This window comes from Arvicanthis niloticus, chromosome 16 (assembly GCF_011762505.2).
Source record: "Arvicanthis niloticus isolate mArvNil1 chromosome 16, mArvNil1.pat.X, whole genome shotgun sequence".
Taxonomy (NCBI): Eukaryota; Metazoa; Chordata; class Mammalia; order Rodentia; family Muridae; genus Arvicanthis; species Arvicanthis niloticus.
This window is the reverse complement of record NC_047673.1, coordinates 8121867-8192979: the sequence shown is the minus strand read 5'-3', so window position 1 is coordinate 8192979 and position 71113 is coordinate 8121867. Positions and strand designations below refer to the sequence as shown.

General features: G+C 48.8%; 3 protein-coding genes across 10 annotated transcripts in view; 1 reads left to right on the top strand and 2 right to left on the bottom strand.

Moving 5' to 3' along the window:
* The window catches only part of Grk1 (G protein-coupled receptor kinase 1), a 17490-nt gene extending 12867 nt beyond the window's left edge, over positions 1–4623 (bottom strand). The window contains exons 1-3 of the mRNA XM_034520173.2: positions 3705–4623; positions 1671–1798; positions 192–349 (exon numbers count right to left, since the gene is read on the bottom strand). Coding sequence (XP_034376064.1) covers positions 192–349; positions 1671–1798; positions 3705–4403 — 985 coding nt within the window. The 5' untranslated portion in view covers positions 4404–4623. The remainder of the gene's footprint in view (positions 1–191; positions 350–1670; positions 1799–3704) is intronic.
* Positions 4624–14099: 9476 nt separating this feature from the next.
* Atp4b (ATPase H+/K+ transporting subunit beta) lies at positions 14100–23071 on the top strand. Its single transcript, XM_034520703.2, has 7 exons — positions 14100–14241; positions 17375–17503; positions 19335–19448; positions 19563–19762; positions 20551–20607; positions 21686–21796; positions 22650–23071. The coding sequence occupies exons 1-7, from the start codon at positions 14130–14132 to the stop codon at positions 22809–22811; spliced, it is 885 nt and encodes a 294-aa protein (XP_034376594.1). The 5' UTR covers positions 14100–14129; the 3' UTR covers positions 22812–23071.
* Positions 23072–30998: 7927 nt separating this feature from the next.
* Tfdp1 (transcription factor Dp-1) lies at positions 30999–70748 on the bottom strand. 8 transcript variants are annotated; one of them, XM_034520327.2, is made up of 12 exons: positions 70678–70748; positions 69778–69852; positions 52297–52363; positions 44923–45029; positions 39741–39862; positions 38666–38831; positions 38305–38448; positions 37985–38053; positions 36739–36890; positions 36115–36281; positions 35230–35308; positions 30999–32238 (listed from the first exon to the last, which is right to left on the bottom strand). In XM_034520327.2, exons 2-12 carry the CDS (start codon positions 69787–69789, stop codon positions 32091–32093), a joined length of 1233 nt encoding a protein of 410 aa, XP_034376218.1. In that variant the 5' UTR covers positions 69790–69852; positions 70678–70748; the 3' UTR covers positions 30999–32090. The 8 variants fall into 8 exon arrangements, with proteins under 8 accessions (XP_034376218.1, XP_034376217.1, XP_076769959.1 ...); XM_034520326.2 differs by having other exon boundaries at positions 70564–70693; XM_076913844.1 differs by lacking the exon at positions 70678–70748 and adding an exon at positions 70036–70282.
* Between the last annotated feature and the right edge of the window lie 365 nt (positions 70749–71113).

Here is a 71113-nt window from a genome sequence, read left to right as displayed (position 1 = left end):
GTGTAACCCCTGTCACATGCATACACACCTATATGCATATACACATACATACACACACTCCAGAGCTTACACCACTGTCCTTTATGCCCTAACACTACTAGGCCCTCCTTCAGTGACTTTCAAAGAGGCTGAAGAAACCATGCTTTAGGCCCCCAAAGCTGCCGTGGCCTGCATCCTCTCCAGGGGCTCACCGTCATTGTCCAGGAGCACATTCTCTGGCTTGAGGTCACGGTAGACAATGCGTCTCTGATGCAGGTGCTCCAGGCCACTGATGATCTGTGCTGTGTAGAAGATCGCTCGTGGTTCTGGGAAGCCGGGGTTCTCCTCATCCACATTGTAGATGTGGTACCTGGGGGCACACACATGAGCTTAAGGGCAGTACAATGCGGAAACAGAGAGCCTGGATCTTAGAGCACACACGTATCAGCATAGCATGGTCACCTTGGGACCAGGCATCAATGTGCCCCTGGAGAAACCCTAGGGCCTTGGATGCCATTCCCCATAACTGTTAGAGACAATGGTTAGAAAAGCACACAAGCTTGTTACCTGACAACTTCCCTCCAACTCCAGAGCAGTGCCAAGACAGGGCCAAGGGAGGTGAGCTCATCCCCAGTTTCTTAAGGCACAAGCAGCCCCCGGATCTCTAAGTACACCTGTGGTCTGCTCCTCCAGACCCTGAACCCCTGGGTGGATCTGACAGCAGCATTTCCCTCCTGGCCCCTTTCTGTAGGACCCTGAAGTGTGTCCATGTTTGTATTTTTCTATATGCTTGCCACCTCAACCCTTTACAGGGAGACAAAGCCCATAGCTAGAAGCTGTGAATGGCCTAAGTTGGGGGTGGGGGGAAGGGGTGCTGCAGACCAGGGGTTTAGAAGATAATGAAGATAATCAGAAGGTCCTGGGGATGGGGTGGGTAGAACATGCAATACTAACAGGAATCCCCCCCCCCACATTCCTTATAGCCCTCGTCCCCCCTCGAAGACAGATTGTCTAGACCTCATGTTACCCATCTGAGGAAAAGGCTTTGCTGGGGTGGCGATGTAAGTAAAAGCAGATGAACCGAGAGACACCGGTGACTAAATGGGGATACAGCCCCATTTAGTGGCACCCCACATTCCCAAGGCATCCCAGGGTCTCACTGTGTTAGCCTTGTACACTAGGTACCCAGGGATCTCATCATGCTAACCGTGTGTACCAGCTACCCCAGGGGCTCACCACCTCATCCTCCTGATGCTGACTTGGCCACTATTGTTTGTCTCTTTTTGACAGAACAGGAAACCGAAGAGTGGTGAAGTCACCCAGCCGATGAAAGCCGTTAACCCAACATCCCCGAGGATGCAGTGACAACCTCAGGGCACCCTGAGGCTTGGCTAGCCCAGGCACTGTCAGAGTGGGCACCCTCCTACTGTAGGCAAACTGGCCCCTAGCCGGTCATCCAGCTCTCTACCCTAGAGGACTGGGCACTGATGAAATCGTTAATTTTAATTTCTTAGCCCTCTCAACCCACAGTAGCCCACCACAGCTATTCATGACACCACATGCCCTCTGTCGCCTGTCTCCAGCAATCATGGAGGTGCGTGAGCGTGTGCAATGACAGGCAGACCCTAAGTCCTAGGTCCCACCAGACATGAACCCTAGTTGAAAGAAGTCCTAGGTCCAGACACCCTTACCTTACATCACCTCCATTCATGATGGTCATCACCAGACAGAGGTCTGTCTTGGTCTCGAATGCATAGGCCAGAGACACAATGAACCTGCTGTGTATTTTGGTCAGAATCCTCTTCTCAACGATGGCACCCTGGAAGCAGAGCTGTGATCTTCAGTCCTCGGGAATACACTGTGGAGGGCAGCCTGGATGCTGGGCCCAGGGCAGGACAGGCTTGCAATCTGTCTGAAATCTGCCAGGCATTCACTCAGGGACATAGCCTTGGCATTGACTGGGACATCTCTGTCCACCCTCCCCTCCCTCACACCACCATAACCCCTCCATCCAGTCCTGGTTTGTGTCCAGCCAGCTCCCAACACAGCCCTCTCTTCCAGTAGAGCCTGCCTTACGTGAGAACCACATGCAGGTCGTGTCCCCCAGGATACTGAAGTCTCAAAAGTATTGTATTGGGTTGCAGGTCCATATGGGTGGCCCAGAACTCGAATTACAGTTCCAGAAAGCTGCAGTTGTTTGTGTTTGTCATTTTGAGACATGGACTATGTAGTCCTGGCTCTGCTAGAACTCTCCATGCCTCTGATCGCACACAAGCCCAGCCACCGCCTCTGCCTCATGAGTCCCGGGGCTAAAGGTGTATGCCACCATACAGGGGCTTAAAGGTACTGGTTTTTTAAAGTAAGCAGCTTTGTTCATTTTAATTGAGATACTTTATTTTTAATTATTTATTTTATGTATATGAGTACACTGTAGTTGTCTTCAGACACACCAGAAGAAGGTATTGGATCCTATTACAGATGGTTGCGAGCCACCATGTAGTTGCTGGGAATTGAACTCAGAACCTCTGGAAAAGCCATCTCTCTAACCCCTAATTGAGATACTTTAAACAAAAGTGGAAAAGTTAAAGAATTTTCCAATTTTATGAATAGTTCCAAATTCAAAACAAAATCAATCACCAAGGCCCTTTAGAAAATACACCTTCAGCAGGGCAGTGGTGGTGCACACCTTTAATCCCAGCACTTGGGAGGCAGAGGCAGGTGGATCTCTATGAGTTTGAGACCATCCTGGTCTACAGAGTGAGTTACAGGACAACTAGGGCTACCCAGAGAAATTCTGTCTTGAAAAACCAAGAGAAGAAAGAAGGAAGGAAAGAAAGAAAGAAAGAAAGAAAGAAAGAAAGAAAGAAAGAAAGAAAAGAGGGGGAAGGAGGGAGGGAAGGAGGGAGGGAGGAAGAGAGATGGGAAGGGATGGGAGGGGAAGGGAAGGGAAGGGAAGAGAAGAGAAGAGAAGAGAAGAGAAGAGAAGAGAAGAGAAGAGAAGAGAGGAAGAGAAACGAAACTACGTCTGCTTTATGCGAGAACCACACGCAGGTCATGTCCCCCAGGATACTGTAGTGTGAAAAGTATTGTATTGGATTTGCCTGACGCCTCCATTTTGAACCCATTTGTTTGAACCCTTCACTAAAGGCTCGGGGACCTGCTGGGGGCTGGTGTCCATCCCTGAGTTTCGCAGCATTATCTGTAGTGTACAGCAGGGCTGCGGAGGGCTCTGCCCCTGAGCAATAAGCTGCTTTCGCTGATCCTGCCTTAACCAGACACTGACGCCAACAAAGGAGGAGATGAAATCCTGGCAGCCTGCCTACGTCCTCCACTCATTCTTGTCCCCTGGAAACCTGTGTTTGGGAAAAGTGGTCCTGCACTGCAGCATCACAGATGGGTTCTGCCTCTTGTGAACAGTACCTGCTGACAGAGGTCTGCTTCACTCTCTCCTGAGTGTAATCACAACAGGAGCTACACCTTACGGAAAGGTTTCTAGGTAATAAGATGCGTGTTCCCTTGCAGCTGTCCCTCTGAACTGCTCCTGAGCATGGTACACAGATGGATTACAGCCCTGCCAGTGGCTGCCTGAGCCAGGGGAGTCCAAAAGGCAGCATACACACACAGCAGCTAAGGCCCGTGTGAGCTCCACAGGAGTCTTGGTGGGTGGTCTACATTCTCCCATCCCTCTAGTCTAAAGGCGTCCTACTGCTTGCTGGACTCCTTACCTGGTACCCCTTCCTCTTCTTCAGCCGTTTCTTGTTGAGCTTCTTACAGGCATACATCTTGCCAGTTGCCTTCATCTGGCAGGCAGACACTTCCCCGAAGCCCCCTTTCCCCAGGACCCTGAAGTCCAAGAACCAGTCTTCACCTATAGGCTGGGCTTCCAACCACTTCCACTGAAGAAACCGAAGGAAATACAAGCTTTCCAGGTACTCCTGGAAGGGCGCCTGGCTCAGGTGCTCCAATGTAGCCTGGAGCAAAGGCTGGAATAGGCCATCCTGGCTCCCGGTTGGCCCTTCCTTCACCCTCGCCACCATGCCCTGGTCCAGAAAGTTGCAGAAGAGTGTGCCCTGTGGGTCTAGGTACTCGGCCAGGATTGCCTGTGCCTTCTGTGGCCGCAGGTCACCATCGGCAGTGTCATAGTCTTCAATGTCCTTCCAGAGCTCCAGAGCTGGCACATGCCTCTGGTCTGTCTTCAAGAACTGTTGGAAGAGCCTCTTGCCAATGGGTTGCTCTAAGCACAGGTTCTCAAACTCTAGGTTGAGGTTGTCACGGAGACCCTCACACTTGGACAGTGGAGGCAACCGGAGCTTCGCCAGATACTTCTTGTCCCTGGAAGAAGGTGTGCTGCTTCCGTCAAAGCTCCCTCGGGCAGCAATGAAGGCAGAGTTGGCCACCACAGTCTCCAAGGAACCGAAATCCATCCTGCTGATGCCCTGTGTCCACTTCAAGTGTTAAGACCCATAAGCTGAAGGCAAGTTTGAGACACCAGCAGCCAAAGCAGGCTTGACCCTGTGCCCTTGGCCTATGGCCTGTCCCTGCCCTTGTGGGACAAGGGAGGCACACAGTCGTGGCCAGGGCGCTTGGGAAGACCAGTGAGAGGCCAGGGAGACCAGGGCTGACAAGTATCTAGCTAAATCCCAGCTCTGGAGTCACTGAGGACAACTTAGGGGTGACCAGTAGGTGCCAGAAAAAGACAATCCCCTAAGCTGCTCCAAATCGGATTACAGTTCAGCTCAGTTGTCTCCCCCTTGTGCTGCCTTCGTGTTCCCAAGGGAAGGAAGGGCAGGCCAAAGGCTCCTGGAAGGCTGTAGGGAACAGTTCTATCCTTCCTGGACCTTGGCAGGTGGACAGGACTTGTCTGTGTCCTGCTGAGATGTGAGTCTGGGGTAGAAGGTAGCCAGTCAGTCTTAGGAGAAACTTCCATTTGTCTGTGGCTTCCAGGTTGTTTTATATATTATATATATTTTTAAAAGATTTATTTTTATGTATGTGAGTACACTGTCAGTCTCTTCAGACACACCAGATGAGGGCATCATATCCCATTACAGATGGTTGTGAGCCACCATGTGGTTGCTGAGATTTGAACTCAGGACCCTGGAAGAGCAGTAAGTGCTTTTAACTGCTGAGCCTTCTCTATATTCCCTCCCAAACTATTTCATTTTTATCCTTAAGAAAGTAGCATGCCAGAAGCTTCCTGATAACAGGAATCTAGAGGGAAAGCCCACAGCAGCCAGTTTCCCTGTCTGTAGGTGAGACCATAGTCACTTGTTGGGGAAACAAATCTTCTCCTTGCAGAATTGCCAAAGACAAAGTTGAAGGACAAGGACAGGTTGCAGGAGACCCACAGACCATCACGTTGAATCCCCTGTCAAGCCAGAAGATGCATGAGACATGAGCCCAGGATGCATCTAGGACTCAGGGGTGGGGTGGGGGCACACCGAAGACAGACTTGAAACAGCAGGGACTCAACTGGGCATACTCAGGACCCAGCTCAGACACTGGTCACATCCAGGACACACCCAGGAATGGCAAAATCTATGGGCATGTCACCATCTCCTGGGGACCACGTCTGTCATGTGTGTGGGTACTGCTGACAATCTGAGGAGAAGCCACAGAAGTGAGCACTTACAGGGAGGAGAAAGGGTTGTGTTGACTATAAAGGAAAACCTGGACAACCTGAATCAGGAGGCTAAAGGGGTGTGCAGCCCACCCTCCTTCTCTGAAGGACTGGGGGTGTTTCAGGTGGGGACAGGGTCTTCTGTTGTGACTGAGGGAGTGAAAGGAGAAACTTCTAGTGACTGACAACCCCCACCCCTACCACACCCCCACCTCCTAACAAGGGCTTGTGACAGGATGATTGGCAAGTAAATATTTGAGGTAAACACCATATCATTCTCCTCAGGTAACCTGTGCTACCTTGGACAGACTGTAGCTGACTCTGGCACCAATCAGAACCAAAGGGCACATGGTTCTTTACCATGAGGTACCTTGCCAGGAGAGCCACCCAGAGCACTGAAATCCATAGTCCACCTGCCTCAGAGGACCTGGCTAAACCCAGGCCTCCATCTCTGACAGGTTCCCAGGTGACTTCATAGAAGCTGTAGATCAGGACCATGACAGGGTTAGGGCTGAAGAATTCCAGGCTGCTTTCATACCAGGAAGGTACCTTGTAGAAGGGGCTGAGGAGAATTTGCCACCAAAGTAGAATAGTTCGGTTCCCGGGACAGACTATTCAGATGGGGGAGGGTATACTCTCCGAGTATCCTTATTCAGTTAAACTCTTGAGATGATGGCAGAGCACATACAGGTGTGGGGGTGAGGGAGGAGAGAGGAAGGGGAAAAGTAGGGAGAGGAATCCCTCCACAGTGATAGGTCCCCAGATTTCACCACAGCATCCTAGCAGTGGACTTGCGGTACCCATGGCACCCTAACTCTTGAGCTGCCCTTTGTAGACAAAGCCTTTCCCACCCCTTCAGCCCCCAGGAACCCACAGACCTTTGCTCTGTGGTCAAACTGTTCCACTGAAAGGGTGCTGTGTGAGCGTAGGACCTTCCAGGGACTAGCTTTTCCCTCTCGGAGAATTCTCTAGAAATGGAAGGCAGGTGCTCACAGCTCTTTCCCTCTTGCAACTGAAAGTTGTTCCATGTTTTGTGTAGATGTTCCGTGTTCTAATCAATTACCCAGGTTTAAATTGTTATACACAAAGTTTGTGTGTGTGTGTGTGTGTGTGTGTGTGTGTGTGTGTGTGTGTGTGAATTTCTACTTCCCCGGGATAAAATGTCTGAGAGTGTAATCTGGGTACCTCTGCGTTCGCTCTAGGAAACTGACAAACTGATTTCCAGCTTGTCAATCTTCCATTCTCACCCGCAGCCCTTGGAGTCAGACACCCACATCCTGGCCAGCACTGGAGCCTGTTTGGCCGTCCTACTCTGGTGACGTTTTCATTAACACACATTAATTGTACATGATGAACTTCACTGTGACATTTTCATACATGTGTAATGTTCTCTGAACACATCCCCTCCCTCCGGCCTCCCCTCCTCTTCCTACGGACTTCCCTCCCAGAGTTCCCTCCTCTACTTCCCGTCCTGGGACCACTGTTCCCACTTTATCTGGCTTCCTTATTCCGATTCTGCCTTATTTCATTTAATATGACAGTCTCCAGCTCCACCAGTTTTCCTGAACATGAAATTATGTCTTTGTCCTTTATGGTTTTAATTTGCCTTTCCCCAAGAGTGAACCACACAGAGGGCTTCCCTATCGGCCGGTGTGCCAGCCCCACCTCCACCTCAGGGTATCTGGTATCTTTCTACCATATTGTAACTGGGAGACTGCTTGGTTTTTACCATTGAATCTGAAGAACCCTTCACGTGTTGGTCATGTGTGGCCCTTTGTCGATGGTGCTTTTCAGATGTCTTCTCCACGTAACAGCATGTCTTTCTATTTTGACCTACATCCCTGGATGAAGTTTTTATTGTTGTTGGTGGTGGTGTTGGTAGGTTGTTTTGTTTTGTGTTTTCTTTTGTTGTATTGTGGGTCACTTTCTTGGCGTTAAGTCTAAGGGCTCCTCCCACGTCTTTCCCTAAGAACTGTACTTCCACTTTTGCATTTGAGCTCATGATCCACCTTGGTCATTTTTGGAAGAGGTATGAGACTTAGCTGAGGCATTTCAAATGGAAGTCCAACTGCTTCAGCACCAGTTGTTGAAATGTAAAGGTGGAAGAAGGGAACCAACTCCACAAACTTGTACACACACACACACACACACACACACTCACACACACACACCATAAACATACATTCATACACTCACACTAATAAGAATTAAAGTTTTAATTTTTTTAAATTAAAAAGAAAGCAGAGTTTACAGTAATTTGGGCTGGTGAGAGGGCTCCGTAAGTAGGGTGCTTGCTGCCAAGCCTGACAGCCTGAGCCTGATCCCTGGGACCCACATGGTGGAAGGAGAAAGCCCAGTCCCTCAAGGTGCCCTCTGACTGCCACACACATGCCCCTTCCCCAATAAATAAATAAATATAAATATAAATTTAAAAATATTAGGGAGGGGGTGGGGGCAGGGGAACCTCTAGAAAGTCCCAGAGACCTGGGATATGAGAGGCTTCCAGGACTCAATGGGGATGACCTTAGTTGAAATGCCCAACAGTGGGGAGAGGGAACCTGAAGAGACCACCTCCAGTAGATAGACAGGTCCCCCAGTGGAGGGGTGGGGTGACCCACCTACCTTCAAATCTTTGATCCAGAATTGTTTCTGTGTAAAAGAAATACTGGGACAAAAAAGGAACAGAGACTGAAGGAAAGGGCATCCAGTGACAGGCACAACTTCAGATCCATGCTATGGGCAGGCTCCAAACCCTGACACTATTACTGATGCCATGTTGTGCTTGCAGACAGGAGCCTGGCATGGCTGTCCTCCGAGAAGCTCTATCAACAGCTGACTGAGACAGATGTGGATACTTACAGTCAACCATCGGACTGAGGTCAGGGACCTATGGGGACTCCTATGGAAGAGTTATGGAAGGGTCAAGGGTGTGAAGGGGATGGCAACCCCACAGAAGACCAACAGTGTCAACTAACCAGGACCCCTCAGTGCTCCCAGAGGCTAAGCCACCAACCAAAGAGCATACATGGGCTGGTCCGAGGCCCCAGCACATATGTAGCAGAAGACTGCCTTGTCTGGGCTCAGTGGGAGAGGATGCGCCTAATCCTGTAGAGACTTGATTCCCCAGAGAAGGGGGTGGGGGGGGGTGAGTGGATGAGGGGATTAAGGGGGAGCACCTTCTCAGAGGCAAAGGGGATGGGGGACCAGAAAGGGGGACAACATTTGGAATGTAAATAAATAAAACAATTAAAAAAACAATGCACCTTTTAAAAGAATATATTGGGGGGGGCTGATTTCCAAGGACACAGTGCCTCTTTCTCCAACAATACTATAACACACTATTTCTCTTGGGGTTCTGGAATTTGCTAGCAGAGGACTGACTGGTTGTGTCTAAATTTACAAGTATAATAGACTCATACAGGAGAGCACAGAGCAGGGCAGTGTTTACCCACAAGCAGACGGTTACTTCTGGCGAGGGTGTGATACAGCATAAGGGAACCTGTAATAAAACAGTTCTTACAAACCATGGAACTAAGCCGGGCATGGTGATGCACACCTTTGATCCCCGGACACAGGAGGCAGAGGCAGGCAGATCTCTGTGAGTTCAAGGCCAGCCTGGTCTACAGAAGGAGTTCTAGGATAGCCAGGCTACAGAGAAACCCTGTCTCGAACAAACAGAACAAAACAAAACAAAATAATCATGGAAACACTGTAAACAAATGATCTGCAGGTTTACTGTAGAAGTGGAAAATATCGTCAACATAGCACCAATAAAGACTAATGTGCCCGTGTTTTGTTTTACATGTGATCTCCAGGTGGAAAAGCCTTTAGCACACCTTGTTCCAAATCCCACCAGGGCTGGACCCAGGGCCATACCACAGGTTCTCTCTTTGGCTGGAACTGGAGTACTGTCTGGGATTGTGTGTGTGTGTGTGTGTGTGTGTGTGTGCTAGAGACTGTATTAATTCATTTGTCTCAGTCAGGGTTTCTATTCCTGTACAAACACCATGACCAAGAAGCAAGTTGGGGAGGAAAGGGTTTATTCAGCTTACACTTCCACATTGCTGTTCGTTAGGAAGTCAGGACTGGAACTCAAGACAGGTCAGGAAGCAGGAGCTGATGCAGAGGCCATGAAGGAATGTTATTTATTGGATTGCTTCCTCTGGCTTGCTCAGCTTGCTTTCTTATAGAACCCAGGACTACCAGCCCAGGGATGGCACCACCCACAATGGGCCCTCCCACCCTTGATCACTAATTGAGAAAATGCCTTACAGCTGGATCTCATGAAGGCATTTCCTCAAGGGAGGCTTCTTTCTCTGTGATAACTCCAGCTTGTGTCAAGTCGACACACAAAGCCAGCCAGCACATTTGGTTATGTCCACTTACATCTCTTCCTACAAATGACGTAATTTGCAGCTGACAGAAATCCATTGTGTATATCCGTTAACCATTCCTCTGCTGGTGTACACTTAGGTTGCGCCTGTAACTCATTGTGAGTTACAGCTACAATAAACACTGATGTGCAGGTATCTCTGGGATGTGCTGAGTCCTCTGGGTGCAGAAGCAGGAGTGGTATAACAGGGTCATGTGGGAGATGTGCTTTAAGATATCTTTTTAATTTCCTGTCCTTTCTCTGTGGATCCTGCTCCTGTTTAATGCACAGCGTCGGTGGCAGCAGGTGGTTTCTTGGGTCTTTCCCCTCCTGGTCAAAGTCCAGCTGAAATAACGCTGTGGGGTTGTTAGAGGTCACTTCTCATATGACCTTTCCTTCCCAGCATCCTGCATGGCTGACTGCTCGGGTGACATTCGGTGTATTTCTCAGACTGTCTATTCTGTGCCTCGCATGGAGACAGGGCTTTGCAGTCAGTCATGGATTCCGCTCTCCATTTCTGTTTCCCGTGGGTCTGAGGCCGACATAGGAAGCTGACTTCAAGGAAGTTCTTCCTCTCTTCAGTTTGATAAGGTCCTGACCTGCCCTAAAATCTTCCTACTTCTCTCAAACAGCTCAAGGCAAGGAGCCTGAGAGTCTAGCCTCATACAAAAGGAGCCTGAGAGTCTAGCCTCATACAAAAGGAGCCTGAGAGTCTAGCCTCATACAAAACCATATTTGGGGCTAAATGAGGAATAAGGAGACCAAAGATTCGGTTTGCTTACGGCTCAGGGCAAAGTACAGCTTGAGTGGCTTCTCAGGAAGCCGTCCCCCTCACCTTTATTATCAGAACCCATCTAGATTGCCTCCCAGACACAATGGCATGACCACTGAGCCCCTGGTCACCCTCTGAGGACAGATCTGCTGGCGGCACATTCTCTAACCTTTTCCTTCATTTGCCAATATCTAGATTTTCCCTTTACCCCTAAAGGTTTTTTCTAGATGTGGGATTCTGGCTTGATCACTTTCCTTTCAGCACTTTAAAAAAAAGATTTAATTTTCTCTTATGCCTATGAGTGTTTTGCCCACATGTATATAAGTGCACTAGTTAATTCATGTATATAAGTGCATGCATGTATATAAGTGCACACTACATGCATCCATGCAGGTCAGACGAGAGAATTGGAACCCCAGGCACTGAAGTTACAGAAGGCTGTAAGCTGCCATGTGGATGCCAGGGACCGAACCCAGGTCCTTTGTAAGAGCAGCAAGCGCTCTTAACCGCTGAGCCATGTCTTCATTCAAAATCATTGTGAATTTTATTCAGGCCCCAAACACCATGTGTAGAGGAGAGAGGAATTTTACAACTTCCAGATGGGGTAAAAGTCTAGGGCTCTTTTCTCTGGGGCTGTTTTGGTAGGGCACACAGTTCTGTGTTCTCAGAGCACACTGAAGGGAAACTGCCCTTTACCAAGGCCTCAGCCCCTCCCCCACAGACACATGGTCAGGTCACGTTGACAATCCATGTGTGGTACTCATGCTTCCAGAAACTCAGAGGTGGAGTTAGGAAGATGGAGCATTAGAACGTTCAATAATAACTCAGCACTTTGTTCACATGTAGATACCTCCATGCTCACTAACAGACAACGGCTATACCTTCATGTCCCCAGGCTTGGGTATTACACATGCCAGCTCTAGCCACCCAGGTAATTTAGGTGTCCATACATCTGACTTCAGGCCTACACACAATTTCCAGGCCCTGAATATCTGGATCCAGGTTCATATAAAATGCTCTCTCTCTCTCTCTCTCTCTCTCTCTCTCTCTCTCTCTCTCTGTCATGTGTGTATACATACATATATATGTATACATATGTGGATATATGGGCTTCAGGTTGACAGGTACCATTGGGTCCCTACATATAGGTTCCAAACCTGCTGGCTGAGAATAGATCTCAGCCACTGTCATTCACTTGCTTTTAAAATCCTGACATCCTTAAAATTAATGAATTCGAGAAATTCTTAGGAAAATGGATGGAACTAAAAAATATCATCCTGAGTGAGGTAACCCAATCACAAAAGAACACACATGGCATTCACTCACTGATAATTGGATATTAGCCCAAAAGCTTGAAATAGCCAAGATTCAACTAACAGACCACATGAAGCTCATGAAGAAGGAAGACCAAGTGTGGATGCCTCTGTCCTACTTAGAAAGAGTAACAAAATACTCAAGGGAGCAAATATGGAGACAAAATGTGGAACAAAAACTGAAGGAGGGGCTGTCTGGAGACCATTCCACCTGGGTATCCATCCCATGTACAGTCACCTAAGGTAGACACTGATGTGGATGGCTGGAAGTGCATGCTGACAGGAACCTGATGTAGCTGTCTCCTTAGAGTTCTGCCAGAGTCTGACATACCCAGAGGCAGATGCTCACAGCTAACCATTGAACTGATCAAGGGGTTCCCAATGGAGGAGTTAGAGAGAAGACTGAAGGAGCTGAAAGGGTTTGTGGCTCCATGAGGAGAGCAACAATACCAGCCAACCAGAGCTCCCAGGGTCTAAACCACCAGCCTGGGAGCACATAGGGAGGGACCCATGACTTCATCTGTCTATGTAGGGGAGGATGGCCTTGTCGGGCATAGGTGGGAGAGGAGGTCCTTGGTCCAGTGAAGGCTGGACACCGAGGTGGGGAGGTGGGAGTCGGGGAGTAGGTGGGGGCACATCCTCATAGAAGCAGGAGGAGGGGGGATGGAATAGGGGGTTCCTGGGTGGTGTGGGGAATGGGGTAAGGGGATAAAATCTGAAATGTAAATATAATATCCAATAAAAAAAAGCAACAAAGACATGAAGAAAAAAATCCTAACATCCTAAGTGGGTCTGTGCCAAAGAGGATGTGCAGAACTGGTTCACTGAGAAGTTATAAGCATCCAGGCTTAAATAACGTAAGTCCATTTGAATTTTAGAGTACCAGTTTGGGGACAATTAAGTCCTATTGGGTGGGGCAGAATAAAGGTGACATGGTTATTCTGGGTTGTTCTTCTTCCCAAAGAAGCCAGGTTGGTCCCATGGGTCACCAGGAGGGAAAGCCTATGTAGAAGTGACAATAAATGAGTTCCTGGTGGTGACCGTTCACACAGGCTTAGTCTTAGGAACATTTGAAAAGGCGCAGAGCACATGCCACCTCCATGGCGTCTCCTCCCCTCCCAGAAGTAGACACCTAGCCAATAGATGCCACTCTCAACTCGAGTCGCTTGCACATTCAGAGAATTTATTGAGCTCTTCCCGTCTGGAACACAGGGCAGTGGCAGAGGGACACATATAGAGGGGCAGGTGGGGCCAGGCTTCTGGCATTTGTAGCCCTGTGTTATGCAGTTATACCCTGAGGTAGATTGTCAGCACAGCCCGCCAGGATATGAGAAATGCAGAGCCTCCTCTCTGTAGCTCCAACATCAGAACCTCATCAGCGAGAAGCTGAGACAGAACATGTGAGTGGGAGCTCCTCTGCAGACATAAGGAATCTTAAAGGCGCTCCAGTCCCATGACCAGCAAAGAGCAGGAAAGCATTATCCTGATGGCAGAGGCTTGAAGACACACTCCATCCCCGACAGCACCTCTGCCTGTGTTCACCGCTGTCCTTCGCTGCTGTTCTAGCCAGTCCCTCTGTGACTCTGTCCCCACCACCATCCACAGGAGAGAATATTGAGGACAGGACTACAGGACCACTCCAGGTAGTTGTGGGCACACTTCAAGCACCTTCTCCACCATCTTGAGGAGGAGGGGAGTCTAGAGGAAGCAGTTCAAAGTCCCAAGGTGAGGCAGCAGGTCTCAGGCCTGGGGCATTTGACCTAGAACCTGCACACCTGTGTTTTCCCTCCAAAAGGGGATGTGAGGCACAACCCAGAGGCTGTTCATATCAGAAAGGCTTCCCCTCAGCTGCCATTGGGGTAGATTAAGTTGTCAGGCAAGGGTAGCCCAAGGACCCACTGACTTCGGGGACAACAGAGGGCAGATAGCAAGCAAGCCCTGACCCTCCCTTATGTTTGTAGAGGCGATAGTGGGGAATTGATAGCAGGCTCTGATGCCTTTGACCTCATACAGAGGAGACTATAAACCCTAGAGGATGCTTCCTGGGCCCAGTCCAGGCAAGCAGGCGAGGACATGGCAGCCCTGCAGGAGAAGAAGTCATGCAGCCAACGCATGGCCGAATTTCGGCACTACTGTTGGAACCCGGATACTGGGCAGATGCTGGGCCGCACCCCAGCCCGGTGGGGTAGGTGTGGGCCATGTGAAGGGGGCATGGAGTGAGGCAGAGGGCTACCATCCAGCAGGACCCAGGCCCTGCTGGGACACCTGGAAATACACTACAGGCCATGTCTCACCTCTCATCAGGAAGCCAGGGTCCCCACATGGCCCTGCAGCTCAGATTCCAGAATGACTGCCATGCAGGCTGGAGACTGGCCCTAACTTCATCCATAATTTAGAAACAGCATTTCAAAACTATTTCTGGCCGGGCAGTGGTGGCGCACGCCTTTAATCCCAGCACTTGGGAGGCAGAGGCAGGCGGATTTCTGAGTTCGAGGCCAGCCTGCTCTACAGAGTGAGTTCCAGGACAGCCAGGGCTACACAGAGAAACCCTGTCTGGAAAAACCAATTTCTGAAAGTAATTATTTTTTAAGTTATAGGAAGTGGTGGTAGTTTCTTGTTCAGGTCATTTGAGAGGTAGGGATTTATTCAGTGATCTTAGTCTGCCGTGACAGTTGCCGTGACAGACTCTAACACGCCAGGCGTACTTGGAGATGTCCCTGATTTCCAGGCTGTATCTGAAAATGGCCCTCTGTAGCTATCATTCTGAAGTATGGACTCGATAGGCTAGGCAGGTACATCCACAGAGCTCCTTTCATATGGCTGCCCTGTGGTGACCTGGGAGGTGGGGGACTTCCTTCTGGGGCCACTGTAGGAGAAGAAAAGTCCTCACTGACAGGAGGCCATGCACCTGCTCAAGATATCCCCTCACAGAGTAACTCCTCTACAAACATGAAGTATTCCTGAGACCCCGAAGAGTAAGTATCTTTCAAGTTTGCCAGGACCCCTGGCGTGGGAGTCACAGACAGTGTGGAGGAGCTCACTGAGGATTTTGCAGGGCCATACCTCTGAAGAATTCAAACACAGGATATGTGCCACCTTACTCCTTAGAAGGCAGGTCCCAGGGCCTGTCCTTCTGTGCTCTCATAGCAGCCATACGGGGCTATAGTCCAAGGTCCTAGAGGTCTGCACACAAATTAAAGGCTATTTTGGCTGATCCTCGAAGACCCATCTCAGGGGGCTTGGGGGGCTTGGAAACTGAGATGAGAGACTCATAGAGGGTGAGATCTGATGATTCATCTCTGGAATGATTTAACTAGCCTCAGCTCAGCTTGGACATACTGCTACATGAAAAACATACACTGGCCATGCAGAAGGAGATATGGCACATTCTTCTCAAGCCTCTGAGACCTCCTAGGGCAGAAAGCATCCCTGAGTCCCTTAGGAAAATACAGTCAGTTCCAAGCTGGAGAAAAAAGGGAAAACACAGTACACCAGTGGGAAACACAGAAGCAGAGCTGGTACTGGGATCATCCCAGGAAGTGGGTCACCTGAAGAAGGACGGCAGATGACAGAGGGAGTGAGGGTTGCCAGCTATACCCTCCTTGATGACTGTAACACCACTCAGAACTTTCTGGAATGGTTTCACAGCCTGATTAGAAGACATGAACTCCGTGTCTGGTGATGACCGCCTCAGGAAGAAAGCATAATTCCAGTGAAATGACAGAAGCCAAGTCACTCTTAGGGGAGGAGGCACGCACAGAGGAAATGGGGGCAGAGACCATAGACTGAGAACAGCATCATAAGTCTCAGTGACTTGGGGCACACCCTGCCACCTGGGCCACACTCTTTCTCTGTGTGACATGGAACTCTTACCCACAGTGGCTCTCGGGCTGTGAGGTTCCATGGCATTGCTCACATGAGGAATCGGTGTTGATGGTGGCACGGTTGGGGGGATCCTTCGTCTGGAGATGTTGAGCTCTGGCTCAAGCTGATAAGTCAGTACGTGGGCCTGTGAGGGAGGATGAACAGGCAGCAAAGCTGAGGGTCCTCCCTGTAGGAGCTCAGGTCCCAGGAAGGAAGATGAGTTGGCCAGAGACCACAGGTGGGAACTGTAGTGAGCATGTCAGTCCTCCAATGGGAACTGTCCCTCTGTTGGCCCTTTCTGAATATGCTGTGCATTCACCCCTGTAGACCATGCAGCTAAGTGGGTGTACAACCCTGTCAATCCTATAAGCACAGGGCCAGGCGATGGGATGCTACCACAGCCAAACCCAAGAAGAGTCCAGGGTCTCCGTGGAACCAGAGTTCTGAGACAAGCCACTGCTGCTCTGGCCCTCCAGGGAGGCCTTGTCAGTCCCACAGCTGGCCCCTAGTCTGTGACCTCCCCACTGTCTCTCATCCCCACTGACTCAGGCCTGCTCTTCAGTCATTTGGGGGGGGGGTCCTTGGAGAATGACTTGCAGAGAGAAAGCCACACCCATGTCATGCATTCAGAAGGAGCACCCATGTTCTTAGAGATCTTCCCAGGAAGCCAAAGTCAAAGGCAACACAAAAGACTTCTTTTCTGCCAGCACATTTCTTAGCATGCTTCTTAGCTAGAAATTGGGCACTTCACAGTCTCCCAAGTCCAAGGCTGTGCCCCAGAGGAGCGCGGATCAGACTTGAAAGGAATAGCACCCAGGAAGTTGTCAGGAGCCACAGAGCCTGGGTCACGTCCTGTTGGAACCAGCCGGGTTGGAATACTCCCTGCTAATCATGGCTCCTCTGCACCTAATGTTTGAAGCAACAGTGTCGGGGACTGCAAGAGCTATGGCCACGCAGCATGCCCAAACTCCTGCCAGGTCCTCGGTACAAACAGATACATACTCAGCCACAGCCCTACCCAACTGGGTCATGCACTGGGGATCTCCTTAGCCAGCAGCTGCCTGTGTCTTCCTGTAATGTAAGGAACAGTAGGAACTCCAGGGTATGGAAGGACAGGCTCTGGGATCCAGCCTTGCTGGCAGTGGCTATGGTGGTCAGTACACCAAGCACACAGAGTTGTCACTAATGTGCAAGGGCAGTGACAGGAACCACGCAAGGCCACGCACGTGCCCTGAGTTCCCACTGAGTTCCGGGGCTAGGGAGTGCAGGTAAGGAGGTACAAGAGAGCTCAGGGATTCCGCTTGGATGAGAAAGTTCTGGAACTAGGTAGAGGTGCTGATGGGACAGCATCATGAGAGCACTGCCCGGCACCACCTGTGCTGGGGGCTGCAGATGGAGAAAGCGGTGGCTCTGTACCATGACTCAGGTGGCTCCCCTCACCTCTCTCCTCACAGTGTGGATCAGCCTGTACTACGCAGCTTTCTATGTGGTCATGACTGGCCTCTTCGCCTTGTGCATCTATGTGCTGATGCAAACCATTGACCCCTACACCCCAGACTACCAGGACCAGTTAAAGTCACCAGGTAAGCACCAGGAGGGCTTCAGCAACGCTCGTGGGGCAACAAAACAGCAGAGTACCTTTCTCCCTACACCCAGGACAGGGGGCCCCACAGATTCCTGAGAGGAATGATGACCCCAAATTGCAAAGTCTAGTTTTATGTAATAGGAGGGGCTTCAGCGGGAGGGTCACAGAGACAAGAATCTTTGCATTCATGTTACATGCTTATGCACACAGAGGCGAGTACCTGGGAGGGTACACAACAGGCTGCTGGCAAGGAGTAGGCCTGGTGATCCCAGCAGAAGGATCTAGGGTGGAAACACCCCCTGGCTCATTAGTTCCTGGGATGGAAGAGAAAAGAGAGGAAGCCCAGCCATCTGAGGCTGAGAAACATGAAAAACAAGTCCTTTCCCCTTTAAGGCCCATACAGCTGCTTTTTACATAACACCCATAAAAACAACAAAGTCCTGGCTCCCAGAAACAGAAAGCCAGCAACATGGAAGGGCTGAGCACGTGACAGCTTACTCGGAGCCAAAGGCCACGTGGTGTTTGTGGAAAGAACGCATGACTTGATGTGAACTCAGGAAAGTGTGCACCAGCACCAGAGAAAGCCCGAGGGCCAGGGTGTATGAGACTCCTGCCACTTGTGTATGAGATTGTACCATAGGCTCACATGCCTTACTTCCTGTCTGTCGGTTAGTAGAACCAAGATGGCCCCCAGCGGATGGACAGCAGACTGCAGTGACTCGCTGATATCTCCCTCTCTCTTTAAAACATAACTCTTTATACAACAAAATGCTTTTGCATGTAAACAATCAGTGAAGTGTTTTTAAAGTTTTTTTTTTTTTACAGTATTTGTTTGTGTGTGCGAGTGTACGGCCGTAGGTGATCATCGGGGGTTGGTTCTGTCTTCCCACTGTGTGGTTCCAGGCACCGCACTCAAACCGTCAGGGTTGGTGGCAAGTTCCCTTTTACCTGCTAAGCCTCCTCACCGCATAAGTGAAAAAAATATTTTTACATTTTTGGTTTTTTTGTTTTGTGTGCATGGGTGTTTTGCCTGCATGTCTGTCTGTGCACCATATGTGTGCCTAGTCCCCGCAGAGACCAGAAAAGGGTGTCAGATGCCCTGGAACCTGAGTTACGGATGGTTGTAAGCTACCATGTGGGTGCTGGGAATCTAACCAGGGTCCTCTGGAAGAGCAGCCAGTGCTCTTAAACATTAAGCTATTTCCCCAGCCCCCAAATGAAAAACCTTTTATTCTTTTCCTTTGAGACAGAATCTATGTAGCCCTGGGTATCCCGAAACTCTATGTAGATCAGGCTGGCCTCTGACTCCCAAGCGCTGGGACTAACGGTGTGAGCCACAGCCTGAGTTTCCCAAGTGAAAAATATGATGTGTGTTCAGATAGCTTTCCCTTGGGGACCCACCTGCAGGCTAGGAGACCCTCCCCAGAGGTTAGCATCCACTGCACCAATCCTGCTCATGACCCACCCACCCCTATCCCCACTGCCCCAGGCTCAGAGTCTCCTATGGAGCAAATGTCACTATTGCTGGGTCTGGACATCCAGAGTCTCAGGCACAGGACAGGCCTTCGTGACCACTGTGCTATACTCTGCAGAGGTCTTGGGCCCCAGGCCTGGTGTCCTCAGAGGCCTTGGGCCCTTCTTTAGGGTGCTCTTGCCAAGCTTCTTCAGCTCGGGCAGCAACAACAGGGAGTCTGTTCTACAGCTCCCACCAAGGAGGGTGAGGACCTGACTCTAACCGAGGTGCTTGTGTGAGTCTAAACAACCTCCAAGCCAAGGGCTCAGTGTGAGTACTTGGAGAAACCCATCCAGGAGGTGCTCTTTCCTGGCAGGGGTGACCTTGAGACCTGACACATACGGGGACAGAGGGCTGCAGATTTCCTACAACGTCTCTGAAAACAGCTCCTGGGCCGGCCTCACCCACACCCTCCACAGCTTCTTAGCAGGTGAGTGACCACAAACATAGCAGCGTGTCTGCCTCCTAAGAGAGTCTCTGGGGACACGTGACCCCCTTCACAGACAGTGGGGGGCTGGCTGTTGAGAGGGTGTGTGTTCTACAGGCTACACCCCAGCATCCCAGCAGGACAGCATCAACTGCACATCTGAAAAGTACTTCTTCCAGGAGAGCTTTGCGGCTCCAAACCATACCAAGTTCTCCTGCAAGTTCACTGCAGACATGCTACAAAATTGCTCAGGCCTGGTGGACCCCAGCTTCGGCTTCGAGGAGGGGAAGCCCTGCTTCATTATTAAAATGAACAGGGTGAGTTACAAGGGCCCTGCTTTGGAGATGGCCCCTCCTCACACTCAACCATGGAGGCTGGGCCCTTCACCTACCCACCCTGACCACACATTTTTTATCATGTTAAATACAAATTTATTTTGCTCCTTCTGTGTCAGAAACAGGAGTCTTTCGGGGTCTTTCCGGGTCAGTCCTATAGGAATCACTGAGGTTCTGGTGGTATCAGAAGCCAAGGGACAGCAAGTCCCGTCAATGCCCTAAGAACACAGACACAGTAAGCAAGAGGCAGAAACATGGTCGAGCCGAGTGGCACTCAGATGATAGGGACTCAGGTCACCATTGAAGAGACCAAGTGGTGGATAACAGCCCAACTGGCCTCACTGCCTACTTCACTTTACAGAACCTTAGAAAACCCCCCACACATGCAATGAACCAACCATGAAGCCCCATGGCTGGGAGCTCTCCCCAGAGCTGCCTGGCAAGTGGGCTGGGATCAGGACTCCGCAGGCCCATGTCCCAGTTGACACTCCTGCCAGAGCTCAGAAGGCACCACTGAGGGTCAAGCAGTCTAGGAAAGGATGTGAGAATGTGGAGGCCCCACTGAGAGCAGAAGGTAGATCTGGTCTGCAGCCAGGAAGGCTGCTAATCACCACAGCAGGCATGCGCATGGTGCCAGTGACTAGGGCCCTCTACCTCAGCTCTACCACTGCCAGCTGCCCTCCTCCACTGTGGTACCATGGGGTAATGGCTCAGAAGCATGTGCAAGTGTCCACCCGCACATCAGGGGCACGTGGCACCCTTTCTTCTAGATTGTCAAGTTCCTCCCCAGCAACAACACAGCTCCCCGAGTGGACTGCACCTTCCAGGTGAGCACAGAGGTGGGGCCGGGTGGGGCTGGCAGGGGTGGGGCAGGGGATGGGACCCAAGTTAACCCTGGAAACATGCCAACTGTCACCTCATTAACTGTTGCCAGGAGTGACGACACAGAGGGACAATGCTAGAGCCATGGCTTCAGAAAGCCCGGCATTGATGTGGTGACCCACCTTCTACACTGTTTACGAAAACATTCCAGATCACCAACAGCATAGTTGTTTAACAGGGTTTGTCATGTCTACTTAGGTGGCATGGATCTCAGAGAAACCTCTTAGAAAAGGGCTAAGTAATATCAAATACTAGACCTAGCCTTCACTAAATGTTTCCTAGCCTTCACTAAATGTTTCCAAGGCCTAGCCTTCACTAAATGTTTCCTAGCCTTCACTAAATGTTTCCAAGGCTTGTTTTCAGTTCTGAGCTCCTGCTGATACATCAAAAGGGCATGTCCATGAGTGATCCGGGAACATCTGTCCCCCAGAGCTCTGTCCCAAGGGCTTCAGGCATGGTCTTCACATTATTATTATTATTATTATTATTATTATTATTATTATTATTATTATTTTATTACTATTACTATTTTGCCACACACAAGCTAACCTGAGTTCCTTATTGAGTGTAAGCTACTCATTGGGCAGATCTGAAAGAAAACAGATCCTAGGAACATGTATTTATACTCATTCTAGAGACCTGCCGAGTATCTGAACCTGCCTCAGGCAGACAAGGTCTTGGACTTGTCGGAGCGTCCCTCTCGGATGCTAACAAGCACACACCGGCTTCCCCAGCTCCATCGCTCAGCCAGGACTCTAAGATGAGACAAGTGGGATGAGGAGAACCTGAGGCTCAGCGTTCTGAGGAATTATGTTCTTGCTAGGCTCTCAGCCCTAACTACGAAAGCTGACTAGATGCCAAGGCTAACCCTATTGCACTAACATGTAAATACATGTTGTGTGATCACTGGCATTGGTACCAGTGTGTGACACACAGTACACACACAACTCACATGTGAACTTGTATACAACTGAACATGTGCCCCAGCACCTATCAGACTCAGCTCTGGCCTCTTCTCCCCAGGATGATCCCCAAAAGCCCCGGAAGGACACTGAACCCCTGCAGGTCGAGTACTACCCCCCCAATGGCACCTTCAGTCTCCACTACTTCCCCTACTACGGCAAGAAAGCACAGGTAGGTCTGCTTCACTCTGCCCCAGGGCAGTTGCTGAATTACCTCAGACTTAGCAACAGGGAAGCCATTTTCTATTTTTTGTTTAAGAGGGGGGAGCAGAGCAAAGTGGTGTACAGACCTGTGATCTCACCAGCAGTTGGGAGGTGGAGGCAGGAGGATCGTGAACCCAAGGTCATTTTGGCTACATAGCAAGTTCAAGGCCAATCTGGGCTGCATGAGATTTTTTTTTTTTTTTTTTTTTGGTTTTTTTTTTTTTTTTTTTTTTTTGAGACAGGGTTTCTCTGTATAGCCTTGGCTGTCCTGGAACTCACTCTGTAGACTGGGCTGGCCTCGAACTCAGAAATCCGCCTGCCTCTGCCTCCCAAGTGCTGGGATTAAAGGCGTGCGCCACCACTGCCAGGCGAGATTCTATTTTGGAAAAAGAAAATCAAACAAGAAACAAAGAAAGAAAATGAACAAAAGAAAGGCATGACTTAGCCAATCCTAAACACTTCTTGTATCCACCTAAAAATGCACCCCCCTAAAAGCCATGGATATGGGCCTGATTCCCTTAGGGTGCAGGGTCTCCCACATCCTCTAGCGTCTGAGAATCCCTCCAAAGTGATTCTTCTCTCCATGCTGCTTCCACGGGCTGTTTGCCATCTGGAGTCCTGAGAGTCAGTGCTCCTAACTGCTCTGTGGGCAGAAGCCAGCCGCTCTGTGATCCAAGGGCTCCTTTGGACCAGACAGGCCTGACCCCAGGACAGACCCACAGAGGAGTCCTTTATGCCTGCCCCTCCCTTCCTCAGTTAGCCTTGTTTTCCTTAACATCAGGGCTTTACCAAGCATCTCATCCCCTGTGCTTCCACTTCAGCCCCACTACAGCAACCCCCTAGTGGCAGCCAAGCTCCTCAACATCCCCAAGAACACACAAGTCCTCATCGTGTGCAAGATCCTGGCAGACCACGTGACCTTCAACAATCCCCATGACCCCTATGAAGGGAAGGTGGAGTTCAAACTTACAATACAGAAGTAAGAAGTGGGCGTGGTATCCACCCCTCAGATGGGTGGACACGGATGGACCACTCTTCCTGACTGCACATCTTCTGCGGGTTCAGAGCTGACTCCACTGCCCATCTCCTGACACCAGGAAGTGCTCCTGCCCAGCCAGCCCTGAGCATCACCAGTTTTGTACTGAACCCTCACATGTTTGCAGTCCTATCGTAGCTGTGGGGTTAAGCGGGAACCCAGAGTCCGGCTACCACTAAGGGACGACCCATCTGTCTGCATTTCTGTCCTGTGATCATTTGTCTGTCCTGCACTTCAATATGAACTATGGGTCCATTATCAGTGTAACACTAGTCACCCCGGCATGATACAGCTCCAGTTTGTGCTTCTGAGACCACAGTCCCTACGCCAGCAAAACAAACTATATTAAAGTTATTCTTATTCTGTGTGAAAAAGACATGTCTTTCTTGACCCAGGGGACATTTTTACTAAGAACGGAGCACTCTTTTGTTTAAAGCCTTTCCGTAATTTGGGTCACAACACAAGTGTCTTTGGCACCTCAGCCACTGGGGTCAGGCATCTCAGAGATGAAGTAAGGTGCAGGGGTGCTTAGAGGAACCCACACAGCCTGCCACTTTGCCCATAGACCCACTCTGTTGCCACCTCCTGTCTCAGCCTCCAAGGTCTCAGGCCCTTTCCTTAAAAAATGTCCACACTTCATATTGCCTCCTTCCCATGAAGCCGAAGAATAAAAGTGTCTGCATTTGTCTTTTCCCAGCCTAAACAGAACACATCTCAGGAGGACAGACACACACATGAATACATGCACACACGCACGCACACACACAAAATGTAACCAGGTACAGAGCTTCCTGGGGTGTAAGGCCTACACACATGTATCTACACAGACTAATCTGTGTACCCTTTTCATGTTCCACACCCTGTTGAATATTTTAAAGTAACATAAGAATTGGAGAAAGCATCAGCTTCACTTCCAATAGCAAACAATCCAGAGATTTGACCAAGCCAAATAAAACATCCAGCCCTCTGTCTCAGTTAGGGTTATTATTGCTATGGTGAAACACTAACCAAATTGGGGGGCGGAAGGGTTTATTTACACTTCCATGTTATTACACTTCCCATGTTATTACACTTCCATGTTACTGTTTATCACTGAAGGAAGTCAGGGCAGGAGCTCACACAGGGTGGGAACCAGGAGGCAGGAGGCCATGGAGAGGTGCTGCTTACTGGCTTGCTCCCCATGGCTTGCTCAGTTTGCTTCCTTATAGAACCCAGGGATGACTCCACCCTGGATGGGCGGGGCCCTCCCATATCAATCACTAATTAAGAAAATACCCTAGAGGCTTATCTACAGCTCAGTCTTATGGAGACGTTGCCTCAACTGAGGCTCCCTCCTCTCAGGTGACTCTAGCTTGTGTCACTGTCCCGTAGACTAGCCAGCACAGCTGACCTCTGGTCAGCTTGACACACAAACACATCACCGTTAAGCCACAACTTTCTTTCCTTACTGTTCCCAACACCACACACACACACACACACACACACACACACACACACAAACGAAATAACTTTAAAAGTCTAACAGTCTTTATAAATTCAAACACATTAAAAGTTCAGTCCCTTTAAAATACCCAGTCTTTTTGAAAATCCCAAATCTCTTTTAAAAGTTCAAAATCTCTTAATCCGTAGGCCCTTGTAAAAATCAAAATTAAGTTAAATAATTCCTTACTTCAAGAGGGAAGAACCAGGGCACTGTCACAGTCAGACCAGAGCAAAACAAAACTCCGGCAGTGCAAATAACAGTGCCCAATGTCTGGGATCCACTCACAATCTTCTGGGCTCCTCCAAAGGGCTGGGGTCACTTCTGCTCTGCCCTTTGCATCGCATGCAGCTTGTCTTCTAGGCTCTGGCTGATCCCACTCCACTGCTGCTGCTGGTTTTGGTGGCTGTCTCACAGTACTAGCATCTACAAAATGCTGGCTCTTCTGCCGCACCTGGGCTGCCCTTCGACCAACGCCAAGCCTCAACTTCTCTCCAAGACCCCTTCAATTCTGGGGTTTCAGCCACTACGGAGGCTACACTATCTCCAATGGCCCATCCTGGCTTCTCACAGTGCTAAGTTGTGAGAAGCCTCAGCTGCTTTTCATGATCCTTTACGCCTTCAAAACCAATATCACCTGAAAAACTCTTAATACTATCAAGTTCAGCTGCCAGCTGAAGCAGCAGTGATGGTCATCTTTGGGACACAGCTTCTATGTGTGGACTCTGAAGAAATACTTCCCAGAAGATTTCACCTCAATGATTCTGCACTCTCGTTTTTTCTGTGTTTCTACTCCACCCCCTTCTCTCTCCCAGTTTTTCAAGATGGGGTTTCTCTGTGTAGCCCTGACTGTCCTGCAACTCACTCTGTAGAGCAGGCTGGCCTCCAGCTCAGTGATCTGCCTGCCTCTGCCTCCCAAGTGCTGGGATTAAAAGCACACACACACACACCACAACTCTCCTTAGTCACCACTAATTTCTCAGCTCCAGCTGACCAGCATCTATTGTCCCAGTAAAACATGGGTTTTATTTATTGTTTCTGGTCTCTTGTTAACCATGCTAATTCTTCAGTCCCAACTGACCAGAACCACAGATTCATAACAAAAGTCCTGGCAAAGGTTTTCCTTCCTCTGAAGCTTCACAAACCTGGACTCTATCTCCTGCATTGCTCTCAACAGTCATCTTCTAAGCTCCTACAGAGCAGCTCACTGAGCTCTCAACACTCAGTGGCTTTTCTACCCAAAGTCCTTCCATAATCCTCCCTCCCCCCCCAAACAACACCAGCACCCCACTCCTGGTACCAACTTGTCTTAGGGCTACTATTGCTGTAATGAAAACGTCATGTCCAAAAGCAACATGGGATGAAACCGGTTTCTCTGGCTTTTCCACATTGTAGTCCATCACTGAAGAAGTCAGGACAGGAACTCAAACAGGACAAGAACTTGGAGGCAGGAGCTGATGCAGAGGCCACGGATGGGTGTTGCTTACTGGCTTATTCCTCATGGCTTTCTTAGCCTACTTTCTTACAGAACCTAGGACCACTAGTCAAAGACCACACCCACATGTGGGCAGGGCCCTCCCATATCAATTTAAAAAATGCCCTACAAGTTTGCCTACAGAATCTTATGGTGCTTCTCAATTGGGGTTCCATCCTTTCAGATGTCAAGTAGACACAGAACTATCCAGCACATCTCCTTTCACGTCTGGCAGTCTTTCCTTCCCACCTAACACAAAATTTGCCAGCTTGTCTTTTTAGGGCAGCCAGGGACACTTTCTCGTTCGTACACTCATTGTCCCCATCTCCCCACAGTGTTCATCTCCCCACAGACACGGTGCTCACCAAGCACCTTCTGTTTCTGTGAATCTAACTTTGGGTGCCTCATAGGAGTGAAACCATCCTGACTGGCTGATGTTGAGACTCAGGTTTCATCCTGTGTCAGAATTCCCTTTTCAGTCAAGACTTAGTCTTACTGTGTGTGTAGACTACACCTGTCATTTATATAACCAGTAGGCACTTGGGTTGGTTCACCTTTGTTCTACTGGTGATCAGTGGTGCTTAGATCATGAGTGTACAACTTGTCTTCAAGACCTGCATTCACGGCGGCTTCACACACACACCAGGTTCCTGTTTTTAATTCTTTGAGGGGTAGCCCTCCTGTGTTTCCCACTAAGGTGACTCCATTTCCCAACCCTACCAGCAGAAATTTGATTTCTCATATCCTAACCAACAAGTGTATTAATCAGCTGTATGGTGCTATAGCACATGCCTGAGAGAAGACATTCAGTGGAAAACAAGCGTTCACTTTGACTCACCGTGTGGACTTTGACCAGGCTCATCCATTGCCTAATAGGTCTCTGGTAGGGCCACAATATTATGACAGGGCATGGTGAACAGATTTGGCTCACATTATGGTCAGAAAGCAGGAAACAAAACAAACCCACATACAACTCAGATTCTAGGATCCATCTTAAGGGCAGGTGCCCCCAAATGGCTTAAAGACTTCCTACTAGGCCTCACCTCTTAAAAATCACACAACTTAGCAAAGTGCCAAACTAAGAACTAGCCTGTGTGGGCCTTGGGCTGGGAACAGGGGTCAGTTGGAAGCATCTACCTAGCTTTAAAACATCCCTGGGTTAGAACCCCAGCATATATGCCCTAGGTGTGGTGACATGCTTGTAATCTTGCACTTGGGAGTCGAAGGTAGAAAGAACAGACATTCATGTTCATCTTCAGCTATATAATAAGTTCAAGGCCAACCTGGGACACAGGAGACCCTATCTTAAAACAAAAAAGACAACCACAACCCCCCAGACAAAAGCTTTTAGAATCTATTACAGATCCAAGCTACAGTGACTTGCCAGTCTCTATATCTTCTGCTCTCTGGGCAGTACTGTGGCATCTTTGTGGTTCTAACTCCCATTCCTTGATTCTTACACTCATGCTCTCAAACCACTGCCAACCTTCATGGACAGGCGTCCAATCACGGCCTTGCCCCCTTTTCACCAGGCACGTTGCTTGCTGTTGTTCAGTTTTAAGAGTTGTCTCCATACTACATATTAATTCTCAATCAGAGTTTGAAAGGTATCTTTTTCATTCTAGGGCATGATGACTAAACTTCCTGCCAACTTGACCAAACTTAGGATCACTATACACTTCCAGGTATCTATAAAGATGTTTCCAGAAAGGTTTAACTGAACAAAAAAGATTCCCCCTAAATGTGACAGCATCCCATAGACTGGCATCTAGGCCTACAGAAGAGGAAGTGACCTGAGCACTGGCAGCCATCTCTGCTTTTTGATTAGATGAGAGGTAGCCAGCTGTCACATGCTCCTGCCACTGTGCCTTCAACACTACAATGAACTGTTCCCCTCACAAGCTATGGACAAAACATAGCCCTTTCTTCAAGTTACTCTGTCAGGTGTTTTATCCTGGTAATCAAAGAAGTCATGAATACACATGGGTTAACATTTTTCTGTTGCTAGTGACCTTCAATGCACAATAAGACACACACACACACACCCAGGCTTACAATGCTATTTTTCATTTCATGTCTTTGGTGTCATTAAAAAAAAAAAATGACTGTGAAATTCAAATAATGTCTTCCCTTGTTTGTTTTCTTGTTTCATAGTTAGGTCTTAGATCCATCTTAGCCTTAATTGCTTTTTTAGTATTTTACTTTATGTGTGTTTTGCTTGCATGTATGTCCCTGTATCATGTGGAAATCAGAAGGTATGACTTCCCCTGGAACTGCAGTTACAGATGGTTCAGTTACCATGTGGGTACTGGGTCCTCTGCAAGAGCAGCCAGTGCTCTTATCTGCTGAGCCATCCCTCTGGCCCCATTAGCTGTTTATGTGGCACTCCATGTATCCAGATTTCTTTACTTGCATATATCCTTCAGTACCAGAGGGGTGCTGCCAAGGCACCCAGCCTTGTGAACTAAGCAGCCTCTGGGTTTTCAGCAGCCTAGCACACAGGCAGCCCCTAGTAGAAACTGACTAGCCAGTCCTCCTTGTGTGAGCCAGCTTGCTCATCCTTTATGCTTATTCTATGGGGCTGGTTCCTCTGGAGAACCCTGACAGCTACACAAAAGTAACCAATGCAGTTGGTTTTTTTACTCCTAAAAGTATCTGAGTGGATCCCTTTGGATTTCCAATACATAAGACTGTATCTACAAATGGAGATCCTTTTACTTCTCAAACAGGAATGGTTTTCATTTCTTCTTACCTGTTTTCCTGGCTAGAATTTCTAGTACTATGCTGACTAGACATCAGTGCCAGGCATCACGCTCGGTGGCTGTTCATTTATGACCTTGCTAGTTTTTTTTTTTTTTTTTTTTTTCTCTTCCTCATTTGCTGACTGCCAGAAAGTGCTGAGTTTTGTAAACCGAGTTTTCCTTATCGGAGATGATCAGATTTAGTGATCCGGGGGAGGTGAGTCTGCGGGTATGAGTTACCCCAAGGTGTGCACAGGTGCTGCTCCTTTCTTTTAAAGTGTGAAGGAAATAAACTATGGAGCCAGCAAAACTCTAATACTAGTGACTTGTTGTTGCTGTGTTTACAGAGGTCTGTGTCCTTTATTTTGGTTTCTGGCCACTGCTCAGTCTTCTTAACCTGATGGACTGTCATGAGCACTGACTACCAGACCAGACACAGTGGGGACGAATCCCCTCATCTTTGATTTGAGGATGATTTCATTTCTCTCCTTTAAGAAAAAAAAAAAATTTTTTTTTTTTTTTAGAAGAGGGAGTCTGAATTGTAGCATGGTCTTAATTCTGTGGGCTAGCCTAGTCTATGAAATTGAAAATCAGTTCTTAAAGTCTTTAAAATGTATTACTATACATGTAGATGTACTGGGGGAGGACACTCGTGGTCAGAGGACAACTCTGGTCAGTCCTCTACCTGGATCCCAGGGACTGAACTCAGGTTGCCAAGCTCAGGCAAGTACATTGCAGTCTAAGGCATCTTGCCTGCCTAACATGATTCTTTTTTGCCCCCAACATAGTATTACTATTTGAGAATTTCATGCAATGCACCCTGAGCACACGTGCTTCCCATAAAACACACCAAGTCTAATTTGTGTTGCCGTATACTCATTGGAGCATGGTCAAACTCCCATTAGCTAGTTCTTAGGAAACTATGTCCCCCCCGCCCCCATACACATACACACACACACACACACACACACACACACACACACACACACACACACACACACGCACGCGCGACCCCATCCCAGCAGAAGCCATCAACTGTCGAGAACCACACCTCGGCATCCCTGTCAGTTTTAAAGGACTCTTCCCAATAGCTTCCCTGACAGGATTCTTGATGGATGGCCCCCCTCACTCTTTCTAGTGTTTGGGCTTATTGTCTCGTGGCTCCGCAGGTAACAACTCTGGATGCTAGGTGCACACATGTGACTCTTCCCTCTTTTGCTTTCAACAATTCCTTTCAGAGGCCTAGTGAAAATGTGAGAGTACACACCCTCGTTTACTCAGAATTTGTTTCTGGGATGTGTAGTCAGGTGACCTTTCCTTGCTTGGCAAGTCTTCAGCTGCTCTCTCTCCACGCCCTTTGCTCTTTCTCCTCAGCAGATGTGGGTGTTTGTGCCACATCCCTTAGATCTTGTTCTCCTCAGACTTGGGAACTGTGTTGTCATATCTGCCAGTTAGGTCTGACACTGTGTATTTCTTTCTGTCCACTTCTGCCCAGGACTTCTGACTGAAGGTTTCTCTCGACCGCTGCCTCCATGGTTTGCGAACCACTTTCCTGGCACTCACCTTCCCTCCAATCTTTGAGCATCTCTGAGGTGAATGATTACGATTTTGTACAGGATGTTAAGTAATCATCCTTAGGAGTGTCTTGATTTACCTCTTCCTGTAAATGGAACACTTTTTGTTTTCTTCATGTTCTCTGCTGAAGACAGGACATTTAAATTTGCTCACAGTGGCCAGAAAAGTGAATTCTATTTCCCAAGGTTCATTGCTGTTCCTGTTCTGATAGTTGCATGCTATGTACATTTGGGTGGATAAGCCTGAAATGGCACCTAAGGGCCCTTTCAAGTCTCTTCTGTGCCTTTCCTTGGGCATGCCCAGTAACCTTCCCAAACCAAAGGCCACGTTTTAATGTCTGAGTTTTCAGTGTCTGGAAGGAAGACGCCAACCTTTAAATCCCTGGAGATCTAGTGATGTTGAAGCCATGGCCCAGCTTCAGTGTTCGGTACCTATCTCAGACAGTCCCTAAGTAGTTATGTCTGGCAGGTTCTACCAGTACAGCTGTCAAGGAGCAAAGACACTACTTGATCTACCCACTCCTCATTTTTCCAGAATGCTCAGTGTTATAGGTTTCCTGATAGCCAAACCTACACCGTATGCCTCAACTTTCAGGACAAAGGGACAAGGTCAAAGAACCGGCTTCTGTACTTGGGCCCCTATGCTCCCACTTCCGCTTCACCCTCCTTTCCCATGTCCTGCCCAGTCATGACCGACAGTGCAAGACTATCAGCCATACGAGGCCTCTGCTCCTGGGACAGCATCCACCTTTCAACTTGGGGCAATCCAGAGTAACTGAGCAGAGTCCTGAGTTACAGAAACACAGAGCTTGTTTAAAATGCCCATGCGCGTTTTATTAATAAAAACTAACAGTGCTTAGTTAAACAAGTCAAACAATTAAAGTCTCTTTATATTCCATAAAATATTACAGAAAAGTTTATTTGTGTTTCAATAAAAAGACCATCATTTTAGAACAGGCAGCTAAGGGCAACTGTGCAGTTAATGGGTTCTTGTGAATAAATTTTAAGAGACTATTGCCTGTCCTTAAATTCCTTTTTCTTTTTATAAAAAAAGAACTATTAAAAATGATTGACAAATTTTGAGTTAAAAAACTGTTAAAACATTCTCTATGTTTAATTTCAACTTTATAATAGATTACAGGAAGATGCTTATGAAACAAATACAACGTTTGTTTCAGTACACGTCTTTAAATGATAGACTTATAAGTATGTAAACAACTATATAATAAAAAGTTTCCAAACATAGCCTGTAAGAAATCAGGCAAATTTACCATAAGCAAACTTTCTAGACAATTTCCATAGCTGCACCAGCGTGGCAGTAAACTCCTTCCAAACAAAACAAACAAACAAACAAGAAAATCTACTTCGCAATTTGTTGCTGCAATAGAGAAAAGGTGTACAGACTTGATGGACTTCCAACAGTCAGTATAATTTAAGGAAAAATAGTCATAATAAGATGTATGGCGCTTAATGTAGAGCTTTGCTATTGGCTTGGTTCTTTGGACACTGCATGATTTAACAAATGGAAAACTTCATCCTAAAGCCTGGCTGTCCACCACCTGGGCGCTGGACATGGGAGGCAGGGCAGCACTTTGTCATTGTCACCGGTGTGGGCGCAGTACAGTTTCCTCAGCAAACCCAGCAACAACTGTTGAGGGGCAAAATAAGCTTCAAACTCAAAATAGAAAGAAAAGAGAAAGAAAAGAGAGAGAAACCATAAAATCCTAAAAGGTAGATACAGGCTTTGCATTCGCACGCTGGCTTCACAACATCTCCGCAGCTAGGCTCAAACCGCAGCACACTCCTTACTTGGAGCTGCACCTCTAACTCCAGAACTCACGGGTATCTTCTTGGGAGTAGGCCAAAAAGAACAGAAAGCCCCACTTTAAGTTTCTTTTCTCTACACATGTTTTTCCTGAAGCTGATTTGAAGGGGGAGGGGTCTACGGGTTGAGCGATCAATCCTCCTCGTCATTTTCATTAAAGTCATCGTCGTCGTCATCATCCTCCCCAACGTAGGACACAGGGGTCTCGACCCTGGAGCCGCTGTACTGAGACCCATTGGAGCTCGTGGCCAGCGTCCCGTCTGCACCATTGCTCAAGTCACTGCAAAGACAGGCCGGTCAGTGGAGAACCCTGCTCTGTCCAGCCCAAGAACCACTGCACAGGACACTAAGGGGTGGTTTGTTCAGGTTTTTTTAGTTACACAGCAAAAAAAAAAAAGTTGACCATCTGCAATATTAAAACCATAACCTGGAATGAGCTTGACTCTGCTTGGGCTATTCTGAGACCAATCCTTTAAAAACCTGGTACAGCATAGTGTCTGGTCACCAGGACTCATGTGAGATTCCTGAGATACAAAGGTAGTGGACCAGGGAAAAGAACAAGTTGGGACATCAAACAACACACGCACGTGCATGCTAGGCCACCATAGATCTGCACACACATACTCTCCATACCTAGTGTCTGTCACTCGCACATACTATAGCAACATGGGCCAGAACCTGGAACTACTAGGTGGCATCCTTAAATAGTATTTAGCACAGGCTGGGCTGATGGTGCACTCCCAGCATTCAGGACCTGTCAATTAATGCAAAGCCACAATTACCCATCCTAATGCTTTAGTGGTACTTATCAGCACTGCACAGTAACACTACCAAGTACTGGGCTTCCAATGGGACAACTACATCCAGAAAACCACCATAGCAAAACTACTGGGTGGCTGGGAAGGACACAGTCGAGGCTACAGCTGTTCTTGTGGCTGCTCTGTACCCATGAGCCTCTACACACTGTGTGCCAAACAGAACACCAACGCTGTCGTTCCTCAGAAGAGGTCAACAGCCTCATTTTCTCAATGTGAGAAGTAGGAAGTCAGGAAAGTTTATTCCATAAAAAGAACCAGTTGTGGTCAGCCAAGTGGCTCTGTCAGTAGACACTGCCTCCCAAACCTGGAAACCTGCGACTCGACCCCAGGACCCACACAAAAGCGAAAGGAAGAAATGACTCCACAAGTTCTTTTAATCTCCACATATGTCCATTACATGCGTGTGCCGAGCACATGCACGCACACACACACACCTTTAAAAACAAGGAGAAAATATTTTAAAATATACTCTACTTTAAAAAACAAAAAGCCCCGTAAGCACATTCACATTCAGCTCAGACTTCAGAACAAGAGAAAAGCTGATCTCAAAGAGAGCTGGCATGCAACACGGGATGCTCACAAGCTGTCTGTCTTCAACCCTCGAAGGCACATGGGTCACTCAGTCACCACCAACCCTTGGTGTTCACATGAGGGTATTCACTTACACTATGGCCTCAAATGATCCCAGCAACATCTACAGTGTTAACTTAAAACAATTCTAAAATTTAAATTTATCTTACTAATAGTTAACTTTAGACTGTATCTATCAACATGCCAATATAATTATTTCATCATTCATATTCATTGTAAAGACCATCTTAGGCCTCTTTCTAAATCATATTACTCACCTTTTGAAACTGCTAGACCAACTGTCAGCTAATATGTTTTTGTCTTTAAATAGTAAATAAAGGTCCTCCAATAACACAGGAAATAAAAAGATGCAATAAATACAAAGCACAGGGCAGGGGAGGTGGCTTAGTCATTACAGTGCCCTGTGCTCATGAGGATCTGAACTTAGATCATTAGCACCCACATAAAAGTCAGGTGTGGTGATGCCGGAGAAATGGCTGAGAGGTAAATGGATCAGAGGTTAAGAGCAGTGGCTGTTCTTGCAGAAGACCTGGGTTCAATTCCCAGCACTGATATGACAGCTCACAAATCTGTAACTCCAGTTTCAAGGACCTATCACCCTCTTATGGCTTCCATGGGTACTTGATACATGGCATGCAAACATACATGTAGACAAAATACAAATTTAAAGAATACATAATTTTAAAAGCTACAGTTGACAGTATCTTCCCGTAACCTAGAACCAGGAGGCCAGAGGAAGTCTGTTCAGTGAGAAATACCATTGTCACATACACATACACACACACACCCATATACCACCACCACCACCACCACCACCACCAACAACAACAACAACAATAAAGCAAAACAAAACAAAAAAAAAACCAGAAAAGTTGAGGAGCTATGGGGCAACGAAAGTTGCTGGAGGAGGAAATCAGTCTTGTTCAGGGATGTGGGACCTAAGAGGCCACCCACATTCCAATAGATACCCTAAACATACTGACAACACTACACACAGACACAGACACAGAGAGGGAGGGAGGGAGGGAGGGAAAGCACATGCAGATATAATGTCAGAAGGAGATGACAGTGAGAATAGAGAAAGTTGGAGAAGGGAATGAGGGTGGATTTGGTCACAATACACAAGTGTGTGAATATTGAATAAAACATTAAAAAAATAATAAACTGTAAAGGAGACTGAGGCAAGGGGATGCCAAGGCCTGGCTGTCTGTCAAGTGAGGAGTCTTAAAAAATATAAAAGGGTAAGTAACAACACTTGCTAGGCTGACCTGATGACCTGACCAGAGTTTGATTCTAGGGCCTCACAATGAAAGAAGTGAAGTCGCCCTCTGAACTCCACACAGGTGCAACATGTGCCCACACTCACATCATACATATAAGATTTTAAAAACTGGGCCACAAGCACCTGCCACACCAGAGACCAAAGTTTGATCCTTGGAACCATGTAAAGGTGGGAGGGATCCACATGCACATACACACGCAAGCATGCATACACGCCTCTTCTAACCTCCACCCTTGCCCCACATACATCACACACAAATACTAACAATAAATAAAATAAAAGGCTTCTACAAAGCAAGTCCAAGACTGTCTGGGCTACACAAAGAAACCATGTCTCAAAAACCAAACCAAACAAAAACCCTTGCCACTTTCCCTGCCAACAGTAGAACACGGGTACATCTGCCCCCACCTTACTATGTAACACTTTAAAAATTACTTAATTAGTGGGGGGGGGTGCAGTGAGGTCATTTCATGAGGGACAAGCACTGTGTTCCCTTGCCTGGGCAGACAGTCACCTGGACCAAGCTTAGTCCAGGCTATCTGAAATGCAGTAGGGCTGCCCCACCCCCAGCTGTTGTCACCTGGCAGAAAGCCTTGTGCCATTGGATGTAGAACCTGCTGTCGTGACGAATACTCCGCCAATGGATCCCTGAGCCATTTCTGAAGAGAGACAGAAGCAGACAGTAATAAACCGAGTAGTCAAGTTTGGTGGCACCTATCTTTAACCCCATCACTTATGAGGCAGCTGAGCTCCGGGCCAGCTAGAGGTAGAGAGACCAAACAAAACTTCCGAGATCCAGTATGTGAGAAGCAAGCCTGCATAACCAGACACAGCTTGGGGAGATCTGCAGACACCCTGCCAGCTTGCTCTCCCTGCCCCTGTGTGAGAACCAGGGGTGGGTGGGTGGTTCCCAGGCAGTATGTGTGTCCCCTTGGGAGGTTCCCCATGCTGCTCCATGTGCCAGTAGCATCAGAGAGTAGAGACAGGGACTAAGATAAGAGTGTGAATGTATAGCATACCACCTTCCACCTCAGACTCACTCAGAGTCTAGGCCAGGTTCCAGGCCTGCATCTGCTGCAGGAAGGCTCAAGAACAGGCAATGCCTTACACAGGCTAGGACAGATGCTCATGCAGTCTGGGACAGCCGTTGAATAGGCTTTTCACAAGACCAGCATGACCTGATGACTCAGCAAAGTCACCAAAGTAGAAGCCCAGGAAACTAACAGCCCTGCCCCATGCTGTCCTTGCTGCTGGGTTATAAAGACCAACTGATGGCTTAGGAGGGCACCAGGCCCGTCACCTCAGTAGACAGACCCTCCCTCCATGACACTTTCATCATGAAAACGACAAGTGCCGCTCATGGGGCCCAACAACCAAGGGACCGATGTTCAGCCCGACCCCAGCAGACACCCAGGCACTAGGATGTACTGGACCACAGCATGGCCAGTCACAGGGCACAACTGACCTGTCACGTATGGTTCTAGAGCTTTTGGTACCAAACTCCTCGCCACCTTGAGGTCTTCGGCAGAGCAGCTGCCCGACTCCAGCCCGCACGCCATGCCCATGCGCTTCAGCACCTCAATGTCGTCGTGGATCTCAAACGTGTTGTCAAAGTTAAACAGATACTCAAACCTGTGGGGGAAAGGCACTGTGAGGACTATGTGGCTTCCAAGAGCAGGTAGGAAGTCCTGTGGGTGGGAACCAGGCAGCTTCCTACCCCACACCCGCCATCCCAGATCCTACAACTGAGTTACTCTAAAACAGTTCAATGAAACTTGGGAATGAAAGACGTGTCATTGCATAATTCTATAGCCTGTCTTGGTCTAGGCATGGCCCTGGGTCGGGACACTGCTGCCTGCACATGGCACATGTTCTAGGACTGCCAGAGACCACAACTGCTGTTCAGCCCAACCCCAGCAGACACCCAGGCACTAGGGATGTACTGGACCACATCATGGCCAGTCACAGGGCACAACTGACCTGTCACCTATGGTTCTAGAGCAAAACAGCCATCAAGTCTGAACCCTGATACCAAAGTATCTGTTTCTTCCCCTGAGGAGCTACACTTAGGAGCCCACTAAGGACGAACTTGTCATTGGAGATGCTGCAGTCAATGACTGTCTTCCTGCTGGTGTTAACAATGATGAAGGGCAAGTGGATGACAGAGTTGGGAGGAGGTGGCCTGCGGGCCTGCTGCTCGGCTTGGCGATTTCTCTGCACCAAGTTCTTGAAGGCAATTTGCTGAAAAAGACCAACATAGCCCCCCCTCCCAGTAAATGTCAATACCAGTAACATGATCCCTTCCTTCCTGCAGATAGTGGGAACCTAGGTGTTGAGAGATTGACCTGTAGCAGCCTGTGACATCTGCTCACAGCCTACAGGGAACAAGGAGCACAGAAAAGCAGCCGCACGAGTGACCTGCTAGGACACTCAGTCCTAAGCTAATCCTTGTAGTGTACCAAGGACCTCTCTGCAGTTCTGCAGGGATGAACCCAGAGCCAATGGTCCGTGCCTCAAGTCCACAGACACAAGACTCTGACCTAAGTCTGCCAGCCACACTCCTCCCTCCCTACAGTGGAGGTGCTCTCTTGAAGATGTGCGGCTATAGAGGAGAAGGTTCTCATCTCCATAAGGTGACAGGTTACCAGTTAAAAAAAAAACTCAACCAAGGCAAGTAAGGGCAGGAAATGGGGAGTGGGTTGGCCCACTTCCTACCCAGCTTACGTTTCCCTCTGGAGCCAGGATCTCTATTTCCCAGATCTTGGTGCCCTGAATGGGCCCTACCATGCCACCTTTAGGCTGAGCACACAGGGAAGAGCATGTTACCAAGCACCAGGTCCTGACACCACTCCTTCATCAGTCACATCATATTTTAGGCAGTTAACAAGGCCTTGTGATGGGCCAGGATAATGCTAGGATCTCCAGCTCTGACCACTAGGCGCCCTGGATACTATGACCATCCCAGGCTGGTGGCCAGTCACCCCCATGACCAGTACCATCGCTATGCAAGGGTTCTGAAACATCTCAGTTGGCTCTGCCATGAGCCCTGTACACACCATCTTCACTGAATCCCCAGGTATCTTACAAGAGAAGTCCAAGTCCAAAGGCCACTTGACGTAAACATGGACAATAACCTTAACCACCTGGCTTTCCCTGTGCAGTAACTATGAAAACCAACATCTACAGAGTTCACGACAAGCCTGGTGCAGGCTTAACATTCCCTCGATGTCACACCAAGGAGCTTATCGCACACAGTCAAGCCTTTCTGAGAACAAGGCCTGTGTGGCCAACAGACTGTTTCCAGGGGAAGGTGGGGGAGCTCAGAAAGGCCATACCTGCAGGATGAGTTCCTGGAGCTGTGACTGCTTCTGTTTGATCCTCTCCAGCCTCCGCTGCCTCTCCACCTGCAGACAGAACAGTGAGGAGGGGCACCCATCAGCATGCTTACCGACAAACCCATTCTGTCAGGCCCACAGACACTCTCACCGAGAGCAGACACAGTGGAGGCTCTAGATGGAGGCCAGTGCTCCTGTAACTCTAACAGCACATGGATCTTGCCTTTCGCGCGCACACAGTCAGATGTAAAACCTATCCTTTAACAAGGACTACCAAATGCAAAGGGCCCCCCCTCACATCCACTCGGCCTGCAGTGCACCTCTAGGTTCTGGCACTCCTGAGCTGAGTTGGTGGGCAGGCCGATCCACTTGATCTCCTTCTTCTCCTTGGAGATGATGTTCATGGCCATCAGCACATTTAAGGCATCGTAGACACGCCGTCGGATGTTCTTCTGGTCATAAGCCTAGAAGACAGACGGACAGTCTTCTTGGTGATCACACCTGAGGTTCATACCACAAGCATGTCCCAAGGGGATGCTCCTGGTCCAGCAAACGACCTGCTTCATGCTTTACACCTTATACTTAGGGTTTCTAGCACCCATCACTGGCTCCATTTGACAAGCTGAGCCATGCTATCCCGAGTGGCCTGCAATCCAAGCCCCATGTACTGTCAGCACTTACTGATTCGTTTGGTAGGATGTGGTTGTCAGCAGCACTGAACTCTGCAACCAGCTCATCAGCCACCTCATTGTAGGAGGTCGTCCCTTTCCGCTGCACCTTCTCACACACCTTCATGGAGAAATGTCGCAGGCCCTTGCCATTCTTCTCGCCTTTCCTGTTCCGCTTCCTTTCAAATACCAGAAAAACAGACACTGTGAGTAGTCATGGGAGCCAGATGTGAATCAAGACACTTTCAGAGAAAAGACCTAAGGCTGCAGAGGCCCATTTTCCCCACAGCCCCACCACAGGCAGCAAGGACTCCGCCCTAATACATCAAGGCCATTGGCAAGTATCAGTGTTTCTCAGGTCAGAAAAGAACATGTACGAGGCCAGTTCACACACCTGTGCCTTTAAATGTCAGGGAAGATGGACAGACATCCGAAGGGCAGAAATCAGCATGGGTCTGATCCGGACCACACACTAGGCACCACTGTTCTAAAGGCGTCTGCTGGCATCAGAGCACGGCACATTTCAGTGTAAACTTAGGAATTTTCAGGGCTGATTTTGGCAAGCTACCATGACATAGGGCAAATGCTTAGATTGAAGGACATGTGTCAAACGGAAACCATGTGCAAGCTTCAGGCCAGGAGGCATACCAAATGTGTCACCCTCACTAAGTCACACCAGGAACAGCGCCACTAAGGTTTCTCTGGAGAGTTTTGGGCACAGATGATTTTAAATTGAAGCAAGAGAGACGTGGTTTCACAACAGGGTGTTTTTATAAAGTGACACACTGGTGATCTTTAAAGAGAATCACTTCACTTCCATCTGTTACTAGCTCAGTGGCAGGACAGCCTGGAGGGACCATGTGCAGGATGGAGCCCTGATGTCAGACCTGGTGAGATCAGATCTTCTGACACTTTTTAAACGTTTGTGTCTTTATAAGCGGCCGGTGTTCTCTTTGTGGCCCAGTCAAGTGAGATGGGATCTTTGAATTCTCTCTGCTCAGGTACCCCCACTACAGACCACATGACACATGGCCAGAGGAAAAAGGGGACATTCTCAGCAGCTGCCACCCTAAGGTGGGGGTGCTCACCCAGCAGACCAAGGTGAGGAGTCGGACGTCTGGTTCTGGGACACAAAGTGAGTGTTGGGAGTGTGTGGGCTTCCTACCACAATAGTGTTGGATGCTGCAGGTCTCTGAGGCGTGCCAATCACCTACAGTCAAAAAAGAATTCAGAGCAATCAGAAATGTCTCCATCACAGTGCTGCCACACGCCACTGCTTCCTTCTGCAGCCACTGAGGTACCTTGTCAGCAGCAGCGAGAAAACAGCAGAGAAGCATGCGCCCTGCCGCCGCTGCCGCAGCAGCATCAAGAGCAGTGGCAGTGTCACTGCAGCTGCTCAGCAAGTGGTACTGCCCCACGCAGCTCAGACACCCCGACATCTGAGAGCACCAAAGTCTCAACCAGGTGGGCAAACGGAGAAGACAGAGCAAGCCACAGTGTAGGGGCTGGGGAGGACAAGGCAGGCCTCCCACGGCAAAGAACACTGAGTAGTGCCCACACCAAGCTGGTAACTTACTGATAGCTACGATGACTAACAGGGCATCAACACACTTCTGGTTTATTTCCTCTTAATGAGCTAGACAAGGATAAAACTGACCCCCCCAAAGCATGAAAGTTATAAAAACAAAACAACCCAAAACTTCCAGAACTAATGTGACCCTGGGACAGACAGTAGGTACCTCTTCTAGCTCCCAAATGGCACTACCCTCTGTCCAAGTGGAAATGGTGTGTGAGTGTCCTGTCGGGGATACCTTTTTCTACTGTCTGTAAGGGACCCCAGGATCCAAAGATCATCAGGACAAGAAAAGAACAGGCAGCTCCACTGGGAGCACATAGAGGCGATGGCTCCTGGGAGTCAGGTTCTACCAGAGCTGATGTGGCGACCACTCTTACAGCAATGTCTTTGATGTCCTTTGGGAAAAAGTCTGCTATTTTGGTTCCCTCAGTTAACACACAAATCTGTTCTTCTGGAGACAGACACTGTTTTACTCTGACAACAATCTTGCCACATACATAACTCTAAGTCAAAAAGACCTCTGGCAAACCCCAACCTACAAAGTATTTCAATGACCAAATTCTCCTTGGGAAATCCCCACCGGAACTGAACTCAGATACCTGGGTCCACAGCACCCTCCTCCTTTGCCCAGCAAGGTGTGGTTCACTTGGGGAGTTCTAGGCCACAAGAGAAGTGCATCTTGGCTTACTCTCTCAGGTGAACCAGGGAACCCTTCTTATCCCCACAGACAACAAGATGTTCACCAGTACTACTTGCCAGTCACATTCACACATCCCACACCAGCATGAGGCTGTGCAAAAGGTTCTGGAGCTCATGGGAGACTTCAGTCTAGTCTGCAGCATGAAAAAAACCACCCGAGAAGATGCACAGCAAGACTCAAGAATGGCCTGGGAATACCTGCCTGCATCCTGCAGCTGTGCGTGTGCAGGAGGGCACGTGTGGCTGGCTTACACTGACCACAAGGAGGCTGCCAAATGACTGGATCTGAAGAAAACTTACTCCCAGCTTCAACTCTTCCACACAGCACTTCTGAAATCCTATGCCAAGGAAGGTTAGGTGGCCCCCAACATCCATCAGGACACACAGAGACCCGTGCACATCCAACCCTCAAGTACATACATCTCTGTGGATCTGACAACAGAAAGAAGGAAAACTGTGCATATGCCTTTACCTCTGGCGAATGACCTAGCCCCGCCTTCACACACAGCATGGTTTACGCATAGCATGGTTGGCAAGTGCTCAACCCTGTGTACCCATGGCTCTCTCCACATGCTCCACCCTCTATGTCTATGTGCACACACTGTTTAGACTAAGCTCGGGTTCTGTGTGCACATGCTGATGAGAACAGGCTCAGCAGAAACAGAGTTCAGCTACAGCAGCGGGAGGCCATAGAGGCCAGAAAAGAAAATGAGAAACAGAACAAGGAAGTATCAGCAAGTGGGGTGGGAAAAGAGGAAAAAACACAGGGAGAGCCAGGTGCCCAGGCCTCAAGGAGACAGGAAAACTGGGCTGTAAAGTAGCAACTCCCTGCTGGGATGGCCAGATACAAAGACTGCAGACAAAGCCCTGGGGAGCACAGGCATGCTGGCAGGAAGTGGGTCCCATTCCATCTGCACCCTGACACTGGGGTGCTCATGTTGCACCAACTGCATGCATGTGCATGCAGCATGCAGAAGCTCCCAGAGTCACTGGTCCTACAGAGACCACAGAGCTACTTCTGCTAAGGTTCTCTGGTTGCTATCCCTCAGGACAATCCCTGCTTCACATGGAGAAAGAGGAGGCCAGGTCACAAGCAGAGTCTTTCCTGTAGTCACTGCTGCTGGGACTGAGACTGGTTCAAACCCACTCTTCTAGACCCAAAACTCCAGCAAGCCACATGGCTCTGCTGATTGGCATATGCTGAGAACTGAACACAAAACTGGGAAATGCAAGTGAAGCCAACACTGGATCTCAGAGGACGGAGACCTATCTCACCCAGAGCCCCTCTCTAGCTTTCAAGCAAATCTGAGTCCTATTGACACATCTTCACCTTGCTAAGGATAGAACACAGCCTCCCACATGGGAAGCAAGCATTCTGCCATCAAGCCACGCCCAAACCCAGAGCAAAATGTCTTCCAAAACACCCTCCTCTCAAGCCACCCTAAGGATTCATTTTGCACCTTAATTTCAAATGATAAAAACTGTTAAGCCAGGCAGTGGTGGCTCATGCCTTTAATCCCAGCACTTGGGAGGCAGAGGCAGGTGGATTTCTGAGTTCAAGGCCAGCCTGGTCTATAGAGTGAATTCCAGGACAGCCAGAGCTATACAGAGAAACCATGTCTCAAAAAACCAAAACAAACAAATAAACAAACAAAACAACAACAAACCCCACTTGTTTAGTCTTGTGCCCTGCTTCATTCTAGTTATATACAAAATAAAAAATTTAAAAGACAAAAGCAAACCACAAACTTAGAAAGGTTCAGGAAAGAGAACATGCAGGCAGGGCCCACAGTGCAAACCAACATGGCAGACACCTCTGTGCTTAACAGAGACATCTCTGTGTAAAAACTTCCAATACTACACACCTAGACCCTCCTAATATCCTAGTCCAAGGCCTTGTAGCCTCTGGTGAGCAAGTGCCAGGATACAGCACCTGCCCCAGTCACACTTCACATGCACACAGGTTTAGCTGTCATCTCCTATGTTAGAGTCAGTCCAGCCATCTCCTCAAACCTTTGAGATATGAACAGTTTAAGGGTCATTTACAACATGCCAAGCTGAGGATACAGCTTAGGAGTATGCTGCTCACGTAAAACACATGAGGTCTGATGTTTGTTTAATCCTAGTACTACCAAAAAATAAACAAGGAAATTCCGGCAGCATGGAAGCCCTGACCCACTACTACAGTGCAAAGCATAAACAAAAACCAGCACTCCTCCAACCAAGTTCAACTCCACAGATGCTGACTTTCAGATCAAGAAAGCTTAAATTACTTAGAAACTTTCTTCTCACCCACTGAGACACAAATTTTGCAAAGACAACTTGTTCAAACTCTCAATGCAGGGCTAACAGTAAAAAGTTTCTTCTCAATTGGCCCACCAGATTCCAGGTGCATGACACAGGGTTGCATGGTCCTTAGAACCCAGAGCACTCCCCACAGCTAAGGTACTTAAAACCCTAATGCTCAAAGGTGACACTCACCCTTAATCCGGCACTCAGGAGGAGGCAGGAAATGAATCTCCAGGAATTCAAGACCAGCCTGATCTACACAAAATGATGTCCAAGCCAGCCAGTGGTACATGACACCTCATCTCAAACAAAACAAAACAAACAGACAGACCTCATGAAGGACTTGAAAGATGGCTCAGTGGTTAAGAGCACTTGTCATACTTGCCAAGGACCCAGGTTTGATTTTCAGTACCTACATTGTGACTCACAAGTATTTACAATTCCAGTTCCAGGAGATATGACGCCCTCTTCTGAACTCTGTGGGGACCCGGCACACATGCAGTACATATATACAATGCAGGCATAACACTCAAGACAGAAAATTTTAAATGGAAAAAAACTAAAAACAACGAAAACCCACAATGCCCAGAGTCCACTGACAAGAGGAGGCATGAATGTAAACGCTGCACCCCGCAACCAAGTCATGGGCGACCAGACACTGCTGACACACTGCTGATGTGGTATGACCACTTTCTCTGTAGAAAGCCTGGCTGCACTACAGAGATGTCTCAACAACAGGGGCAAAAAGCATAGCCTAGAACTCTTTTGGGGGATAAGAGACATCTAGGAACATCTGGCAATGCCTGTGGAGACCGAGGGGATGGGGGGGATAGCTAGGGACACTGTGAAATGCTGGAGAGGTCATGAAGCCTAACCACCAAGTCCGTTTCCCAGAGCACACATGATGAAGGAAAAGAAACTCCTGCAAGTTGTCCTCTGACCTCCACACAAGTGTTCACTTAATATATAAAAACAGAACAAAACATAAAATATATTCTAAAAACTGTTAAGACACAGAGTCCTAAGGCCTCATGATTCCCTGCCATGAGGCTGGTGGGTGTAAGACTGTAGAAAAAGCAGCATGTGAGGCCACATGTCCCCAAGCCTCCAGCTTCCCAGGAGAAGCCAGAACATCTAGAGGTTGGGGGAGGGAAACCCAGAACAAAGTCCCTGGAAGAAAGACAAGAATCTGTTCACTACTAGGCAGCTGTGCTAAAACACCACTGACTGAAGCTGCAAGGCTCTATGGGAGCTCTATGGGATGCATTATTTGATGAAGAAAGGGCATGGTGCTGGCCCCTTCCTGTGGCCATAGCTACATAGCCACACCCTTCCTCCAACCAACCCTTCACAGCCAGGAGACAGTGGCTATAGAAAAAGGCCACAGAGCTGGCAACTGAGGCCATGGAGCAGGGCAGTTGCTCAGGTCTTGAACTGTCCACCCGCATCCACCAGGTTTCTGCCATGTGTACAGGGGCCTCAGATACTCCCAGACATAGAAAGCACATTGAAGACAGTAAGACTGAACAGTGTGTGTACAACAGAAAGCAGTGTACGTTTTCAGGAATCAGAATGCATCCTGAGAGGAAAGTCACTCCTACAAGCAACCTCTTCTACTCACCAACATGGTGGCCAGCATGGCCCACGCCGGCACGGCCCACACCCAGCCCTCCTCAGACCTGACACTCATGCTTCTTACCACTTACCACTTGCTGTGTGATATTGACATTGGACTGTCCGAAGGTTTTTGGCAAAAGCTGCTTTCCAAGTGTGTTCACTGTAGATGGGTGTACAGCTACAAGAGACACCACACCTGGAACACAACGACACAGGTTAAGAGTCAAACTGCTTCTCGGAGCTGAGGTTAGAAGGGGCCGTTCCAGGAAGATGGTGCGTCTATCAAGACCTCGTCTTCCTAGTTTTGATTTATAGGCCTATGGCTCAGTCACCAATGTCCAGCCCCAAACTTGGTCCTGAGCCCTTGAGTTCCCTCTCTGGGGCACCGGTTAAGGAAGGTACTGGGCCTGGGGACCAGGGTCCACTCTATAGTAGGCATTGAACTTGCCATAGCACCTCCCCAGAGGCTGTCTGTTTATAAGATGCTTTAATGTGGCAAAATAAAGTAGAACACCTAACATGTTTTCCTAACACAAAGACTGACACACAGAATCCCCAGGGAAGGCTGACTTTTCAGCTATAAAAGAAAAATCAGAACATGACCTGAAGCTAACTCTCACTTTACGAAGTGTCTCAGTATAAAACATATTATAAAGACCTTTCAAAGGAAAAATGCTTTTAAATACAGCTGTATAGACACTATGAATTGCTAAAATCCAGAGAAAGATCCCAGAATATTGCATTCATATTTTTGCAATTGTAAGCTACATCCTTACCGTCTGCAGATTTAAGGCAGCAAATTATGAAACTGTGAAACCTGGAGTTTGCCTCACCCGACCTTAGCCAAGGGACCCACACGTAAGAGTTCCTAGGTGTTTTGCTTGATTCTTTTTGGTGTGTGTAGCGTACGGATGGAACCCAGAGCTGTGCTCATGCTAAGCAAGCATACCATCTAAAGCCCAACGTAAATGGCCCCATTACCAAAAAAAGTACAGATTTAATGCAGTCCCCACCAAAACACTAACAGCATTCGGTACAGAGCTAGAAACGCAGTTGCTGTAAGGAACCCCAAACAGCTAAAGTATCCCCAAGCAGAAGGCAGTGCTAAAGAGGTGGCCATGCAGTAACGAAGGATTACAACAGAAGACCAAGAGATAATCCAAGTGGCTACAGACACTTGATTTTTCAACAAAAAAAATGTCAAACTCTACACTATAGAAAAGGCAGCTCTTCAACGGTGATGTGAAAACTACATCTCGGTGTGCAAAGGGATGAAGCTAAATAATTTTTCACTAAATTAACTCAGTGTATGAACGACCTTAATGTAAGGCCTCAAGCGGTGAACCTGAGAGATGGACACGGGATAAAAGCTATAGGTGCAGGCAAGGGCTTTCTGAAAAGGACTCTGACCACACAGGAAATCACTCTGAGATTGGATTACATGAGACTTAGAAGCTTTTTCAGAGCAGACAATCACCAGAGAAGAGACAGCTTACAAAACCAGAGAAAAATCTCTGCCAGTTACTCATCTACCAGTAGATTAACGTCACTATATATAGACAAAAACAACAACAACAACAACAAAAAAAAAAAAAACCACAAAAAAACCCTCAACACCAAAGAGCAAATAAATCAATCAATAAACTGAGCAAACAGATCTCACAATTTTCAGAAGTAGAAATAACCAATTACTACTACTACTAAGTAATAATAATTGTTCAGCAACCTTAGCCAAGGAAAGCGAAAATCAAAACTACACCGGGTTCCATCTGACCCGTCTGAGTGGCTACTGCCAAGAAATCAAAAGCAAATGCTGGAGGGAATGGGGAAGCAAACTCACGCACTGCAGGGAGAGTGCGGCAGATAGCCACCACGGGGAATAGGTGTGCACACGCACACGCGCACACGCGCACACGCTTGGGAAGAAACAAGACAACTAGAGGCTAGGCAGGTGGCTCGGTGCTGACAGTAGCTGCTGCTCTTGAAGAGGCCTGGATGTGACTCCTAGCACCCAGAGCAACTCACAACTATCACAGGCAACTCCAGGGGCTCCAGGGCCTCTAGAGGCAAAGGGCTCATACGTGTTGCACATACATACATGAACGCAAACATGTATAAACATAAAAGTTTTAAAAGTCAACGCTGGGAATATATTCCAGAGCCTTGGGCATACTAGGTAAGTGTATTTTAATCACATGTCCATTAAAGAAAGCAAGCACATGATGCCATGAGACACACTCAAATGGTAGAAGTTACCACAGTAACAAGTCAACATACCCATCGTCTCTCAGCCATGTTGGCTACTGCTTTAGGGGCAAGAGCAGCGAGCACATCTCAGCAGAAATTCTACACTAACCAGGCTGGTGCCTACAAGCCTCATTCTGCGTGCCAACAGACAGGACTCCAACCCCTGCTCTACCCACACTCTCATTTCCTCTCTAGTCCAACCCAAAGTAAATGGCTATGCTTTCTCTATTTATTTTATTTGTTATAATTCTATGTAAGTGGGACCACACAGTACTTTTCTGTTTCTGGATTACGGTCTTAATGTAAATCCTGCCTGCTCATCTCCACTGTGGCAAATGGCAAATCTTAACTTTTTTAGAGGATTTAATTCCCCAGGTTTTTTTTTATCCATTCAGCCACTGACAGACACAAGTAGTCTCTGTACCTTGTGAGCAGGAGCACAGTAGGTGGGTGTCTTCACAACAATGCCCTGACTCCTTTGAGAAGATCTCACAAGGGAGTGGATGGATTCTGTGGCAGCTGCACAAGGGCATGGTGTGTACACTTAATTAGTACTGTGAGGGACCTCTAACAACCTTTACTGGTTTGATCTATCTATCTATCTATCTATCTATCTATCTATCTATCTATCTATCTATCTATCTATCTTTTTACTTCCTGTGTATAGGAGTTTTGCCTGCATGCCTGTGCACCACATGTGTGCAATACCTGAGAAAGCCAGAAGAGAGCACCCTAGCCCCTGGACCTGGAATTGTAGATGGATGGGAGCTGACTGATGTGTGGGTACTAAACAGGAACTTCTGCAATAGCAGTAATCCTAACTGTGGCGCCATTTCCAGCCCTACCCTTACCTTTACTACTGGGTGTGAGGGCATCTCTGAGGTTCCAGTCAGTAACAAAACCCTCATCTGCCTCTTGGCCACCTGTGTCTCCTTCAAAGCCTATTGCAAACTATTTCACCCACTACTTACTGATTGATCTGGTAAGGACACAGAATGCTGCCAGTCTGCAAGGCTCTGAAGGAAGCACCTACATGCTGAGCTGATGGGTACATGGAAGTCTAAGTCTATAACATGGCTTTCTTCCTCTGAGTGCCCAGAGACACTGGCTTATACACATACACAGAGAACAGGAATTCCCGCCCCACCCCCTCCAGGACCTGGCTTCTGGAGGAACACTTCAACAAAGGCCCTCATCCCTTCCTCACACAAGGCTTACAGCTTCTGAAATGTCACTGTGGTGCTAGAAAGGGAAATTAAAGTTAAAAACAAAATGTGAAGCCTCTCTTGATCCCAGGGGGTTAGTATAAAAAGAGTCTCATTGGGTTGGAGAGGTAGCTCAGAGGACAAGAGCACCGGCTGCTCTTCCAGAGGTCCTGAGTTCAATTTCCAGCAACCACATGGAGGCTCACAACCATCTTTAAGATCTGGCATCCTCTTCTGGCTGTGTAGGCAGAACTTTGTATATATAATAAATCTTTAAAAAGTGTGTATGTGGGGGTGTCTCATCATCTCTTAAGCCCCTCTGCCTGAAAAGATCTCAGTGTAACTACCACAAGGCCAGGGGAAAAAATATTCTGATCCATGTTTGGGCTGCAGTTCGCCATTCACCACGGTAGCTAACACATGCCCAAGAACACACTAGTTTCTGACACACATCATTAACGTTCTTCTCTCACCATTACTCTCATTCTGAGGCCACAGACACAATCCTGAACAGGAAGGACAGACAGACACACCATGGGAACAGGTAAGGATGAGGAGCAGCAGGCACAGAATGCATCTGGAGCACACAGCTCCCTAGAGCAGACAAGAAGCCAGGCTGCTCTGCTCTACCATAACCTATAGCAAGCGAGACTCTAGAGATGGTCTGGGTTTGGATACCTTAGAACTTCAGGAAAATGGGGTCAGACTATGTCCAAACGAGAGGCAGAGTTCTAGATAAATGGTGAATAATGACAGGCAGAACACCATTCTCAGAAACTGTAGTGAAAGGGCCAAGAGCCCAGGAACTGAAATCACAGCAGAAACAATGACCATTGCCCCAAAGATGACCCCAGCACACACACCAGGATTGGGAAGGGCCCCAAAGCTCAGCACATGTGCTAACTTTCACGTGTGCACAAATCCCTTGGTTGCTAGGCCAGAGGAAGATGTGCATGTGCTAGATGCCCCTGGGGAAAGAAACCGAGAAATGAGAAGCATCAGACATATTAGGAAGTTCAATGGCAGCAACTCTGGGCAGAGTTCCAGAAGGAGACTCTGACAGTAAAGTAAGGTATCGGGCAGAACCCTGTGGGCAATTCAGAGTAACAGAAGTAAGAGGACAGGCCCGGGTAGCAGAGAAATCTGAAAACCCAGTACCACCATATGCTGGCAAGGATGCGAGCAGCTGGAACCCACTGGCACAGACAGGAAGGAAATGTAGTGATGCAGTGATGGTGACCCAGGGCCCAACATCTCCAAGACCAAGTCACCATCAGGAGCAGTGAGCACATGTGACTCCATGGCATGAGAGTTCACCAAGCACTGCACTGCAGTGAGTCAGAAGCGGCCAGGACAGCGATGCCAGGAAGCCTGCTGCACCACCGTACGGCTGAAACTGAGCTTGGCGATGCAAAGCGTTATGGATTTGATGCCTTATTCTGGGGAAAGGGGTTTTGAGTCTCAAAGATTGTAAGGGTCAGGTTCACGTATCTGTCTGCTGAGGTCAACTTGCCCATTATTCTCTGGCACACCAGTCTAGCAGCCTCTGTAGAGACACTTATAAGTAAAACAGACAAATCCCGATGCTGGTAGGTCTCATTTAACCAGGTGAAGGTGTTACAAGCAAGCTAGAGGCTTCTGGTATAAAGCTCTCCCTAAGACATTAGCATCCAAACCTGCCATGCAGCCTTTGGATTTGCTACCCCACAACCAAAACCCCTCTTCATGTGCACACATGAAGATTTCCATCACTGATTCCCTGGAGGACTTTGACAGAACAGCAGAACTAAAAAACGTCCCTCTGCAAGGGGAAGAGGACTCGGGTGGCCCTGAGCCTTCCAGAGGGCTAGGAGACCAGGTGTGAATGGCCCGTGTAGGATGCAGAAACAGATTACAGCTCAGCAGCACCACAGCAGCAACATCTCACTGGTCTTCCTCATCAGGAAGACCCCTCTCTGAGATAGGCCCACCACTGCCTGCCAGGTCACTCATGCACAGTGACTTCTGGTAAATTCACAATGTACCTGGCCTCTGGGCCTTCAGGAGACTGTGAACTAACCCAGGGAACAGAACAGCAGCAGGGAAGGATGCGGGGAGAGTCATGCCGTCACATGCCCCAGCTTCTCCTGGCTCAGCTCCTACTCACTTCCCTCCAAGATCTGACTCAAGAGATGCCTCCAGTGTAAGGTGCTGTGACTATACTGGCCACAAGGCACAAGTGAGGGCTCTGCTTCCTCATGTGCAGGCATCGCTGGCCATTCCAAGGATAGGGCATGGTGCAAAACACCTGCCTAATGATTGCTTGGGTTCTCATGTGTACGTGTGCGCACGCGCGCACACGCGCGCGCGCGCGCGCGCGCACACACACACACACACACACACACACACGAATAAAGGAAAGAGAGGAAAGAATAGAGGAGAGACACAAGGGGTGGGGTGGGGGGGTATGAGGTATTTCAAACATAATGACATAAACGATGCTCTAGGCTTTTTACCTCAACAACCAAGAAAACACAGAGAACAGCACAATCCTCCACCATCTGTACTCCTAAGCTGAGAAGCAAAGGTAAAGGAACTTCCTAGTGCAGACAGCTCTTCTAGCCCCCAGACGGCAACGCTGGAAAACTTACTGCTGTTCCAGCAACAAAGGAACAGAAGGCTCAGCATGTGCTAAGGAGGGGCAGTGTCTGGACAGCACAGGACCAAGAATTCACACGTACTAGGAAGAGCCTCATGGCACTACCTTTATGCAAGCATGTCCACCAGGCCTCTCTGAAACCTCCATTTTCACTGTTCTGGGCACCTGTCAGGAGTGAGGATTGCATATCTGACAGACAGTTCTATCTACAGTGTTAAGTGTACAGCATATATAACAGTAGGTTCAAGCAACTGGTCTCAAGGTGACACGACCCCATGGACCAGGCAGAGAACTGGTCCACACAGGATGCTAGCCAATGCAGTGAGCAGGACAAACCTGTCCCAAAGCCCATACAGGTGCGGATCCTGTAAAGTATTTTGGACAGACACCCTAGCTTCCAGCAACCAAAAGCAAAGAGGGTCATCAGATACCAACCATTAAGGCCTACAGTAGAGGGCAAATCCTCTCACTTCTATGCCCATACTGAGGGTCACAGGGGAGAGCGAGAGAAGACACAGCAATGGCCCAGGTGCACTGGACCACTGGGAGCTGGAGACAGATGAGCCCTGAGCTCCAATACACGCAGAGTAGACCAAAGACAAACAGAGAATGCTACAGAAAAGCCAATCACTATTCTCAAGACCTCAGAGCCTCTTCTGCAGGCAGGAGTCACTTTCCTGGACCTCACTATTAAGAAGAAAATAGAAAATTGTTTTACAAATGCAAACAGTTAAGAGAAACCAGAAATAAGGAACTCTTCAACAGAACTTAGCCCCACCATGGCATGGTCCTGGCTATATGTTCACAGGGCCTGACTTAAGTATTTCTGGGACAAGACCTTTCCACAAATTTGGTCTTTAGTAGTGCCACAGCACTGTAAGGCCACAGTGCTCTGAAGACACAGCTTAGCACTATGGGGATGTGGCAGAACAGGGATTGGATACAGTGGCAAAGCAGCAGACACACAGACAGCACAACCCAAGGGTCATCTAAGAAAGCCACCAAGTGTCAGGATACTGGCAGCTGTTTCCTGTTACAGACACCAAACATCTCGATAAGGTGGGCCTCAGCCTTCCATCCAACACACACGATTCCTACCGCACCAGGCTCCCTAAGAAAACACAGCACCTGTACAAGTCACTGAGACACAAGCCTAAGCCTGAGAGGACATACACCCCACATGGGAGCACTGGGGGCTCTTGTGGCGAGGCAGCCATCATTGAGCAGAGAGAACACACATGCCTAGTTCCCTCTTCACACTTTCCTGAATTTTCTGACATCTCAAAGCGCTGCAGTGGGCCTTACAGTTAGCAAGGCATCGACACACCACACAATCATCAGCAGACTTACATTTCCAGAACAGGCTCCCTTACCTTTCCCAGGACTAAGATTCTGGTCTATAAAGACCTTTAGTTCTCCGTTGGCTTCAATTAGACTGGCCTGCAGAGAGTAACAACAACAACAGTAAATACAACATCAGAGCCACACAGCCAAAGTTGTTAAACACACCGGACCTAAGTTACACATAAGGGCAGAGCTGCCACTGCTCGGAAGCAGGAGCCCAGATGCTACACTGCTCCCAGTGGCCACCACAGCTGGGAACAGTGTGACCTGCAAATCCAGTCATAAAAGCCAGGACTCTGATGGCAGAGGGAAACGGTCACAGGTGAGACTTGACAGATAGCACGTATCTGATAAAGTCAGCAGAAAGGAATCTTACCAGACGGTCACTCTCACCTCTTTAGGAAACCAGGAAAACATTCCCACCAAGCCTCAACAGGACATCATGGCTAGGCCTCTCCCAGGGGGAAGCCACCAAGGTAAACTAAACTGTACGTGGCCACTGACATCCAGAGGTGAGAGGCAGCAATGGAGCCTATGTTCTCATCCAAATACTCTTCCACAAAAGAAAAAGCTGGTGACAGAAGTGAGGGAGAGGACAGTGGCCAAGAAGAGTCCCTCAGGAGGGACCCCAGTCTCCTACAGAACAGGAAAGTTAGCTGTCATAAGCTTCGGGGACCATGACAGGGCTGTGTGGGTGTGGCTAGGCTGGAAGGCTAAACTAAGTCATATGGTAGCACAGTTACAGTCGGAAGCATCAGGACGCTAAGAGTAAGTACGGTGGGATTCTATAAGGCCAGATAGGTAAGGACAAGAGGTTAAAGGCAGGTTAGCAAAGTGAGGAACTAAATAAATCCAGACATGTAAACCCAAGTTTAAACCTAGGAATTAAGATAACACCAGGAAAACCTAAAATACTGAAGTTGGGTAGGTAAGGCAGCAGGCAGGGCCTGGTAAAGCCACGGAGCTCAGGGAGGAATTTAATTCAAGAAATGAGCAAGGATAAGACTTGGCAACATGAGCCCAGTGGGTAGAACTGTGAGGTGAGCCGGGTGGAGAAGAACCCAGTGCAGGCTGACCGGGAAGCCCAGCAGTCTACAGCTGACAGGCCTGCACTGCACTGTTTGAGGAGCTGCTTCCAGCCATGTTCATCATCCCAGGCTCCAACCCCAGCACTACCAAAATGACAAACAACTCTAGGTACAAGGGCCACTGGGAGGCTCAGGTTGGGAAGGCCAGTAAAGTAAATCCAGATTAGAAACACAGCAGGCAGGTGAGGTCCTCTAGCCCAGGGCAAAGGAAGATTAGGCAGTTAACACCCACTGATGGGCCTGACTTTACAACAGGATGGTGAGGCCTGCAGGCCGTAATGGCAGGAGAATGAGGCCTTATCTGTAGGTCCACAACGCAAGAGCCAGGAAAGAAAGAATGGTAGGCAGGCTAAGATGTCTACAATGAGTAAAACCAGGGAAATGCCATAGAGGCCGAGGCCACAGAGGTTAGGGCCAGATAGGCACAGCCAGGTGGGTAAACCAGGATGTTAAGGCTGAGCGGAGAAGGCCACCAGAGGAGTAAGACTGATTAGTACAGCCCAGAAAGAAACTGCAGGGAAATCTGTGCTAAGAACAAGAAGTTCTGAATGCCAAAGCCAACCACATCAGGCAGGCTAAACAGAGGCAGGCTTGGGGCTAACACCAGGTGGGCCAGGCCAGGAGGAAGAGAATTGCTAGGAGGCAAAGGCCACGCCCCCAGGGCCAGTGAGTAAAGTGTACTGAATACCAGGTCAGCCCAGGCAGATACAGCCTGGAGATTTGGAACAGGTCTAGTGACCCTGAGTCCCAGTTTCAGCAATTATAGCTCAAAGCAGTGTTCATTTCCCAGGCTCCCTCAGCACCGTGGGCTTAGAGGGGGTGGGGCTCCTGGTACAGTGACACACCATTACTCCTATCTCTGCCTCCATGTGTCACAACTGGCTGGATCTGAACAAGAAGGATAGATTCACCCTCATGCTGGTCAAGTAGGGACATAGCATTACCCAGCTTTGTCATTCTCTGTCACCTAATGACTATACGGCCCAACTTCCCCACAAACAGCTTCTATGTTCTACAGAGAGCTGCACTCTAAAGTCAGCTACTTCTTTGCATGTAAGTACACTTCCTGACCACTAGCTGCCCACCATGCAGCACAGGGCAGGGCACACTGGGCGGGCAGCATTTACTGTCACTGGCAGAAAAGACAAATGTGGACAGTACGGACCAAATCACCTCTCCTTGTCCATTAGAGATCTACCTCAATGGAATTCAAGTCCACCACAGTACTGCCCAGGAACACAGCAGCTAAAAGACAACCCAGTGCAGGGATTAGCACCGCACCACGTCTGTGTCTGTAAGTCTCATTATGTTACCACTCACAGAAACTAGTTTGATATCCACCACAATACAGATCACCTCCCGGAGGCAAACGCCGGAGGGGTGGACAAGCTACCCAGGAAGTTCCTCAGCTATGCTATGCTCCTCCTCCTTCTCAGGCCACACTCAGTCTTGACAGAAACCCGCCATCCCACCCAGCTGTGGGTGCTGCTGCTTCACTGCAGGGAGACACACTGGAGACTCAGACGGTCTGCTTAACCATCCATCTGACCCCAAGAACAGGCCTTATGGAGCTCACTGGCCAGGAACAGCCAGCAGACCTGTGCAGGGTCAGCTATGCAGTGAACAGACAGACTTTCTCCACAAGTCTCAGTCTGGTGCCATCAGCTCAAAGGTAATCATGAAGCAATGGGCCAAGATAAAGGAAGGGGAAAAAGGGAAAGCCATGAAGCCACAGGACTGCCAAACTTAAGTCTGTCCCCCACCAATCCAGCCATGTCTGCATACAAGAGTAATTGTATCCCCCAAATCCCAAGTAAACCCCACTCCGCAATGATGCCCTGCTGTTCCTGTCACTCCCTGAGGACCTCTCACTACCTGCCAGTTGTACCTCCCAGCATGACAAACAAAAGTATCTCTAGATTGCAAAACTGCTCTCAGTTGAGAATCACTGGCTTTTGGGCATGATTTCATGACAATGCTTCAAACAGATCTGCCTTCTAGAGCTGGCAGTAAATACACTGCTTTATCCTCAGTCCCTTTTCAAGTAGGGGCCTGAGATCAGTAGATAAAATCTGACCCAAAAAAACCAGCAGAAGGCTCCTGGAGCCAGCTAAGGCCCATCATAGCTTGTCCTGGTGTTTCATGGGCAGAGGCCACTCTTTCATAACACATGGATGTCAACATCAAAAAGGAAATGCAAGCTCTCCTGTCCATAAAGGAAACTAGAAAACAAAACCACTGGGGGCTGCCTTTCTAGCGATCTCCAGACCAGCAAGGTCTCTGTCTAGCTGACACTAGAGGACAGCAGCCTTCTGTAGAGACCTGACCAGGCCAGAAGGCTTGCTACTTCTAAAGCAGTACCCCAGACCACAGTGTGCAGTGCAAGACAATCTCTTAGAAGAATCTGCTCCAGTCTAAGTGTCTGTGCCTCCCACACCCACGTGTTGAATGCAGTCTTCAAGTAGAGATAGGACATTTAGGAAATCATGAAGCTGAGAGACAGAACCTTTGTGATAAGATTAGGGCCCTACAAGAAGAACCCAAAGAGCTGTTGCTCTCCTACCATGTGGGGACACAGCAGAGAAACCACAAGAGCATTACTCCCTAGGAGAAAAGCATGAGCCACTGCTAAACATCAAATCTGCCTTTGATCTTAAGCTTGCAAGGAGATTCCATTATATCTTTATTACAGCAGCTCAAATGGACAGGGGCAGATGTCTCCCAGCCTCCTAGCCTGACTGAACTGAACTCTAGCACAGGCAACTGAAATGATAGTACAACCTTTGCAGTCAGCATGTTCTCTCTGGGAAGCAGGCAGCCTGGTCACAAGAATTCGAGAGCAGCCTGTGGTGGGCAGGGGAGATTCCTGTCACAGAAGTAGGCAAGACTCCAGACAGCTTTAAATCTGTACAGTGCTCAATCACAAGATGGACGTTCCTAGTCACAACAGTCAATCCTGACCTACAGAGGCACAAGACCATAGATGTATGGACACCGTTACCTTCAGCTACTCTGTTCTGAGGATGTCTGTCACACAGCACCAGGTGACTAACTGTAGCCAAGTGTCCATTGAGCATATTCTGAAAGGACCTGAACGAGTCTGGGTTTACATGGGAGGACGACACTGCACACCACAGCTCTGGGATTCTATGACCAGAATGCAGTTACACTCACGTGCACATGCACTCAAGCTGCACCCACCCTGCCTGGAGGTGATCACAAAGGATAGTGAACCAGATGGACTGACCAACAGTAAGGAAAAGAGCCCACAGAGAGCAAAAACCATCCTTAGTTCCCTGGAACAAAGTCACTGGTGCAGATTCAACACATCAGGGGGACTGTGACAGTGCCACACAGTACAACAGCAGGAGTGGCTGCTATGTGAGCCATACCCTTCTTTGCTTGTCACTCCTGACTCTAGGGGGAAACACAGCATAGAGAAGATCTGCAGCTCTCCTCCCCTCCCAAACTAGGGCCACAGCGTAAGACTGCGAGGAGGCCAGGTCACACCAGGGGCACCCAAGGCTATAAAGCCGCAGCTGGTCAGAGCCCGTGACTCACAAGACCCCAGCAGCATCTCCACCCTCTGCCCTCTTCCTGCTAGTACACTGACATCAAAGTAATTACACTAGACTTTGCTCTCCTGTAATACCTTTAAGCTGGAGAGCCCAGCCAACTTCTAGGGAGAGAACATTAACTTTTCTTTAAAAACAAGAAACAAAACAAAAAAACTGCTGATATTGGCTGGTTTCTTCTATCCCGCTCTAGGCAGGCCTATAGTATAAACAACAGCAGCAGATGACAATGACCGGTGACCATGGTGACCACAACCAGCCCTTCCAGAGAACAATGATAGACAAGTCAACTCACCAACAGCAAGCATCAGAAACCTACGCACTATTCTGTTCATTTAGCAAATCTTGCTGGTGCTTGCCAATAGCCAGCTTTCACAAACATGACAGCACCAGCCTCAATGACAGCCCAGAGTGGTCACCACCAGTGACCACAATCACAGCCCCACAGCTGTGCATAGCAGATGCAGACCAAAAGCAGAGATGCCCTATGCAGAGATAGATGCCCCCAGCAGCACCCCAGGGCTCATTCAAGCAGATTCTCCCCAGGCACAGTCCCAGGAGACTGCCTGCATCGCTCTCCCTGTTTACAATTGGTTTGTTTCTCAGCTGGCCATCTCTCTCCTCTCTTCAGCAAGACACCTGTCTGGTCGGTGTGGGCATGGCCTGGAAGCCTAAGCACTGACTCGGGCAGGACAATGTTGACTATCGTTGAGAAGCACAAAAAGCATCCCAACCATGAAGTAGTATAAGGACCCTATCTGCTGCATCCTTGGCTGAAGCATCGCTCCTGGGCTACCCTGTTCAGGCATTTTCTAAGCCTCCCACTTCTCCTGTGTCTTCTTATATTCACCCTAAGTACAGAGACATGAGGCCACAAATACAAGCCCGTATAAAACCCACTAGGAAAAGTATTATCTCAGGACTTTCCTGTTTCACCAGACAAAACCTACGAGAAGAGTTAAGAATCAAATTCCTTCTACAACCATGAAAACACAGCCATCTCCTTAGGAAACATGTGCCGAGACAGGCAGAGACCTCTTGCCATCTTTGGGGACACAGAAGACAAACGAATAGACAAGTAACAGGCAGATGTTAAAAACCACATTGTGTCATAAATACAAAGCGTGTGGGTGGCCTAAGCAGACAAGAAGCCAGCTCTGAGGACACCTGGAAAGGAGGCTCCTAGACAACATGTCAGGGAGCCTGCCTAACAACCCCACAGCCCTGCAACAGCAAACTCTATTCTCCTGGGAACTCTACTCATGTGTCTGACATCTAAGAGGTTACTTTCAGATGTCAGGACAGACAGACAAGTAAACACTAGCCCTTCCACACAGGTGCCAGGCCATGTGTCCCATAACTTTCAGAGGACTGTAGATGTGTATGGCCTGCTTTGTGGGCTCACCCCTCGAGTGACATCTTTCTATACTGTGCAGATGAGGGAGGACTGAAGTAATGTCATACACTAGACACAAAACACATTGAAACTTCAGAGCTCTCTAGAGAGCTAAGCCCTGGGTAAGGTTGGGCCTACTGCCTACATGCTAATTTCCACTCTTGTATCAACATGGCCACCACCTTCCAGCATTCTTGTGGTGGTCAACTGATGTCACCCAAAGTGTATACAGAACTTTGGCCAGAGGGTGTCGTTCAGGAGCAACTTTGACTCAGAACATCTACACTCCAGCAGCAGGGAACACAACACTTCGGTCATCATTTCTCTTAAGAAACGACCAATAATTACCCTCTTTATGCACTGTTAACCCGAAAGACATTAATTCCTGAAACCATACTCAGTATTTTCCTGACTCCCACTGTGCTAGACAACAGGCCTGGCTAGCTGAAACTGTGCAGCCCTGAGGCACCTGAGTAAAGAGCCTGGCACACTATCTGGAAGCCAGCCTTTTGGGAGACACCGTTGCCCCTGGAGGTCATTTGTGCCTGTGCATGGGCTGACCTACCCACTGCCTTCAGACTAACATATCTAGCAGAAGAGAGTTCTGAGTTTACTGCATTCATGTCTGTCTGTCTATGCTGTTCTCCTTTCTGAGAAGTTGCCTGATCTAATGCCCTTTGAAACTAAGGGTATCCTCCCTCCAGTCAGAGGGCAGAAGTCCACCAAGACAATGAATCTTTCTAGAGGATCAGGCCACCCCACACCAGCCAAAATCCTCCTTTGGACAAACCAACCCAGCTCCAAACCAACAGAGTGAAGGGATGCTGCAGATTCTGGATAACCACTGTGGGCCCAGCCTTCTGAGCCATCTAGGTCTTCGTCAGGTCTGTGGCCGAGCAGCAGCCACAGCACAAAGGCACCGTGTGTGGAGTGGGTCCCAAGCTCACCTAGCAAACATCATACACGCTCCCAGTGGAAAACAGCAGGCGACGTACAGGACTGAGCAAGGCCAATCTGAAGGAGCAGAATGAGGACAAAGAGGCTGCAGAAGAGCAAATGCTGAGATCAATAGGAAGGGAGCCAAGGGGATCCCCAACTCAAAGACCCAAGGGGATCCCCAATTCAAACACTCAAATTGAACTGAGGCCCCAAGGCCTCAAAGATGCTGTCTTGAGTTGGGACTCCCCAGACTAGACCTTGTAAACACCTGAAAAGTGTATGAAAAAGCTAAGACCCTAAGACAAAGGGCTCTGCCATCAGGACTCTGACCAGCTGCTGGGGACTGTGAAGTCATGCCCTCTGCAAGTGCCTAACAAATAGACAACGTGACTCAAAGGGTAAAGGCAGAAATATTTGAAAATGGCAGAAAATTGGTCAAATAAACATTTCTCATTAAAAGAGTCATGTAAATACTTGCCCAACTCATGCAAAAGCCCCCAAGTTTAATCCCCAGAATCAGAAAAAGAACCATTAAAAAAACAGAAGCCAGGCACAGCGGCATACACCTAGCTATGCCATAAGTGATAGGATGATTGAGGCCAGGAGTTCAAGGCCAGCCTGGGCAACCTGAAAAATCTTAAAACATGATCTCAAAAAAAGAAATGAAGAAGGGGGTTCTGACCCACGTCAGACATTAACCACTCCAGCTCCTTCATCGGGAAGGACTCGAGACCAGGCACCTAACAGCGGCCGGCCAGCCTGAAAGCCTCCAGCAAAAAAGACAGGTGCTCACACTGCAGTCACCAAGAAACATAAAGTGAAACTAGTGTAAAACAGACATATACCCAATAATGTGCATATACCTGGCAAGAAGCTAGGCAATATGACAGGAGGAGCCAGGAGCATCTGTGTCATGGCCCACCCAAAGTAAATATCCAAAAAGCAGACACCTGTGTGAGACACTGAAAAAGTCATTTATATTATACCCACAGTAAAAGAGAAAACAGCTAAACGATGACACATTGAGGTAACTAAATAACTTCCACAAGTTTCCACAGCATTTGCCATGCAAGCCTAAATGAGTCTAAATTCTCAGACCCCATATAGCCAGGCACGGAAGTACATACCTGGATTCTTAGCACTGAGAGGCAGAGACAGAAAGACCCTTGAATAGCCAGCCAAGTCTTCAGCTAGTCAGTAAACTCCAGATAAAGTGAAAGACTATCCCATAAGGTGGTAAGCCAGATACAGTCGTACATTCCTTTAACCCCAGCACTCAAGAGGCACAAACAGGTTTCATCTCTGAGTTCAAGGCTAGTCTAACAAGTTCCAGGGCTGCACAGTGAGACTCTGTCTGGAAAAAAGGTAAGTGATAGAAGCAGACATCTGGCCTCTACACAGGCATGGCACAAATGTGTGCGTGTGTGCGCGCGCACATGCACACGCACCATTAGAGCCAGTGGTGACAGTACACACTGGTAATCTTGGCATCAGGGAGGCTGGTACAGGTGAATCCTGAGCTCAAGGCCTACCTAACAAGACCCTATCTCAAAAACAAAACAAAAAAAGTAAAATTAAATGAAGAGTTATCAACCACCTGTTTCTATTTGCTGCTATGAAAAGGCCTAGGGCAAAATGCTGACTAGTACAGCAAGAAACAGCATGAGAGCACTGGGGTACGACCGTGGAGCACATGGGCACATCTGAACACACTTCTGAGGGTTGTCACATCCGTGTCCGTGGAAGGGCCGAAGAGATGGCTCAGATTAGAAACACTTACTGCTCTTGCAGGGGACGCACATTTGGTTCGTAGCACCCACAGTGGATCACAACCATCTGTAACTCTAGCTGCAGGGCATTCAATGCCCTCTTGTGGTCTACACAGGCCCCAGCCATGTAAACGGTACATTTACATACATGCAGGCAAAACATTCAGAAATAAAATTTCATAATCTTTATAAAAAGATGTTATAATCTTTATGAAAAACATAAAACAAAACAAACAAGCAACAAGATCATGGTATCCCATAACCACCTCGGGGATGATCCCAGATGCCCACTACTGGCCTTCCTGACTCCTTCAGTACCACTTGAATCCTGAGTAACTGGATGGAGCAATTAAGGTATTTCTCTTTGCAGCATCAAGATCTGGTGGGGTATGGATACATGAGAAAGAAAGCAAGCCATCCATAGATTACCACAGGGTCCATAGAAGCAGAGGCTCACTTCCTAGAGAGCAGGCAGAACTGTTCAGAGGATTTGGGACAGGTTTAGAGAGAGAGAGCAAGTGAGCTGGCTCATCCAGTGAGTAGGACAGGTCTGAAAGCCACGGTCCAGGCTGAGAAGGCTCTAAAGAAGCGAGCAGGATGGCTCCCACCCCAACTGGGCAGCAAGAATCCATGTCCTTAGGAAGAATCTAAAACCTTTAAGCAGAGACTAGCTGATGGCTGGAAGATAAACTCAAACATTAATAAGATGCAAACTTCCCAAGTCTGGAGAAGGGAGAGGAACGGGCTGGCACAAGAGCCAAAGCAGAGACCCACAGGAATCCTGAACAAGGTTATGCAAAAGATGCCAGGATCAGGAACAGGAGGAGGTATGAACAATTTACAAGGAAGCGCCCTTGAAAACAACCAGAGGACTGGGGCTATAGTTTAGTGGTCAGAGCTCTTGACCAGCATGAGGCCCTAGACTCAACTCCCAGGACCACCAAAATGGAGTGGGGGGTTGGTCAAACAGTCATGCATCATCCACACAAGTTTGGGGGTTGTTAAGTTACACATTACCTACACAACCATGTCTCTGCCATCTTCTCCTCCCAGACACAAACCTAAGCCAGACCAGCAAACCTGGTCAGCTTCTATGACAGGACGTGACTCCCTTCAGCCCTGCGAGTCCTCACCTAGAGAACAACAGTGTTGACATGTCCTTCCTCCCATAGGCCCACCCAGTCCTAAATGGCCTTCAATTCTGTTGCCGCATGTATATCTGGGTTCAGGGTTCTCTCTCAGCCTCAACCCTTGTCCACAAGATTATGTGCATGCAGGGTGATTACTATAGATTTGGCCTTCCTAGAAAAGCAGACAGGCCACAGGATCTGCTGCAGCCTCAAATCTAGCACATTTCCTACAGGCGCCTACCTCCTGCCAGAAGACACTCAAATGATACTTCTCATTACACAACAGACCCAAATGCACAGCTACCTGGGAGCTGCCAGGTAGCTAACTGTCCAGGTTTTCTAAGTCCCACTTCCTGGGGTCACAGGGAAGCTTTGGAAAGAGAGAATGAAGTACAATAGTGGATGACTAGGGCATAGAAACCAATTACCACAGGAATAGCGAGGGCAGGTGGAGCATCACTGGTTAGGAAGTGGCTGCCCCACAGTACAGAACTTCGCTTTCTTGTCTAACTACAACAGCTGCCTCGGTCTCTGCCACTTTCCTAAACCAGGCATGCACCACATTCTGAAAGCCTCCAAACAGATTCAACAGCATTGACCTAGATTTCCTATCCATGCAGAACTCTAGAGTTTAGTTCTACACCCGACTTCCTTCGAAGGCTGTGAATGTGCGTGGAGGATCACACCACACAGCAGAAATGGAGGGAGTTGATCAAGCTGTAAGCAACAATACTCAGGCTACCTATGTGATGTTAAGGCAGATGTCTGTCTTCTAGGCCACACAAGTGAAGTAGGAATAGCAAGATTGCTAGATGTTCTAAAGCCAGAATCATTTTCAATAAATGGACTGACCCAAAAGCATACCAGGCAAGAGACCGGTGTGACTTCAACTTCAAAGCTGATCCCAAACTCAACCACCAAGACACATGCAGAGGCTAAAGACTAACTCCCAGCTTCTCCCCTTCTGTCGTCTTCCACACATAGTACTGTTGGGTTAAAGCAGCAGAGGCAATCTAAGATACCTTAACACAGTTGCTCAGAGTTAGAGCACATACCCAGAGCACACAAGGCACTGGTTTCAACACCCAACACCAATAAAACAAATCAAACACCCCACCACCACAACATGTACACTCTACACTGGGAGCTGAGCCCAGGCCTCAAACCTCCCTCCATGGACTCAGCAGCTGAAATGGTTTAATGTGCCACCTGTATCATATGCAGCCACCAGCACAAACCCGGGCCTTAGAGAGCCTTAAAAATTACTTATGTATGAGTGTTTATGAGAGTGTTCTGTCAGCTGTATACATGTGTATCACATGCATGCTTGGATGTCCTTGGAGGTCAGAAGATGGTGCCAGATCCCTGAAACTGGAGTTACTGATGGCTGTGAGCCGCCATGTTGGTGCTGAGACCCAAACCTGGGTCCCCTGCAGGAGCAGCATGTGCTCTCAACCACAAAGCCATCTCTCCAGCTCCAGCCTCAGATCACCATGGTCATGATAAAGAAGGACAGCCAGGCATCATGAGTGACAAGTGTCTGTGACCCCAGTACTCAGGACGGCTCAAGGCCAGATAGCACCGAGTGGACAAGTTACTTAGACTATGTCTCAAGCAAAAGTACAGAGAGCACTGACAACGCAGCTCAGCGACAGAACCTGGCAGAGGCAGAGCACCAGGCTCAGCCTCCAGTACTGCGAAAACAAAACCAAACAAGCAAAGCCCCCTGTAAATCACCAGTCGTTGGTGTTAAAATCCAAGGTGCAGGCCTGAGGAGCTGCCTCAGTGGATAAAGGTGCTGGCCACCAAGCCTAGGGGCCCGAGTTCAACTTCTAGGACCACATAGTTGAACACAGAACTACTTCCGAAAGTTGCCCTCTAATCTCCATATATGATGATGTGGTATTTGTGCATGTGAGCAGGCAGGCAGGCAGGCAAACACAGGTAACACTTTAAAAAAATGTTTTAAAGGATATTCTCTTACATTTATAAATGGATGTTTGAGACAATGGTCCCTCTATGTAGCTCTAACTGACTTGGAACTCCCCATGAACAAGATGCACTTGGTTATTTCACAAATTGGGCTAAACAGCACTGTCACTGGAGAGGGAAAGTTAAAGGGGTGCTTTCCAACTGCCTGATGGCACACATGGCGTGCCATCTTTCTAGAACCTGACAGCTCAAAGACACTCCCTGTGTACAGGCATGCACACACGTACAGGTGTACACACACACATCACAATAACCGCTCCTAGGATTCATCCTTAGGGTCACAATGGCCTTTTAACCATCTGGGAAGACTGATCCTGGAAGCCAGAGAATCCCCCGCAATGCTCACAGTGAGAGAGCCAGGCACTCACGCACCTTGAGTCCAGCCTCTTCCCAGGCCCTTCCCAACAAACTGCACTCTGAGCATGGGCTGCTGACACCTTGGCCCTATGCAGCCCAACAAAGGCTCCCCTCACTATGAGGAGCCTGGAACACTTGAAGCCTAGCAAACTGCAGTGTCCAAGTCTTTTGGTTGTCTACCCATCCTCAACATCAGAATAGACATTCTAGAACAGTGCACACAGGAAACTGAAGCAAGCAGACTTGCTGTCCAAAAAGCAGCTTTCAGTCCACAGATAAAGGCTGTGGCAGGTATGACTGGTCTACACTATAGTAAAGTTTATTTCCTGTATTAATTCACCTGTTCAGTAGCAACTGTCTACCATTCTAAAACATGTCAAGTAAACAAATAACCACTAAAAAGACAAAACCCATAGTACAGGAGCTTCCCTGTGAGGCTGACTGGATTTGGAACGCCATGTGAGCACTCTTCTGGATTCTGGGAGTGTTTTCTGGGAGGACCCACCCTGAATGTGAGCTGCACCATCCATCCTATAGACTGGGGCCTCACACTAAATAAAAAGGAATAGAGAAGGCAGCCAGCTGACACCCAAGCTCATCTCTGCTTGCTGACCATGGACACGATGTGACCAGCCACCATAGCTGCCTCCAGTACACCTTTACTGTCATGATGACCAAAATAAACCATCGCTGAAGTCGCTCTCTTGTCATGGTGATGAGAAACGTGACTAATGTGGGAAACTGAGGCATGGGGCACTGCTGCAGTAAACATGATCCATGATCTGCAGGCCTGTAGTGTAAAGGAATCCTGGAAGGCTCCATGCAAAACTTCTAAGCCATCTGGCAAGCATCTGAAAAGAATAGAATGTCAATGGAAGTGTGGACACTGAAGGCCAGGCCCCTGAAGTTTCAGAGGGAAACAAAGGCTCTATTGGGAACTGGGCTAGAGGCCACTTGTGTCACCTTCTGGCCATATTCTGCCCATGCCCTTAAAATCTAAGTGAGGCGAAATGTTAAAGTAACCGCAAAGAAAACACGGGCTAAGCTTCTGGTGGAGATTTCAAGACAGCGCAGCATCCAGGCTGTAGCACGACCACGGCTTACTGCTGTCAGATGGTCAAACAGGCATACAGATAAAGAAGCAGGCATGAGTTTAAAGCTGCACATGAGGAAGACAGAGACAAAGCATCTACAACTGAGGGGAAATCGCACACTTTGCACCAAGGTGAGAAAAGCATCTTTAGAGCTGGGTGCCACAGGCCTTTAGAGACCCAGCACTTGGGAGGCAGAGGCAGGTAGCTCTGAATTCAAAGTCAGTCTGGTCTACAGAGTGAGTTCCAAGACAGCAAGGGCTACACAAAGAAACCCTGTCTGGAAAAACCTGAAAAAAGAAAGAAATGGAAAAGAACAGCATGATTAGGGCAAGAGTCACTCACAGAAAGGTCCAACTAATATAAATAGCAACTCCAGACAACAAGATGGCTGGGCAGGTAAAATCAAGTCTAGCAACCTGAGTTCAGTACCCAGAATCCACACAAAGAGACAAGGAAAGAAACAACTCCACAAAGCTGTCCTATCTGTTCGCATGAGACCGCATACATGTGTGCACACACACACCCATTCAATAGTTTTTTTGTTTGTTTTTAAGAAAATTAAAACCCATTGGATAGAAAGAGCTTGAACTAAGAATGCCATCAAAAGAAAACAACCGCTTAGGGAGTTATTTCCCCAAGTCCAGCTGGAAGGCCACTGGAGCCACAGAAGGAAGGCCACTGGAGCCACAGAAGGAAGGCCACTGGAGCCACAGAAGGAAGGCCACTGGAGCCACAGAAGGAAGGCCACTGGAGCCACAGAAGGAAGGCCACTGGAGCCACAGAAGGAAAGCCACTGGAGCCACAGAAGGGACCTCTACCTTAAGCTGGCAGCAGAACTCAGCACTGTCCTGAGGATGGTTTCTGCAGGCACCATCCTCATATAAGATGGTACAGGGTTCAAGTCTCTGCCAAGGTCAAGAGGCCCCTGGGAAGGTAAGGCTTAAGGCGCAATGGAGACCTCAAGATGCAGACTATCTCAGGACCAGACCAAGGAACACCTGCCAAAGAAAGCTGCAAGCACAGAATGGAGCTGGCAGAAGAGGTCCCAAGTGCTCCAGGAAGCAGTACCAGAGAGGCAAGGCTGCCTACCCAAGTCTGTTACAGCTCAGACAATTCCATTACAAGCCCAAGATAGCAGGCACAGGAGTTGCCAGGTTTGGTGTTTGCACTACTCAATTTTGGTTCAGCGTTGGTCTAGTCTTTTGCTACTGAGTCTTGAAAAAGAACAAATCTGCCTTAAAAAAAAATTTTTTTTAAAGATTTACTATTCTTTCTGTGTGTGTGCATGCACACATGTGCATATGTATCTATATGAGAATACAGGTATCCATAGAGGGCAGAGGTGTCATATCCCCCCCCCCCCAGGAGCTGGAACTCAGGGCAGTTATGAGCCACTTGATGAAGATTCTGGGAATCACATCCTCTGAAAGAGCACTTTGTGTTGTAACCACTGAGCCATCTCTCCAGACCCTTAATTTTTTTTATTACACTGACTTATTTAATTGTGTGTGTGTTCGAACATGCAGAGAATACATGAAAATCAGAGGAAACGTATGGGAGTCAGTTCTCTCCTTCTACCATGTAAGCCACAGGGATGAAACGGAAACTTAAGTTCTAAGGTCTGGCAAGTGCTCTGTCTTGACAGCCCCAGACTTATGTTTTTGAACAATGTTAGAAATGTTGCCAGGCAGTGGTGGCGCACGCCTTTAATCCCAGCACTTGGGAGGCAGAGGCAGGTGGACTTCTGAGTTCGAGGCCAGCCTAGTCTACAGAGTGAGTTCCAGGACAGCCAGGGCTACACAGAGAAACCCTGTCTGGGGAAAAAAAAAAAAAAAAAAAAAAAAAAAAAAAAGTTGAGATTTGGAGGCTTGTACCAATGGACTGAAAGATTTTGCCTTAGGAGATGAGCCTCTGAGGACCAAGGATGGAATGTTAAGATTCAAAAAGGTGTGTTTGTTTTCAGGCCGACAAGGGATGAACTTGATAGTTAACCCTCACTGTCAATGAGGAAATTTATAATGACTAGAAAACACTCCTGCCGGGCGGTGGTGGCGCACGCCTTTAATCCCAGCACTTGGGAGGCAGAGGCAGGCGGATTTCTGAATTCGAGGCTAGCCTGGTCTACAGAGTGAGTTCCAGGACAGCCAGGACTACACAGAGAAACCCTGTCTCGGAAAAAAAAAAGAAAGAAAGAAAGAAAGAAAACACTCCTTCAGGCACGTCTATGGGGATGAACTTTTCTGATGATTGACAAATTCAAGAATACTCTCTTCCTAGTAAGGCAGCAGCGACCTCGGGAGGGAGGAGACATACCCACCCATACCGGGCCTCCCTGGCTTCTACAGCAGGCACCTGCAGGCACTCACCACCCCTCCACCACAGCTCCTTTGCCAGCTCCTGCCATCCCCAACCTGTTCACTGACAACTGCCCGCCCGCTCCACAGCCCGCAATTCACAGCAAGTCTGCCTGACCTGCTGGTCTGGCTGGGCACCAGCAGGGGCAGAAAATCCCTAAGGTGTCTGTCTGCCCTTCCTGCTCTTCCTCTGTGACCTAGAGTGTGATTTTTGTCTCTGTTCTCACCAGCGTCATGGCCTTCAAAGCCCCATGTCTACAGCCAGATTTCACCTTAAGCGTCAAGTGCTTAGAAAATTTCAATGGTGCCTCCTTCTTTCCCTTCAGCACAGGTTACAAAGTCCCTTTCCGAACCCAAACATCACATCTTACTTAAAAACTGGTGCAATCAATCTCCACTTCCAGTCAGAAAACAGGGAGAGCCACTTCACCTCTGCCTGTGTGTGTGCACACTTGTGGGGGACTGAGCTGTAGCACTGTTAACTAGTCACAGCACTGGCCTAACCACACCACAATGGCTGACCCCACACTCTCAGCTGGACAGGGGATCCTGACCACTTGCCATCACAGTGTGCCCCCCCCCCACCCCCCAGGGACACAGCACACAGGAGTGTGTGATGCAACTAAGATGACAGGACCAGGAGCATGCTGACTCACTGAAAATGCAATGTTCCCTGAAACTACACCTGCCATGTGGGCTCATAAAGGCACGGGGGCCAGTGCCCTGTTTACACACCATTTACCAAATCTAGCTACTTTGTGGGCATGCACTGAGCGGCATGTCTCTCATTAGGGCACACACGGGGGAAGAGTCAGGACATGGATGTACATAAACAGACATAACAAGATCAAGCCAACGCTATATACAGTTGTGACTTCAGGTGACACACACACAAGGTCTCTCAGGGTGAGACACAACTCCCAAGAGCAGGTCCAGTGCTTGATGACTAGAAGGGCACAGTCTGACCCATGTGGGCCGCTAAGCATGGCTGAATCCTTCCTTGGGTTTCTAGTCAGGACAAGACTCAGCACCTGCACCACAGTTTTGCTACACCTGGGCACAACTCTAGCTGATGCTGTGTATCTGCCTGCATTTCCAGGGCCACACAGAAAAGGCATTAATCTAATACTCATAGAACAATACGGAGAAACACTGGACCAGACACAATCAGTGTTGGAGGGAGTTAAAGTAATATTGCAAAAAATGTATGTATGTGACCAACTAATATTTTGCAGCCTAAAAGCCTAACTGTCCATACTTGTTTCAAAAAAAAAAAAAAAACTTCAAAACGCTCCGTAGCTTCGTAGTAAATATGAAGCTAAACTAACCAGCATTTCCACGGTGTTTCATTAATCACCAAATGTCATCTTTCTGAGAAAAATGTGCCCAAACAAGTATTTGGGATTCAACCCATCAAAGCTGAATTAAAGTCTTACATAGAACATAAAACAAGTGCAGTGTAAGTTCCATGTTGACAGATCCCGTGTGGAAACCCACTAACAACACCCCCTGCACACGTTCATTATACCTGAGACATGTATTAAAAAACAATTTTTTAAGCAGTTTAGATAGATTAAGGAAATACCCAGACATCATCATCAAACCAAAAAAAAAAACCATGTGGGGCTTTGTGCAGCGGGGAGACACCCACCTACTGACTCGCCATCCCTCACCTCCATCCCAGCTCCTGCCTGTAAAATGTCTGAGCAAACCACTGCCACGCACGTATGGCTACTCTCAAATAAAGGGAGAAAAAAAAAAAAAAACTGCAACGAGCTGTACTAACATGTCTGCAGCATGCAACAATCATACTTACATCTTTTGCCATGTTACCAGATCCAGGAAATCAAGGCTTTAACTGCGTACCCTCCACAGAAGAAACCGGACTTATCTGGTAAAAAGGAAGGGGATGAGTAATGAATGAGAAGGAAAAAAGAAGTTTAGCGCACACCGCATTTCAAAGGAAACATCTCCCCACCAGCACGAGGCAGGCCTCCAGGCAGCAGGGGCCTTTCTTGCACAGTCCCGACAGGAGAGCTAGGCAAGCAGGTCCCACACCGGGACTTTAAGTCACCTCTCCAAATGGAAATGCTCCCTGCGGGCACCAGCAGCTCCCACCGGCAGCGGGGCCAGACCCCGGCCCCTTGGCGGAGCGAGGCGCAGCCGTCAGGCTCACCCCACCTGGGCACGCGGGCCCCGCCTGACCACAGGCCCCGCCGAGGCACAAGGCCCCCCACTCGGGCACACGACACTGCGTGACTCCGCCCGGGCCGCCGCAGGCCCCCGGGCTGCCCAAGACCCCGAGGTGCCGCCGACCACTCTGACAGGTGGGCTCTCGGCCGCCCGCCCGCCCGCCCCACCTGTCACTAGGCCCGGCCACCAGCCCCGCGCGCTGGCGCGGACAGAGCCGGAGGGTGGCCAGGACCCCTGCCCGCCGCCCACGCCACGCCACGCCACGCCACGCCGCGTCGAGGCCGACTCCGGGCTGAGGCTGGGCGGCGGGCGGGATGCGACCGGACGCGGGAACCGGGCTGGGGCGGGAACGGGGCCGCGCGCCCAGCCCGCGCCCTCCCGCCGCGACCGGCCGGTGCCCCCGCCACACCTGGCTGGCCGGCGGGGCGCGCGGGGCGGACGACGGGGGCGCGGGGGCGCCGGCCCGGAGGTCCGGCCCTGGCGGTCCCTGCCCTGAGCCAGCGGCGCCGGGACGCGGGCTCACCCTGGGCCGAGCGTCGGGCCGGCGTGACGTGCGCGCGGCGCGGTGACGTGGGCGGCGGCGGGCCCGCTCCGCGCAGCGCGCCTGCGCGCCTTTTCGCGCCTTCGGCGCCCTCCTCCTCCTCCTCCTCCTCCCGCCGCTCATCTCCCGCGCCTCTCGCCGGTGCTACCCGCCCTGGGATAGGGGAGGGGCCTGTGCGCGCGTGCGCGTGTGGCGGGACTCCGCTGGAGACCGCCGACGCTGAAAGGCGCTGCGCGCGCCTCCATGTGCGCTCGGAGAGAGGCCACGTGTGTGCGCGCCTCTGTGTGTACACCAAGGACCAACTGTATGCATGTCTGTGTGCATGCGCAGGGAGTAGGGGGCCACGTGTCTGCCTCTGTGTGTGTGTGAGTGTGTGTATGTGCCACGCGCGCCAACGGTGAAAAGTCTGTGATGTGTG

Bases quoted from the DNA above. Each gene is read 5' to 3' on its own strand.
- Atp4b (XM_034520703.2), top strand. From the start codon at position 14,130: ATGGCAGCCCTGCAGGAGAAGAAGTCATGCAGCCAACGCATGGCCGAA. The intron at 20,608-21,685 runs GTGAGCACAGAG...TCTTCTCCCCAG, and splicing joins GAGTGGACTGCACCTTCCAG to GATGATCCCCAAAAGCCCCG. The intron at 21,797-22,649 runs GTAGGTCTGCTT...CTTCCACTTCAG, and splicing joins ACTACGGCAAGAAAGCACAG to CCCCACTACAGCAACCCCCT.
- Tfdp1 (XM_034520327.2), bottom strand. The intron at 38,449-38,665 runs GTAAGTGCTGAC...TCTGTCTTCTAG, and splicing joins ACATCCTACCAAACGAATCA to GCTTATGACCAGAAGAACAT. The intron at 36,282-36,738 runs GTTCGTCCTTAG...TTTCCCCCACAG, and splicing joins TGCAGCATCTCCAATGACAA to GTTTGAGTATCTGTTTAACT.